Source organism: Labrus mixtus, chromosome 13 (assembly GCF_963584025.1).
Source record: "Labrus mixtus chromosome 13, fLabMix1.1, whole genome shotgun sequence".
Taxonomy (NCBI): domain Eukaryota; kingdom Metazoa; phylum Chordata; class Actinopteri; order Labriformes; family Labridae; genus Labrus; species Labrus mixtus.
In genome coordinates this window covers 587380-659468 of record NC_083624.1, presented here as the reverse complement: position 1 = coordinate 659468, position 72089 = coordinate 587380, and the positions used below count along the sequence as shown (strand labels likewise).

The 72089-nt window shown below is 38.1% G+C and overlaps 2 protein-coding genes across 4 annotated transcripts in view; both read left to right on the top strand.

The window, feature by feature from the left end:
• Positions 1-1966, top strand: part of klhl6 (kelch-like family member 6) — a 10140-nt gene extending 8174 nt beyond the window's left edge. The window contains exon 7 of the mRNA XM_061053033.1: positions 1418-1966. Coding sequence (XP_060909016.1) covers positions 1418-1713 — 296 coding nt within the window. The 3' untranslated portion in view covers positions 1714-1966. The remainder of the gene's footprint in view (positions 1-1417) is intronic.
• Positions 1967-11677: 9711 nt separating this feature from the next.
• On the top strand, positions 11678-68195 carry LOC132986575 (cell surface glycoprotein 1-like). 3 transcript variants are annotated; one of them, XM_061053029.1, is made up of 29 exons: positions 11678-12014; positions 19304-19600; positions 22060-22332; positions 23026-23118; positions 25090-25155; positions 25422-25487; positions 26170-26211; positions 26826-26855; positions 26952-27026; positions 28285-28314; positions 28411-28476; positions 28821-29012; positions 29541-29756; positions 53055-53120; positions 53385-53450; positions 54065-54274; positions 55630-55659; positions 55756-55824; positions 57527-57742; positions 58845-58934; positions 59201-59296; positions 60233-60448; positions 62536-62751; positions 63858-63905; positions 64172-64267; positions 65408-65623; positions 66077-66106; positions 66203-66271; positions 66991-68195. In XM_061053029.1, the coding sequence occupies exons 1-29, from the start codon at positions 11966-11968 to the stop codon at positions 67359-67361; spliced, it is 3600 nt and encodes a 1199-aa protein (XP_060909012.1). In that variant the 5' UTR covers positions 11678-11965; the 3' UTR covers positions 67362-68195. The 3 variants fall into 3 exon arrangements, with proteins under 3 accessions (XP_060909012.1, XP_060909013.1, XP_060909015.1); XM_061053030.1 differs by lacking the exons at positions 55630-55659; positions 55756-55824; XM_061053032.1 differs by lacking the exons at positions 29541-29756; positions 53055-53120; positions 53385-53450; ... (1 more) ...; positions 55630-55659; positions 55756-55824 and having other exon boundaries at positions 11679-12014.
• Positions 68196-72089: the final 3894 nt, after the last annotated feature.

Below are 72089 nucleotides of genomic sequence, written 5' to 3'. Positions count from 1 at the left end.
AGTTACCAGAGGACCTGGTTGTGCCTCCAGGTATACCGTCCTTGGGTGAGGCTTGTTCTGCAGCCGGTGAGGATATGTCTTAGGGTTGCTGGTGTTTGGCAGAGTGGACATGCTGGGTCTTCTCCAACCCACTGGCTTAGATTCTTAGGAGTGGGAAGGACATCATTGGTGGCTCTAATGATGAAACTAAGTCTGCTTCCTTCCATCTCCCAAACATCCCTCCATGTGATTTTTCGATGCTCCAGATTTTCCCATCTCATCCATTGGCCCTGTTTGGCCTGTGAGATGGCCATTGCACATCTTTTTGCCTCTTCCTGGTGACGCACCTCTGCTACAACAAGCTTTCTTCTCTGGCCGAGTGTTGCTTTGTGCCATGTAGGTCTGCTTGTTCCGAGACCAAGACCACCTCTTCCATGCTGCATCTGGCCTACAATGTCCCCATGCCTGAGAGCTGACTTTGCCTGTTGTACAGCCTCAGTTGGGGTCCACTTCCTCCCTGTTGCCGCTCGTATTGTGGAGTCTTGGGATTTAGTCAGGGTCATGTCCAGTCTTACCTTGGTGCATTTGTACTCCTCAGCCAGGCTTGTGACCGGCAGTTCCAGCGCGCCAATTCCATACAAGCCGATATTGCTGAGACAATGCGGGAGTCCAAGCCATTTCTTGATGTATGAACTGACTGTTCTCTCTAGCTTCTCTACTTTGGTGACAGGAACCTCATAAACTTTCAGAGGCCACATTAGACGGGGGAGCAATCCAAACTGGAGGCACCACAGTTTCAACCTGCCAGGAAGCAGGGTCTTGTCTATGTTTACAAGGCCATTGATGGTTTCTTCCCTCAGTTTTTCGCTTTGGTCAGAGTCCTTGAGGCTTGAGTTGTACCAACGCCCCAAGCTTTTAACTGGCTTCAAGATTACCTCAAAGCATTGTCTCAAAAAGTCTCCTCAGAATGTTGATTTTATGTTTTACATGTTGTGTAAGAAATGGATTTGCATGTATATTTGTTAGATAGATGATAGATAGATAGATAGGAACTTTATTAATCCCTTGGGAAGGTTCCCTCAGGAATTTCAGATTCCAGCAGCAGGTAACACTAAAGGATAGAACAGCACACAGATACAAAGAATAAAATAAAAGTTATATACAAATAATATACTGTACACAGTAGCAGCAATAGACATGTCTAAATAAAATATACCGGTACAGATTCATAATAAAATAATAAAATAGCAGCAGCAATAAAAAAAATAAAAAAAGGTAGCAGCAGTTATGTTGTTTTGGATTTGTCCTTTGTTTTTATAAATAGATAATTAACAATAAATAATGAATAATGCAAGCTGTTAGGATTGTGTTGTGGCCAGTTCAGGTCTATTATGTTATTATTATTATTATATTGTGATAGTTTCTGTGTCTCTCCCAGGTGGTGCCATGAATGCCATGTATTGCTACTCACCTGTGTCAGACTCGTGGTCTCTTGTGACCCGTCTCGGGGAGAGAGCGAGCTGTGCCATCGCCGCCTGCAACAACAAACTCTTCATCACCGGTGGACGAGATAACAAAAACCAAGTCATCTCCACAGTGATGTGCTGGGATGTCGGCCAGGGGCTCCTCACAGAGGAGTGTGTTTTACCTCTGGGAGTGTCACATCATGGCAGTGTGACCCTCATGAAGTCCTACACACACATACACAGAGTGATGCCTGCAGACTGTCAGTGACACAGGCTTCTGTTGCTGATAGAAAGACTGAAAAGGAAAAGTCAAGGGGAGTCATGATGAAGTATTCATGTGTGTTCATTTTGTGTCACATTGTCACTTTCAACTACTGTCAATCAATATGTTTAAACCTTTAGCAGAACAATGTCAGATTTTAACTTAAATTGTATAAATTGGAACTTTAAATCAACATCATTGCAAAGCAGTGCATGCCCTCAATGATTCCTCAAGATTAAATAAAAGTTGAATGAATGAATGAATAAATCAAATATTAATCAGAAACAATAACAAGATTTCTTAACCTTAAAAAATACATACATAAATACATGTAAATATACCTAAAATGTACAACACAAATACATTGTTGATTTCACATTGAACAGAATGCAAAAACAGAATGGAGCAATACTCAGATGAAATGAATATAGACTGTGTGTAGTATAAATCACTCTGTGTGTTTTTATCAACACTGCCATCAAGTGGTGATAAAGACTGTAGAGGCACTCCGTCTCTTTCTTCGTCCTCTGTACCACTTTTTGGGGTCAACTCACAGTATTTGCAACGCGAGCGAAAAGACAGGACAACTTTCCTTCGTTTTAAAAGGTTTACTGAAAAAACTTCAAAGTAAAATACAAGTTTAACGCACGGTCAAAAAACTGTGTAGCTTCCATCAATATCGGACTCCAAACTGCTTACGTCACATCCGTCACAACTTTAACTACGCAGTGCTGCCATAACATAAACATCCAAAAACATAAACAATAACCTTTTTATCATTTATAAATCACTAAATTATGCCTTTAAAACCATTTTAAACATCATGAATTTACATGAAATTACTGTTATTAGATTTTAATCATTTTTAACTAGATATTTAGTATCAATCAATTATTTGCATATTGGCTCTTACAAAGACATAAAGTGAGACGATCATAAGATGAATACTATGGAAGTGATTAGTGATCAGAATTCAAATGATAACATATAATCATTTCAATAAAAATGCACATACTTTGACTAAAAATGAAGAAAATGACATTTGCTTTTTCAATTTAAAAAAATGTCAATTTTTGAAGTTGAAAACTAAAATTCTATTTAGATAAATTAGTCATAATTTTATTTTTGAGTCAAATAATACAACGATATTCTGAAAATTAAAAAGCATTTCTGTTAATGGATTTTAATTTTCAAATTGGCTTTATCATTTGAATTCTGATCACTAATCGCTTCCATACAATACTATCTACATTCTGTAAACATGTTTAAGACACAAACCTTACAAACCTAAAAAAATACATTAAAAATACATTAAAATATAAATTGTTTGTAAATGAGAGACACAACGAAAGCATACTGCTCCTGTTTGTTTAATCTTCTGACACACACTTCTTACATTTCAACGACAGCCCGCACAACCTTCAAAAAAAGATTTGGCATCGTGACTAAACTGTCAAAGCCCAGTTTCCGGTTTCATTTCAAACTAAAAGCACAGAGGCTAAATACAAACGGCAGGTGAGTGAAAGTTGTTGTGGAAAAAAAAGAAAGAAAATAAGACAAAACCTATTTAATTTTTTTTAAGTTAAAACGGACTGTCTTCTATTGATAACATCTGTACACCGAAGCTGGGAAACACACCTTTTCAGGTGGGCACCTGAGAGCAGATGAACACACAGTGTGTCTGCATATAAAACCAATAGTTAACATTGTTCCCACATATTAAGAGGTATTTGAAGTTTAAAAAAGTAGTCTAACTTAAGCCATGTAGCCTCGCATGTAGGCGTCGTGACTACACAACGGTCGAGCTTCTACCTTATTGTGAAGGTCGGAGATATACAGAGACCGGAAGCTCAGGTGTTAACACCTGGACTAGTGATGTGAAAAGCAGTTCTTTTCAGTGTACTGAATCAGTAGAATCAGTTCAGTAAAGTGATTCGTTCAAAAGATTCGTTCACCGAATCGTTCAGTACTTCTCCGCAGCTCTGTCTGTGAATCAGAATTTAATAAACTGAAACACGGCCGAACGTTTAGTTCGGCTCGCGATCGTACTGAGAACAGCCGGTGGTGAATAATAAACCAATGAGCTGAGAATTTAGTTGGATAAAGTTACAGTTTGCAAACTGAAAGCTGTAAAACAATCACATTTATTTTCCCTGACCGTTCTGTTCAGTACGTTCAGTACAAGAAGAGGAAGAGAGTGACTCGGAGGCGGAGTTCAGTTCGTTCACTGAACGAGAGCTCCGCCCTTCCTCTCAGTCAGTCAGTGATTCATGTCGGAGCTCTTAGTAGAGGAACAAACCCCCAAAAAGGGCTTTAGTTTTGGAGACACCCCTACCCGAGGTAGAACAAAGCACAATCATATTTTTTCATAACTTGAACATGTCTAGTTTATGAAACGGATTGTTGTATAAAAATATTTTACTGCAAAATAACTTTTTTTGGATGTTTTATGCATCTTACCAAAAAACGAAAATAGGTCAAATTAGGGCTTCTCCAAAAGGGACAGCTCTAGCCTTATCACATGTATCTCTGGGAATCAGAATCAGAATTTCACCAAATTTGGACAGGATGTTCACAGATAGTTATTAGTTACAATTATGCAAAGTTGTTATCAATACCATTTAGGGTTAGGGTTCAAGTTTTCAATTGTTCACACCTAAACACACATGTAGTTTGGGCGGAAATTGAAAATTGAAACAAAAATTCAAAAGGTATGTACATCAAAGTCTGTCATTTTTTAAGTAAGTACACCAAAAATTAAAATATGTCATTTTTATCTTCTTTAGACTGTTATCTAAACATAAAAGCAAGTTATTTGACTTTTCACTTGACCCTATGCTGTCACCAGCCCCTAACAGGAAACTAGTGCAGCCAGGATTTCAGGGTGACCTGGTACAATGGGCCCCTATGTGTATGTGGGAGGAGGTGGCCACAAACAATTGATTAAGACTTAACAACAAGACACAATATAATTCTATTCTGTAATATATATATAATTAAACATTTTATAGTTATTCCTAATACATTTTGTCTCATATTTTCTATCTTACATATGATTTATATGATGACACTCAGAGTCAACCCGCTGCTTTCAACAATATTGTCACCTATGACATTGTTTCTATTTCATTCTAAAAAATTAAAGCATTGTCTTGCCATCAGTTGTGAAATATTAATGAACTAAAAAACAGTATTGATATATATAACCTTGAGTTCTTAGGAATTAAATATACATCATATAGTCTATTTGTATATCGCCCATACAGCCTGTTGTAGTTTTTTAAATGTATTTCAGTCATATAAAGATGGTGCGTAGTCACCATATCTCCTGCTTTTAAGAAGAACCCTAGTTACTCCAGAGGATACACCGGATGAAGGGATAGTTTTTATAATACCATAAGTATGATAAAGTGTTAAAAAAAGCTACAATAGCTATTTTTGTTGACAGATTTATCAGGCAACCAATGGAGCTGGGATACAAAACAATTCTTATGATGGCGTAAATGTGTGTAAGGTAAATTAGGATAACAATCATGCAAACATGTTTATAAAAAACTTCTTTATACACTTATTTTACCTCATTATATATAATGACATTTGATTTTAAATGCTAATTACAAAGGATGATTTCCACTTTTAGACAAAATGACTGTGAAACTGAGAGCTTAACACCTTGCAACTAAAAACCTTTGTGTCACACTAAGCATCCCCTGGAGACAAAGTTTGACCTCTTACCTCACAGGAGCTTTAAGAAAACAATTGCTGCAGAAAATAACCATCAACAAAGTCAACCAACCAAACATCACAAACAAATCAAAACACCACAACTAAATCAAGACATCATAACTAAATCAAGACATCACAAACAAATCAAAACACCACAACTAAATCAAGACATCATAACTAAATCAAGACATCACAAACAAATCAAAACACCACAACTAAATCAAGACATCATAACTAAATCAAGACATCACAAACAAATCAAAACACCACAACTAAATCAAGACACCATAACTAAATCAAGACATCATAACTAAATCAAGACAACACAACTAAATCAAGACATCACAACCAAATCAAGACATCATAACTAAATCAAAACACCACAACTAAATCAAGACATCATAACTAAATCAAGACATCACAACCAAATCAAGACATCACAACCAAATCAAGACATCACAACCAAATCAAGACATCATAACTAAATCAAGACATCATAACCAAATCAAGACACCACAACTAAATCAAGACATCACAACTAAATCAAGACATCACAACCAAATCAAGACACCACAAATAATCAAGACATCACAACCAAATCAAGACATCACAACCAAATCAAGACACCACAAATAATCAAGACATCACAACTAAATCAAGACATCACAACCAAATCAAGACACCACAAATAATCAAGACATCACAACCAAATCAAGACATCACAACTAAATCAAGACATCACAACCAAATCAAGACACCACAAATAATCAAGACATCACAACCAAATCAAGACATCACAACCAAATCAAGACACCACAAATAATCAAGACATCAAAACCAAATCAAGACATCACAACCAAATCAAGACACCACAACCAAATCAAGACATCATAACTAAATCAAGACATCATAACCAAATCAAGACACCACAACTAAATCAAGACATCACAACTAAATCAAGACATCACAACCAAATCAAGACACCACAAATAATCAAGACATCATAACTAAATCAAGACATCACAACCAAATCAAGACATCACAACCAAATCAAGACATCAAAACCAAATCAAGACATCAAAACCAAATCAAGACATCACAACCAAATCAAGACACCACAACTAAATCAAGACATCATAACTAAATCAAGACATCACAACCAAATCAAGACATCAAAACCAAATCAAGACATCACAACCAAATCAAGACACCACAACTAAATCAAGACATCATAACTAAATCAAGACATCACAACCAAATCAAGACATCACAACCAAATCAAGACATCATAACTAAATCAAGACATCACAACCAAATCAAGACATCACAACCAAATCAAGACATCATAACTAAATCAAGACATCATAACCAAATCAAGACACCACAACTAAATCAAGACATCACAACTAAATCAAGACATCACAACCAAATCAAGACACCACAAATAATCAAGACATCATAACTAAATCAAGACATCACAACCAAATCAAGACATCACAACCAAATCAAGACACCACAAATAATCAAGACATCACAACTAAATCAAGACATCACAACCAAATCAAGACACCACAAATAATCAAGACATCACAAGTTGTTGTGATGTCTTGATTTAGTTATGGTGTCTTAATTTAGTTATGATGTCTTGATTTGGTTGTGGTGTCTTGATTTTGTTGTGATGTCTTGATTTAGTTATCTTGATTTGGTTGTGATGTCTTGATTTGGTTGTGATGTCTTGATTTAGTTGTGATGTCTTGATTTGGTTGTGATTTCTTGATTTAGTTGTGATGTCTTGATTTACTTATCTTGATTTAGTTGTGATGTCTTCATTTAGTTATGGTGTCTTGATTTGGTTGTGATGTCTTGATTTAGTTATGATGTCTTGATTTGGTTGTGATGTCTTGATTTAGTTATGATGTCTTGATTTGGTTGTGATGTCTTGATTTGGTTGTGATGTCTTGATTTGGTTATGATGTCTTGATTTAGTTATGATGTCTTGATTTGGTTGTGATGTCTTGATTTGGTTGTGATATCTTGATTTAGTCATGATGTCTTGATTTAGTTATGATGTCTTGATTTAGTTATGGTGTCTTGATTTGGTTGTGATGTCTTGATTTGGTTATGATGTCTTGATTTGGTTGTGATATCTTGATTTGGTTGTGATATCTTGATTTAGTCATGATGTCTTGATTTAGTTATGATGTCTTGATTTAGTTATGGTGTCTTGATTTGGTTGTGATGTCTTGATTTGGTTATGATGTCTTGATTTAGTTATGATGTCTTGATTTGGTTATGATGTCTTGATTTAGTTATGGTGTCTTGATTTGGTTGTGATGTCTTGATTTGGTTATGATGTCTTGATTTAGTTATGATGTCTTGATTTGGTTGTGATGTCTTGATTTGGTTGTGATGTCTTGATTTAGTTATGATGTCTTGATTTGGTTTTGATGTCTTGATTTAGTTATGATGTCTTGATTTAGTTGTGATGTCTTGATTTAGTTGTGATGTCTTGATTTGGTTGTGATGTCTTGATTTGGTTATGATGTCTTGATTTAGTTATGATGTCTTGATTTAGTTGTGATGTCTTGATTTAGTTAAGATGTCTTGATTTGGTTGTGATGTCTTGATTTGGTTGTGATGTCTTGATTTAGTTATGATGTCTTGATTTTGTTGTGATGTGTTCATTTGGTTGTGATGTCTTGATTTGGTTATGATGTCTTGATTTAGTTATGGTGTCTTGATTTAGTTGTGATGTCTTGATTTAGTTGTGATGTCTTGATTTGGTTGTGATGTCTTGATTTGGTTATGATGTCTTGATTTAGTTATGATGTCTTGATTTAGTTATGATGTCTTGATTTGGTTGTGATGTCTTGATTTAGTTATGATGTCTTGATTTAGTTATGATGTCTTGATTTAGTTATGATGTCTTGATTTTGTTGTGATGTCTTGATTTGGTTGTGATGTCTTGATTTAGTTGTGATGTCTTGATTTGGTTGTGATGTCTTGATTTAGTTATGATGTCTTGATTTAGTTGTGATGTCTTGATTTAGTTGTGATGTCTTGATTTGGTTGTGATGTCTTGATTTGGTTGTGATGTCTTGATTTAGTTATGATGTCTTGATTTTGTTGTGATGTCTTGATTTGGTTGTGATGTCTTGATTTGGTTATGATGTCTTGATTTAGTTATGGTGTCTTGATTTGGTTATGATGTCTTGATTTAGTTATGGTGTCTTGATTTAGTTATGGTGTCATGATTTAGTTATGATGTCTTGATTTGGTTGTGATGTCTTGATTTAGTTATGATGTCTTGATTCAGTTATGATGTCTTGATTTGGTTATGATGTCTTGATTTGGTTATGATGTCTTGATTTAGTTATGATGTCTTGATTTGGTTATGATGTCTTGATTTAGTTATGATGTCTTGATTTGGTTGTGATGTCTTGATTTGGTTGTGATGTCTTGATTTAGTTATGATGTCTTGATTTGGTTGTGATGTCTTGATTTAGTTATGATGTCTTGATTTGGTTGTGATGTCTTGATTTGGTTGTGATGTCTTGATTTGGTTATGATGTCTTGATTTAGTTATGATGTCTTGATTTGGTTGTGATGTCTTGATTTAGTTATGATGTCTTGATTTGGTTGTGATGTCTTGATTTGGTTGTGATGTCTTGATTTGTTTATGATGTCTTGATTTAGTTGTGATGTCTTGATTTGGTTGTGATGTCTTGATTATTTGTGGTGTCTTGATTTGGTTATGATGTCTTGATTTAGTTATGATGTCTTGATTTGGTTGTGATGTCTTGATTTGGTTGTGATGTCTTGATTTAGTTATGATGTCTTGATTTGGTTGTGATGTCTTGATTTGGTTGTGATGTCTTGATTTAGTTATGATGTCTTGATTTAGTTATGATATCTTGATTTAGTTGTGTTGTCTTGATTTAGTTATGATGTCTTGATTTAGTTATGATGTCTTGATTTAGTTATGATATCTTGATTTAGTTGTGTTGTCTTGATTTAGTTATGATGTCTTGATTTAGTTATGGTGTCTTGATTTAGTTATGATGTCTTGATTTAGTTGTGGTGTTTTGATTTGTTTGTGATGTCTTGATTTAGTTATGATGTCTTGATTTAGTTGTGGTGTTTTGATTTGTTTGTGATGTTTGGTTGGTTGACTTTGTTGATGGTTATTTTCTGCAGCAATTGTTTTCTTAAAGCTCCTGTGAGGTAAGAGGTCAAACTTTGTCTCCAGGGGATGCTTAGTGTGACACAAAGGTTTTTAGTTGCAAGGTGTTAAGCTCTCAGGTTCACAGTCATTTTGTCTTAAGTGGAAATCATCCTTTGTAATTAGCATTTAAAATCAAATGTCATTATATATAATGAGGTAAAATAAGTGTATAAAGAAGTTTTTTATAAACATGTTTGCATGATTGTTATCCTAATTTACCTTACACACATTTACGCCATCATAAGAATTGTTTTGTATCCCAGCTCCATTGGTTGCCTGATAAATCTGTCAACAAAAATAGCTATTGTAGCTTTTTTTAACACTTTATCATACTTATGGTATTATAAAAACTATCCCTTCATCCGGTGTATCCTCTGGAGTAACTAGGGTTCTTCTTAAAAGCAGGAGATATGGTGACTACACACCATCTTTATATGACTGAAATACATTTAAAAAACTACAACAGGCTGTATGGGCGATATACAAATAGACTATATGATGTATATTTAATTTCTAAGAACTCAAGGTTATATATATCAATACTGTTTTTTAGTTCATTAATATTTCACAACTGATGGCAAGACAATGCTTTAATTTTTTAGAATGAAATAGAAACAATGTCATAGGTGACAATATTGTTGAAAGCAGCGGGTTGACTCTGAGTGTCATCATATAAATCATATGTAAGATAGAAAATATGAGACAAAATGTATTAGGAATAACTATAAAATGTTTAATTATATATATATTACAGAATAGAATTATATTGTGTCTTGTTGTTAAGTCTTAATCAATTGTTTGTGGCCACCTCCTCCCACATACACATCCATAGGGCCCCATTGTACCAGGTCACCCTGAAATCCTGGCTGCACTAGTTTCCTGTTAGGGGCTGGTGACAGCAGAGGGTCAAGTGAAAAGTCAAATAACTTGCTTTTATGTTTAGATAACAGTCTAAAGAAAAATTGAAAATGGTATTGATAACAACTTTGCATAATTGTAACTAATAACTATCTGTGAACATCCTGTCCAAATTTGGTGAAATTCTGATTCTGATTCCCAGAGATACATGTGATAAGGCTAGAGCTGTCCCTTTTGGAGAAGCCCTAATTTGACCTATTTTCGTTTTTTGGTAAGATGCATAAAACATCCAAAAAAAGTTATTTTGCAGTAAAATATTTTTATACAACCATCTGTTTCATAAACTAGACATGTTCAAGTTATGAAAAAATATGATTGTACTTTGTTCTACCTGGGGAATGGGTCTCTCAACTTTTAGGGGCCCAAGTTCCTCTACTAAGAGCTCCGCCTCCGAGTCTCTCTCTTCCTGCTTATCAGAACGGGTTGAGGTCAAACATCAGTGTGTCTGATAAATAAAGTATTGTTACAGCATGATTAACATCGACTCCCTTAGAGGAAGGAATGCTGTCATGTTAAAGGAATGTAATCGTGGCTCGTTGTTTAGGACACACACACACACACACACACACACACACACACACACACACACACACACACGCACACGCGCACACACACGCACACACACACACACACACACACACACACACGCACACGCGCACACGCACACACACGCACACGCACACGCGCACACACACGCACACACACACACACACACACACACGCACACACACACACACGCACACACACACGCACACACACACACACACACGCACACGCACACGCGCACGCACACGCGCACACACACACACACACACACACGCACACACACACACACGCACACACACACGCACACACACACACACACACGCACACGCACACGCGCACGCACACGCGCACACACACGCACACGCGCACACACGCGCGCGCACACGCACACACAGACACTGTACTGACGAGTACAGAGAGGAGAGAGAGACACGAGACGGGAGAGAGGAGAGCGCAACTGAAGTTGAGAAATGAACGACTCTTTTCAGGAAGTGATTCAGTTCAGTACGTTCACTCAGATGATTCGTTTGTTTTGAACGAATCGTTCATGACCGACACATCACTAGACGAAATACTTTCGTTTAGAACATTTTCTGTTTATCTGCATCCTACAGCCGCGCCCCTTTGTGTTACTGGAGCCCAACTGCTCCAAGAAGTTTTGACTTGATCCTGTTCTGACTTGTTTGAAGGAAAAATAACAACCCACGAGTTGTTCGAGTTAAATCAGAGAGTAAAAGTGTTTTTTTCTGTTCCTGCACCTACGACGACAAAGTGAAAGTACAGGTACACTGAATGTACGACGGCGGCTGTGGAGCATACCTGTGATTTTTCTGCTGCTCTGCAATGGGTTGTTTTTATTTCCTGGCCTCGTTCTTATTTACCTCCTGCCTCGGTGAGTTGTTCTTCTTTAACATTCTGCTGTTTTTATCTTGAGACTTAATGAACCTACAGAGCTGCAGACCTCACCACGAGCAGGACAAGACATGTTCAGTTCTATAGACTTTATAGAAACACAGCATTACTTTCATACGTCTGTTAATAACAGACTAAGAAATACACCTGATGATATTAGTCTATTTCATGTTTACTTTGATTTGTTTAAACTTTGTATTCAAATGTTTAACATCGACTTTACACTGAACAAAGTAAACACACATCTTCACCACTCTTTACTCAGCATGTATCATCATTAAGTGTTAATCCTGGGACAATGGCAGAGACGTGTTCTCTGGTTATTGTTAGGGCAGAAGTTTGTCATATTTTTACTGATCGGAATCTTACTGAAAGTTTTGACAGATAGATCTTGATGCACGGTTTTGTTCACTGACTTAGAAAATTACGGTGGCCCTGAAGTGCAAAACACAACCACAAATAAGAAAACACAATGACATTAACTTAAACCGGAAAAGGTAGGTACCTGCAGTCGACAAGGATCGTCGCTGATTGGACGAACGCAATGTCCGTCTTTTTAACCGGAAGTAAATGCTTCATACGCCTTTGGAGCCGGCAGAGAAATGTCAACGAAGTAAGCGGAGATTTAAAATTCATGATGTATTGCCCAAATTGTGGCTCCCAGAAAATGTACGGCCGTGGTTTGCAGTGGTTGTGGCAAGAGGTCACGAGACTTTCCATCCATTAAGAGTGATTGTATTATCCCCTGTGACTGCTGATAAACATTGTTTGACTCTGAGGCAGTCACTGACAGACCTGGGGCTCGTTTCTGAAAGAAGGTTGAACAAACCCTCAGTCTGACCCTGAGCTCTGAGTTGATTTACTCTCAGGTGGGAAACTCTGAGTTTTCAGTTCCAGATCAGCAGATTTGAATTTATTAAATAAACTCTGAGTATGTCCACTCGGTGTTCAGCGCGTGCACCACGATGATAAAAAGCCAACATGAATGGAGCCCCATCTATTAATTTAATATTTAATCAGAATTAAAATATTGCAGGTCAAAACTGATGGAATGGTAGGCTATTAAACCTATACAATTTATTTTCATTAAGATGCAATCCAGCAGAAGAAAATCGACTTTTAAACAGCTCAAAATGAAATATAATAACACAATAGGCTCATATAGATTTATAGTTAACTTCATTAACTTTATCCTCAACATAAAGCTGTATTCACACACACATAGACTAAATGTCCTCTCACCTTTATCCTGTTTAGTTTATAAATTAACATCTCCCGACGTTAATGTAGCCTCGGCTCTAATTCCCTACGGAGTAATGTTCGATAAAACAGTTTGTTTTATACGTTGTAGTAGGCTATTGCCACCCTAACATATCATATTAAAACATATCATATTAAAACATATCATATTAAAATATATCATATTAAAACAACCTGGATTTTTATTCAGACAAACGGTGAATCTTCACTAACACGGCGTGATACGGACTGAATGAAAGAATGAAGAAATGAAACAGTGTTTCTGGCTCTGAAAGAGGAGACCGAGAGAAACTCAGGGTTCACTGAAGAAAACCTGCTCACGACCAGGTTAGGTTCACAGACTCAGTTACCATAGTAACTGACTCAGAGGTAAAGTAACCTCTCCCTCTGAAACGGGCTGGAGTTACCCCTCTTTCTCAGGTTTGAGTGACCTCCTCTTCTGAAACGGGCTGGAGTTACCCCTCTTTCTCGGGTTTGAGTGACCTCCTCTTCTGAAACGGGCTGGAGTTACCCCTCTTTCTCGGGTTTGAGTGACCTCCTCTTCTGAAACGGGCTGGAGTTACCCCTCTTTCTCAGGTTTGAGTGACCTCCTCTTCTGAAACGGGCTGGAGTTACCCCTCTTTCTCAGGTTTGAGTGACCTCCTCTTCTGAAACGAGTTTCCTTCATTTCAGGGTGAACTGACTCAGAGTTTACACAAAACCTTCTTTCAGAAACGGCCCCAGATCTGTTAATGTATTTAGATGTTTTCAAACCTTGGAGACGGTTCACACTTCACGGTCCTTGTCCTGATTTTAGCGCCTTGTTTTTTAATTTGCTGTGTCTTTGTTTTCATGGCTTACTCTCATTCGAAAAAAATGCTATGACATTTTATTTATTAACAAATATGATGTATTCTGCATTTTTTTCCAGCAACACATGTTGGTTTTCAATAAATAAAACAAATACCGTTATGAGGGTAAAATACTGGTGTGTACAGATGTTGTGATTTCTTTAGCTTGTGACTTCTGTAGCATTAATGCACAGTATCTGCTGTTAACATGGCATACTATACAAGGAAACTGTCTACTAGATGTTCTACATGTAGTGTAAATCGTGATATCAGTTCACACAGAATCAAATATTTTGTACTTGCAAGAATTCCAGTTACCAAACCTGAAAATAGAAAGTACCACATTTGAGAATTTTGGTAGATCGTCCTTTTATTAACAATTAAAAACCTTTATGCCACTTATATGTCAGTTCACGATTAAGACTCAGTAGTTCCCAAAATATAATCACTTACAGTCCGATCAGTAATGTATGTAATGTAAAGCCATCTCCTGCTAAAGCAGAAACATTTTTTCTCAGCTATAGGTTTACTGTAACATGGAATATGTGGTAAGGGCTTCAGTATAGTCCACATCTATAGTCCAGCTATTTTGTGGCTGCTGTAATCCATTTTGTTCCACAGCCTGTTGTAGATAAACCTGAATGTCTGGGTCACCTCATGAATCAATTGTTTGCCTGGCCTCCGGAAACACATTTAGTTCCCTGTCTTCAACAGCAAATCCACAGTCCCTTGAACCAAACCTGCAAATTCAGACAATTATAGAATTATGAAAAGGTTTTTTAACCAGATTTTAGAAATGTAGTTTGAAATGGCCATTGTTAATAAGATGTGTTTGCTTGTTGATACAGAAACATGAAAGTAAACAAAGGCAGGACAACTAGCCTATTAATTATATTAAATACTATAATTTACAAAATGTACAATAATCCAAATATAGTTACCATAACGAGTGCAGTGCAATTTGTTATAATACAATATTCAGTTTATGATCATTTAACTCTGAGTTGATGTGGATTACCTGTGAGGGAATCCCTCCAGGACATGAGGCAAGTCTGGATGGTCGAACCCTGTGCTTGTTCCAGAGGTCCGTACATTCATCCAGGTCTTTCTGCAGAACATTACTGAAGCAGAATCTCAGTAAGCACTGGTGTTCATGGCAATCGTTGAAGTGTCCAGAGTCTCTTAGGTCTCCAAACAGGTCCATCCAAAACTGAGACCTAGGAACACATTAAATGCAAAGTTGTTGTTTTTTTTTACACGAGGAGAAATGTTTAATTAAATAATCTAGAGGGCTGAGATGAGGAATGTTATCAGCATTTTAAAGAGTGGTCTGAAAACAATAATTCATAACAGTGAATATTGAATAATTGATCTGATCACTAGTAATACATAGTTACATACCTTCCTCTTCTGAAAAAGGACCACCAGGACTCGATATGCTGATTCCCTGTTGATGAGCTGTAACTGTGTCTTGACGAGCCTCCATAGTAGTCCGTATGTGCATGGCGGAGGGCACATTGTGTTGCTGCCATTGTCCCATGTTCTGTTCCGAGGTCAGTTCTTAATCTCACTGGGATCACACCAACACTTTTAATATACAATTAATATAATTGTGCGCGATGACAGATGGGTTGTTGTTAGTATTTCCACAAACAAGCCACATTATTCTCATTGAAAAGCCGTCTATACATCCTGAGAGGGCCGATCCAAAGGGTTTCTGTTTGTCATAGCCATCTGCATGCCATCTGTAGTTCAGACTCATGGAACGATACGTGCGTCTTGTAAACCTCCGGCGTGTTCTCAAAGCCGTCCCATGTGGACTTATTGTTTCAACAAGCTCATTACTACTTCTCCTTTCACACAGTTTGTGTTTTTGTTGAAGAACTTGCCACATAGTCCGATAGCCGAAGAGTTGCCCTGCAGCTCAGTCTGAACCTCGGCTAGTGGAGAATAGTTCCGTCTGTACAAAGCTGCTTCTTTTAAACGTGTCTTTAGCGTACGGATACTCATATGAATGTTGTGAAAGGTTGACAGCATATCCAATATCACCTCATATGTATGGCCTGCATCAGAATATTCTCTGAGAGTAGAGAGTCTGACTCTCCGGTTTCGCTCATGTTTTCAAATCAACTCGCAGAAGCATGCTGCTTCCAGTTAAAAAGACGTCCAAAGATTCGTCCAATCAGTGACGACCCTTGTCGACTGCAGGTACCTACCTTTTCCGGTTTGAGTTAATGTTGTTGTGTTTTTTGATTTGTGTTTTTTGATTTATGTTTTTTGATTTGTGTTTGTGTTTGTGTTTTTTGATTTGTGTTTTTGTTTTTTGATTTGTGTTTGTGTTTTTTGATTTGTGTTTGTGTTTTTTGATTTGTGGTTGTGTTTTTTGATTTGTGTTTTTTGATTTGTGTTTGTGTTTTTTGATTTGTGTTTGTGTTTTTTGATTTGTGTTTTTTGATTTGTGTTTGTGTTTTTTGATTTGTATTTGTGTTTTTTGATTTGTGGTTGTGTTTTTTGATTTGTGTTTTTTGATTTGTGTTTGTGTTTTTTGATTTGTGTTTGTGTTTTTTGATTTGTGTTTTTTGATTTGTGTTTGTGTTTTTTGATTTGTATTTGTGTTTTTTGATTTGTATTTGTGTTTTTTGATTTGTGTTTGTGTTTTTTGATTTGTGTTTTTTGATTTGTGTTTTTGTTTTTTGATTTGTATTTGTGTTTTTTGATTTGTGTTTGTGTTTTTTGATTTGTGTTTTTTGATTTGTATTTGTGTTTTTTGATTTGTGTTTGTGTTTTTTGATTTGTGTTTTTTGATTTGTGTTTGTGTTTTTTGATTTGTGTTTGTGTTTTTTGATTTGTGTTTTTTGATTTGTGTTTGTGTTTTTTGATTTGTGTTTGTGTTTTTTGATTTGTGTTTTTTGATTTGTGTTTGTGTTTTTTGATTTGTGTTTGTGTTTTTTGATTTGTGTTTTTTGATTTGTATTTGTGTTTTTTGATTTGTGTTTGTGTTTTTTGATTTGTGTTTTTTGATTTGTATTTGTGTTTTTTGATTTGTGTTTGTGTTTTTTGATTTGTGTTTTTTGATTTGTGTTTGTGTTTTTTGATTTGTGTTTGTGTTTTTTGATTTGTTTTTGTGTTTTTTGATTTGTGTTTTTTGATTTGTGTTTTTTGATTTGTGTTTGTGTTTTTTGATTTGTATTTGTGTTTTTTGATTTGTGTTTTTGTTTTTTGATTTGTGTTTGTGTTTTTTGATTTGTGTTTGTGTTTTTTGATTTGTGTTTTTTGATTTGTGTTTGTGTTTTTTGATTTGTGTTTGTGTTTTTTGATTTGTGTTTTTTGATTTGTGGTTGTGTTTTTTGATTTGTGTTTGTGTTTTTTGATTTGTGTTTGTGTTTTTTGATTTGTGGTTGTGTTTTTTGATTTGTGTTTGTGTTTTTTGATTTGTTGTTGTGTTTTCTTATTTGTGGTTGTGTTTTTTGATTTGTGTTTTTTGATTTGTGGTTGTGTTTTTTGATTTGTGGTTGTGTTTTTTGATTTGTGGTTGTGTTTTTTGATTTGTATTTGTGTTTTTTGATTTGTGTTTTTTGATTTGTGTTTTTGTTTTTTGATTTGTGTTTGTGTTTTTTGATTTGTGTTTGTGTTTTTTGATTTGTGTTTTTTGATTTGTGTTTGTGTTTTTTGATTTGTGTTTGTGTTTTTTGATTTGTGTTTTTTGATTTGTGGTTGTGTTTTTTGATTTGTGTTTGTGTTTTTTGATTTGTGTTTGTGTTTTTTGATTTGTGGTTGTGTTTTTTGATTTGTGTTTGTGTTTTTTGATTTGTTGTTGTGTTTTCTTATTTGTGGTTGTGTTTTTTGATTTGTGTTTTTTGATTTGTGGTTGTGTTTTTTGATTTGTGGTTGTGTTTTTTGATTTGTGTTTTTTGATTTGTGGTTGTGTTTTTTGATTTGTGGTTGTGTTTTTTGATTTGTGTTTGTGTTTTTTGATTTGTTGTTGTGTTTTCTTATTTGTGGTTGTGTTTTTTGATTTGTGTTTTTTGATTTGTGGTTGTGTTTTTTGATTTGTGGTTGTGTTTTTTGATTTGTGTTTTTTGATTTGTGGTTGTGTTTTTTGATTTGTGGTTGTGTTTTTTGATTTGTGGTTGTGTTTTTTGATTTGTTGTTGTGTTTTGTGATTTGTCGTTGTGTTTTCTTATTTGTTGTTATGTTTTGCAATTCAGGGCCACCGTAGTATATTCAATTCATGTAACACAAATAAAAGCCGGACTATCTCACAATTAAGAAGCTGGAACAAGGATTCTGGAAACATAAGTTGAAGGAGAATTTGTTATTAGTGAGGGAGGTGTTCAGGTACAACTGCTTGTGTTGTAAGTGAATAAAATGTTAAACAGCTGATCTGTCTCCATGGTGATCCAATAACTGATGAATTCTGTCAAATGCTGCTGTGTCGCCATAGAAAGTTGTTTAAATGACCTTGACTAAAAGTGACTTAGTCCTGCATTGAGATTAAAAATCTTATTTACAAGAGTGTCCTGCAGCACAATAAACATGATACAGACATAAACACACACAGAGTAATCACAAACACAGATCAACATCCTGAGTCACAGAGAAGAAAAGTAAATTATTCAAAGCATCTACAACCTGAAGCATCTTCCTCCAACACCTTCAAACTACTTCAAAAAAGATTTAAAGAGACAGACACAGATCATCCTGCAGGAGATTCCAGACCACAGGAGCAGCTTACCTGAAAGTCCTTTTCTCCATTTTTTTTATTTGGATAAAAAAATGAAGTTCTAGCCTCATATCCAAAAGTACGACGGAGGATTAGGGCCATGTTAAAAAATGATTATTTATTTTAATTTTGAGATTAAACTCGTAAATTTATGAGAATAAAGTCGTAAATTAACAACTTTATTCTCGTAAATTTACGACTTTAATCTCGAAATAAAAAAAATGTAACATGGCCCTAATCCTCCATCGTACTAAAGTGTTTTTAGTAACTTGCTGTTTTTTCTCCATCCACATTTATTAAGAGTACAATATATTAATAACAGATAATAATGCTCCAGTACAAAAACAGGATTAACGGTCTCTAAATTCTATAAACACGTTTCATTAGAGATGTTTTAAATATGCAGAACCTTTACAAAGACACATGCTTCATATTCTCATACCTCTCTATGATCAGTTCTAGGTGCTGAACCGCCTACAAAATATGTCCTCAAGGGGACGAGGGAGAGCTTGAAGCCGGCCTTTTCTGGACAACCAAATTCAATTCTGTGGAAACATAACGGAAACAAAGTGGTGGAGTTTGACAGCAGAGAGCAGAAGGCGTATGGAGCGTACAAAAACAGGATCACTCTTCACTGGGTCTCGGCAGAGCTCGAAATCACCGGCCTCAAGTTTGAAGACAGAGGACTCTATGAAGTGGAAGTCGACATCGGCAACATGTTACATCTGTCACAATTCAAACTGGAGGTCATAGGTAAGTTTAACATTGAACACAGATTATGATCAATCCATTCTACAGCTGGAAGTAAAACCGCAGAGTAAAATGTAAATAGAAACAGAAAGGGATGATTTGAAACATTGAAACCCCGTATGGAATTGAAAATAGCACAAAGACAACCTGCTAAATGTTGAAACTGTGAAATGACATTATTTAATTTTCACCAAAATGTTCAACTTTTTTGATTTTGAATTGAATTTGATTCCAAAATGTTTAAAAAGAAAGTTGGTGCAGTAGCACAGAAGCTGATGGAACATGTCAAAGTTTAGAAGGTGAACTGGCTACAGGTTAGTAACATGATGGTTTAAAAAAAAGATGTGAAGGGCTTCTGTGAAAGTCTGTGCTGAGGTGAAACAATTAGAATCATGTTGTTGTTTTTTTTACTTACAATTGAAATGAATCTGGGGGTTCATTGTCTGCAAACTTTACATCATATACAAAGATTCAGAGAATCTAAAGAAATATCTGTAAGTGGAGGACAAGGCCAAAAAAAACAAACTGTGTGTCCCTGAGACAGCCCTGCTTTAAAATCAGATTCTGTAGTGGACACGGCATTGGCTCAGAAACAGAGTTCTAGCTAGCTGGAAAAAAACTCCTTGATGTACGTCGCTTTGGACAGAAGCATCTTGTAAATGAATTGTAGAATCGGGCACACAACAGGGAAATCTAAAGAAACTGCTGAAGCTGTGAAGAAAAGCTGAAACATCAGAAGATGATTTATTTCTCCAGAAGTCAGTTTTAAACTTTGTGGCTTTAAGCCCTCAGAAGCTGAACTGAATGGATGTGCAAGGCTGATACAGATTCAGTGAGTCACACTGTTGGGCTGTAAAATCTGCTTTATGTAGAATATTACCAATGATCAACTTCAGACCCGTTATAAAACCTTTCACCAGAGGTTTTATGACTGTTGTGGGGATATCTTTATAGACTGTGTACTTTTGGCAACGTTCATATTTCAAGTCGCTCATTTCATCACATTTGTATTTTTGAGGATTTGAAGTGTCTGAATTGCATTTTTCTTTGGTGATGTAAATCATACAAGTGTTTAGGACTTGTTGTACTCAGAAACAAACTTATATCAATCATCATTATTCTAATCACATTCTACACTTCAGGCGGTCAGAACAATCCTTTTCTCACTTTAAGTTACCATGGGCTAGTAACTGTAACAGGACTCTAAAAGGAACTGAAGGGCACTGTAGAGGGGAGATCAAATATTATCTTTTTATATGTGTGCTATCAAATGGGTTTTATAGTACTGGATCTACTTTTTTTACGATGGCCTTGGTATCAGCGGAGAGGTGTGCCCTTGATAAAAAACAAATTGTTCAAGCATCTGAAGACGGTTTATATTCAGTGCCAAAGAAGAAGTTACTTTCACTTTCTTATATCACAGAACAAAGTCAAGTTGTTGAATTTAATGTCCAGTGTGTGTGTGTGTGTGTGTGTGTGTGTGTGTGTGTGTGTGTGTGTGTGTGTGTGTGTGTGTGTGTGTCCTAAACAACGAGCCACGGTTAGATTCCTTTAACATGACAGCATTCCTTCCTCTAAAGGAGTCAATGTTAATCATACTGTAACAATACTTTATTTATCAGACACACTGATGTTTGACCTCAAACCGTTCTGATAAGCAGTGCATGCCCTTTATACCCGACATTATGTTATCATATTATTCACTTGTTTGCACAGATTTAATGTTTCTTTTATACAAACCAGGGCCCGACCCATATGGGATTTTTGGGGCCGATATATCGAAATGATTTATTGGCCAGAATAACAACAGTAAACTTTCTATGTGATGTTTCACACTTAAATATATAAATCAAGTATCTCCTCTGAAAATAACTCTGTGAGTCATGACTGTCTACAATGGGTGTAACACCCGAGTCCCACTGTCTGTGATGTTTTCAGAGTTTTCAGAGTCCTATCTTCACTTTGTTTACATCGCCCGGACGGCCGGCTGACTCCTCCCCTCGTGTATAAAAGTTGTTTAATTGAGGGACTAGAGAAAAGAAGAATAACATACTGTACTCACTGCTTAACTGTGTTTCTAGATCACGCTCATTTCAGGTAAATTTACATGCAGTGTGAAGATACGAGCATAATAAAGATCGCTAGCATTAGCATGCTAACACAACAATGCAGCGCAAGTTGTTTTGGTTTCATGCTGGTCCTCAAGGGCGACATCTGCTGGATCAAAACATCACATATAAAGACTTTAAAGATTAATTTTTACTTAGAAATGAACAATTATTATTAAAAACTATGTAAAACATAAATAAAGTTAAATTGGCTCATATCAGAGATAAAATTAGCCGATACCAACAGTGATGTGATGTGCTCACATCATATCAGCATCCGATACATACGTAACATACTACAATGATTTCAGTATGTATTCATTTATTTGTTTATTTTTTTACATTTTCTTCAAGACAAGGTTGCCATGCCGACCATATCTTGTGAGATAAACAAAGACGGTGGCTCCGATGTTTCTGAAGTCCGGGCGACGCTGCTGTGCTCTGCAGACCCCACCCCACCTGAGTCCATGATGAAGTTTGAGTGGAGAGCACGGGGAAAATCACAACCGGGACACAAGTTTAATATTTCTCTGGGAGACGAACGAGATAACGAAGAATACAGATGTTCAGTCAGCAACCCTGTGAGCAGTGAGACGGCGACATTCACAGCAAAGGATTGTTATCACGGTATGATCTCATGTATAACTGTACGTTCAGGTTTTTCATTTGGTCATTTTGAAGTCAATGTTCTTTTAGAAAACTTGAAGCTTTGTTGCCAAGTTACACTATTTCTCACCGAGGTTGACAGAGGAAGATGAATGAAAAGATCCCTTTGACTCAAGGATTCAAAGTTGTTAATAAAATCAATCAATCAATCAACTTTTATTTGTATAGCATCAACTCATAACAAGTGTTATCTCGAGACACTTTACATAAAGCAGGTAAAAGACCTTACTCATTGTTATATTACAAAGATCCGGTCTATCCATCATGAGCACTTTAACAAAGCAGCAAAAGTTACAGTGGTAAGAAAAAACTTTCTTATTAAAAGGCAGAAATATTCGGCCGGATCTCTGGCTCATGATGAAACAGTCTTCACAGGCCTAGACTGCACCGGGCTTGGAAGAGGATAGGGGGAGAGATGGGATAAAATGCAGGAAGAGGGATAGGGAGCAAGGGGGTGTGGGGGGTGATGTTCAGGCAGGCCGTCAACCACCGATCTCGAGGAGCCTAAGAGAGCTCAAGAGCCCTCCTAAATCAATGTTTTGGTTGTTGTAAAAGAGAGACACTATATTCTCCTGTTGTTACAGTTCTACAGTAAGTTGTTTTAGTGATGAGTGATCTACGTCCCTCTAACTTTTGACTCTTGTGTTTCTGAAGATAATTCATCTGTAGCTGTGGCTGTCAGTCTGGCTGTCATTGGTTTAATCGTACTCGTGTTGATCATCGTCTTCTGCAAAAAGAGACAAAAAGGTAAAGTAGAAAGAAATTACACTTTCATCAGAAAAAATGATACCAAAAACATTTCTCAGGATGTAGATTCTAAAGAGAACGACCTGATAAGTAACATGTATGTTTATGAGGTCCAGGTATTCTGAAAGCTATGAGTAACAGTTCAGCGCTCAGTATGTTTTGAAAGAGGAAAGGTAGTTTGTGAAGAAAGCCAATAATGTTCCCCATTGTCTGAGTAGGTTCTCAGTCATCCAGGTCATGGTACATTTGAAGCTACATTCAAAATCAACTGGACTGGTTGAACGTCTTCAAGATCTTCAACCAGTCCAGTTGATTTTGGATCAAGCTTCACATTTACCATGACCTATTCTGCCCTACAAAGGCAAAAGACCTTAACTCGCCAGAGTGTAGAACTGAGAAAAATGACTTTAAAGTATTTTTGTTGTCCGGCCAAATGAGTTGCAGGCAGAATATTGGAAATGTGGCAATTCTTTGTCTTTTAATGAGGTTATTAATGTTCATAAAAATCTTTAGCTCAAACATGACCTTTGACCCTATTTAGAAGTTAAGGTACTCTGCCTTTGCATTGCCTGTATAATAATAACGGGTCATGCCAAGGCAAAAGGCATTAACTTCCATTTGATACTGTATTTCACTTGGTTGCATGGTTAAAATTAGTGATGTTTGACACCGAGGCTTTGAAGCGTGTGTTGAGTAGGAGGGGCTTTTCTAGCCGAGGCCCCGTATCGAGGCTCGTGTCATTTTCAGAGAAGCGCGTCATCGATGACAAACGAGGCCTCACTTCGAGTAGAACTACGTCATTGATTTGTTTGTGTTTCGGGTTGTGGATAAAAGGAAGCGAAACCCACTTGTCATGTCTCCTCGTGAGTTTGTGTTAGTTGGTTGTTGAGAGTTGGAGTTTTGGTTCTATTTTTTGGGAGAAATGGAGCCTGCGAGAAAGAGGAAAATGTCTCCTGTTTGGGAGCATTTTGAGTTATCATCTCCCAATAAGGTAAACGTTAAAACAAAACATTTGTTTAGCGGTTCCAAGAATCGAACCCGAGCTTCTTTATCAACGTGGTGCTGCCATAACCATTATGCTACAAAGCTTTCATGTATTGTCATGTTGAATCTCTTCTATTAGTTGTTACTGTTTCCGTCACTATCATCACTATCTGTGTTCGTTATCGATGGCTTATTATTTTGATTTGAAGGTGAAGTGCTTTAAGGAGCTTTCTTTCAATCTTCCTTTTTTCCTGGACTTGTAGTTAACACAGATCCTCAAACTTGTTGAACAATAGATTTATATATATTATTGTTTCATAGGCTATATCTTGATAGGAAATCATAAAAAAAGATCACCGAATGATAATATGATTATATTAACTAAGGTATGTTATAAAGTAATATCACGTGAATCATTATTGGTTGAAGTAGAACAATTTGCTATAACATGTCAGTAATGCAATGGCATGTGATGTGATCAATAATAATTTGGCTGCTCTAAATTGTTTTGACCAGTAGGTGTCACTAGTGTACACTGTGTTAAATGAGGCCTCGAGTAATGAATCTATTTGCGATACAATTGGCTGGAAAGCCTCATTGCTTCACAAAGCCTCATTTCGCCATCACTAGTTAAAATAACACAACCAACACTATTTCTTTTCTACACTTTAGTCAAGCTACTGTGTGTGTCAGAAGTGCTTGATGACAGATATTAAAACAAAGGCATATCACCTTAACTCCACTGCAGTAAAACAGTAACTTCACTTTGATCCGCAGCAAAACAAAGGCAGAAGACCTTAACTCAGTTTGAGCATTCTGGAAGTTACTGCCTTTTGCCTTTGTAGGGCAGTATTGTGTCCTGTTATTTCAATTAATTTCATTTGAATTATTTTTTTATCATCTTTTATTAATAATTAAAATCTTCATAATGTATTAAAACTAACAACATACTTATCGTCTTTTCTCTCCTCTCACCTTTGCTTCCAGCATGTTTTGCTAAAGGACAACAGGTTGATAAAGGACAACAGGTTGATGAGGAGAAACAGACCAAAGGTATGATACTTTATGTTTTCAGGCTGAGACTTCCCTTCTTTTTTAAACAGATTTAAAACTCATAAATATTTGATTTAGAATATAAAACTGTGAAATAGTCTGTATCTGCAGGTCACCTGACAACAGAGAGGATACTCTGGTATGCAGAGCTTGGTTCAAGTGATAGTTTCTGTTGAGCGATTGGATGATTTCAGAGTTTTCATCGATCATCACTTTTATCTTCTCTGCCTATAAAACTACAATTTATTGTTTTTTATCTGTTTCAGGCTCAGATAAGGGGAAGGGGAAGGATATCATTCTCAAAGAAGAGACTGATTTAGTCTTGGAAAAAGGTAAAAGCTGCTCAATATTAATTACTCCTGTTTGTTAAAGGTTTATTTTGGGTCTTAATGACTTTATTTTGAGAAAGGTCAGTGGATAGAGTCAGAAATCGGGGAGAGAGAGAGCGGGGAATGATCCACAGGTCCATCCTGAACCCGGGCCCTCCGCCTGAAGGGCCACAGCCTCCCCACATGGGGCGCACACACCAACCACCGGCGCCTCGTTAATTACTGCTTTTAAAAACTACTACAGCTTTTAATGATTTACTCAGCTAAATAATATCTTTATCTTATAACTTGGCTAACAGTGTGAGTCCTGAAAGAAGAACATTTCATATCATTTTATCATTTTCAATATAAAAAAATATGTTTTGCTCTTTTATTTTTATTTTAGGGCCTGTTTCCTTTAAAGTACAAAGTTGTTCATTTTAAAAGAATGGGTATCACTGGAACGCCGATAGCCTGGCGGTTGAGGCTGTGGGTTCAGGTCCGACCTCTACTCTCGCCTCCCACAATTTCCTGTCTCTATTCGCATGTCCTGTCAGATTAATGCAAAAAGGCTCATTAAAAAACATTTTTTTAAAGAATTAGTGTCACTAATTATAATTCAATTAATAATTCAATTACTTATCATGATTAATACACTGTTAAAAAAAGGAACAGCAAATTAAATTACCTTGTTTTTGCTTTTCAGTGGATGTCAAGAAGAGGGTACGTGAACTAAACAGAGGTCAAGGTAAATTCAACGGGGGAGAAAATAATATAAGCTGCGAGCTGTAACTAATGCTTATTTCATTATAACAACCATGAGGGCAACAAGTCCTCTCATTTAAGTCGCTGCAAACCATCAAACATTTGTCATATTTGCTGATAAGCTAATTCATTAATCATTGTAGTGCTTCAGTGTGTTTGTTTGAACAGTTTCAAAGCTTAAATCTCTCTCTCTCTCTTTAAAGCTCTTAGAAGAAATATTTCTGATCATTGAAGAACTTTACATGTCTTGATTGTTTTCATCTTTCCTTCTTCTGCTGTTATTTTTATGAAACAACTCTAACCTTATCCAAATGACTGAACAATCACAGCACATTGATTTTTTTACTTTAGTACTGAAACACAAATTTAACAATTCAAGAAATAAAACAACTTTTGAGAAATGTAAAACCATTCTTTCTTACTTTGCCCTCCAGAGCTTACATCCATGTCTGTTACCTGTGTGTATATTTTATTTAGCTCATAGTTTGATTGTGATTTTATTTATAAACAGTACAGAAAGGAGTAACATGATTAATCTGATTTCAGTTCACTGCATGTCATGAATTATTTTGACCTAAAGAATATTTTTCCCTCCAGCACCTGTTGTAGCTCCGAAGCCACGAAAAGGTAACACCACAACACACATTCTTAATGTTAGCTGAGACACGATATAAGAGAGGCTAGGAATAAAGCTGGCTGCTTGTGACTCTTCTCTCTTATCAGGTTTCGTCAAAAAGAAGGAAGAACAGTTTGAAGAACAGTTTGAAGAAAAAGCTGAACAGACTAAAAACATAAAAGGTAATTTTGAATGGGAAGTAGATTTTTGCAAACAGCTGCAGCTGATGTTTATTTTCATTTCCACAATCAAAAAGCAGAGAGTCCTAACATTTAACAAGGTACAACAAATGAATAGTTGTTGTTTTTACTTATAAATTACTTAAAATATGAATTAAATTCATGTGATTCATTTTCCACCAATCAGAAAATTCCTGTATCAATCTATTGTTTCTGTTCTACTCATTATTTCTTCATAGATTGTTCCTAACTGGGTTTATTGACTCCATTTTTATATTCTCAAGTACTTAAAGGGATACTTCACCCATTAGCATTAATCTTTGTATCATTAGAAACCTGGTAGTATTTTTGAATGGTTGTGCCTCATTTTCCCCTGAGATGTGAAATCTTTGTATTTCTGAGTCTGTAAAGGAGCTTCCAGTGACGCAAAATGACGTTTTCTGCGTCACTGGAAGCTGTTGCGGTTAGCGGGGTGAAACTACAACTCTAGTTCCTCATATTTTCGACCACTGAAGCTACAGACCAATCACAGATCAGTGGGTGGGAACTCACTCCCAGACTCGAAACTGCCAGCTCAGCAGCAGACACATAAGGCCTGCCTGTCGGCGGCGGTGAGGACGAGGAGCCCGGGCCGGCTCGAGCTGGGGTGGACTGGTAGTGTCGGTGCTCTCACTGTTTGTCTATGGACACAGACATAGAGTCTGTTTTCTGACAGGAATTTACAAGATCAATTCTGGAAGAAATCTCTGAATCAGTTGAGGAAACGGTCTTATGAAGTAAATATGTCTGTAAATAGAGGACCTTAGTGGGAGTGGCCTGTGGTGCTGTGCATTCTGGGATTTGGTGTCTTTCATCCACATGAGCCAAAAAGACACTTTCTGTCTTTTCTCGGGCAAGAAGGCACCAACTTCAAAATGTATTTCACATTTCTACATATATGACCCAATGTCAACACAGATTCATGTTTCATGGTGAAGTATCCCTTTAATATTTTTTGTTCTATTTAGGCATTAATGTCATAAAGAGAATAGAAGGGTCTGTTCTTGGCAAATATAAGATCTAACAATGATGTTTGAACAGTTTCTTTTGATCATAACAGCATGACATCCATGTCTGTTACCTGTGTGTATATTTTATTCAGCTCATAGTTTGATTGTGATTTTATTTATAAACAGTACAGAAAGGAGTAACATGATTAATCTGATTTCAGTTCACTGCATGTCATGAATTATTTTGACCTAAAGAATATTTTTCCCTCCAGCACCTGTTGTAGCTCCGAAGCCACGAAAAGGTAACACCACAACACACATTCTTAATGTTAGCTGAGACACGATATAAGAGAGGCTAGGAATAAAGCTGGCTGCTTGTGACTCTTCTCTCTTATCAGGTTTCGTCAAAGAGAAGGAAGAAGAACAGTTTGAAGAAAAAGCTGAACAGACTAAAAACATAAAAGGTAATTTTGAATGGGAAGTAGATTTTTGCAAACAGCTGCAGCTGATGTTTATTTTCATTTCCACAATCAAAAAGCAGAGAGTCCTAACATTTAACAAGGTACAACAAATGAATAGTTGTTTTTACTTATAAATTACTTAAAATATGAATTAAATTCATGTGATTCATTTTCCACCAATCAGAAAATTCCTGTATCAATCTATTGTTTCTGTTCTACTCATTATTTCTTCATAGATTGTTCCTAACTGGGTTTATTGACTCCAGTGTCTGAGACTGTCTCTGTTCTGTTTAGTATCTTTAAGTATTTGTTTTCTTTAAATCACTTTTCTTTCTATGTTTTTTAAGAAACTTTATCTCCTCCTACCTCTCCGTTTGGGGACTTAATCTCTCCAAGTCTTCACGTTGACTTCGACAGAGGTGATACAGATGTGATGAAACTCTCTGTAGAGGAAAATATCTCACAGCCTGAGCTCTCAGACTCTGAGGAGACAAAAGAACCAGAGTGTGTTGGTTTGTCTGATGAATCTGAACAGCCAGGTATGTAAACCTAAATGTCAAATCCTTCCTCAGCAGTATACCATTAATACAATGTGTGTTACATATTATAATGTCAGTACTTAACATATTTTAGAAAATTCAGTCCTTCTCACATGTTGGCACATTTGGCTGTTTGTTTCAATCAGAGTCAGAAAGCTAGAACGCTCGCTCTATCAAACTTTACACACAGTACAGACGATTAGAGTATTTCTACAAGGTTCACTTTGTAACCTCTGAGAGACAAAACAAAGCATGCAACAGTACTTTCATTTACTTCTGGATTATTCTTAACAACAATAAAGACAAATGGTTCATTTATGAAAGCACATGATAAAAACTGGAGGAGGGACTTTATTTGTTACACCTAACTCATCACACAGACTGTGTCTCATTTAGGAAACCTCCATGAAGTAAGACTCATTGATTCAAACTAAAAGACTGTCTCTGAATATTTCAGTCCTTTACTAATCCTAAACAGACAGGTGAACTTTTTAAACTGTTTTGTATTCTTTCTACTGTTTATTTTAGAGTCAGAGAAGAATCTAGGTCAGGGTGAGGAAGCATCGACTGACCCACTCAAAGATCAAACCTCTTCTACTCCTGCCAACTCAAGTCCCCCAAAGACTGAGGGAGGTCCAGATGAGGACCCTAAGGACCCTGCTGGGGGACAAAAGAACAGGTCTGATTCAGAGGAGGTCAATGAAGAAAATCAAGATGAATCTGTCTCACAAACTGATCCATCAGGTACGCAGCAGAACAGAAATGAATCAGACAAATCCTCTGTGAACAATGATGGAGATAAAGAAGAGGATCATCGTGGTCCAGAAGATGAAAAGTCAAACGATGAGAGCACTAGTGAGGATGAAGACAAACAACAGAAAGATGGAGTGATCGCTTAGGCCTTTGGAGAAAATATGTGGCAACAGAAAGTGAAGAAGTAAGTCCTCTATCTCTTTATGTTGCATGTTTCTTTTTTAAACATATAAAAGAGAAATTAATCTTAAACAAAGCTAACACACAAATTTTTATAGGAAGAGACGCCTACAGCACCAGAAGATTATCTGAAAGAAAACAAGTTTTTCATTTGTTCTAGTTAAATGGACTTGAGCTTATAAAGTGCTTTTCTAGTCTTCTGACTACTCAAAGCACTTTTACACCACATGTCACACTGATGGTAGTGATCACTATGTAGTATCATCCATCAGGAGTAACTAATCCCATTCATACACCACCACTGAAGCAGAGGGAGCAATTCAGGGTTAAGTGTCTTGCCCAAGGACACATTGGACATGTTGCCCAGCTGGGGATTGAACCCTCAACCTTCTGGTTGAGAGGTGATGACTCTACCCACTGACCCACAGCTGCCCCTAGTTGTTACCTTTCTTTCCTTTTTTTTTAATCAACATCTTTATTAATATTATGAATGTTTTGTGTGACTAACTGAATCCTACATTTTTTTTTAAAGATGTTTCGACTAATAATGTTTCATGAATGTTTTTAAAATAAGAGAAATGTTTATTTAATTATTAGTTTAATAGCACTAATGTTTCTTATGTCATGCTCAAACCTTTTGAGGTAACATATGAGAGACACGACAAGGAACAGAAAAAAAAACAGTTTTTTAATCATTAGACAAACTTTATGGTGTAATGGAATTAGGGGTGTGAACGTGCACACGTGTAACCGGTTAGGAAAAATCAGTAAACGAAAACCGTTTTTTTTTTATTTATTTATTTTTATTATTATTTTAAAATGTTTTAGAGACACGCATTCAATCATCTCTGATCAAAAATAACACATACTATTTATTTAGAGATGAATAAAGCTACAAATGTTCCACTTTGACCACGTTACTGCGTTAATGCACGTGATAAATGTTGGATAACTGACCACCGGGCACTACGTCACGTAACAAGTAAGTTTCACTTTTGACTTGCGAAGTGCGGCGTGGAGGAGCCGCACTCCTGGGGATCGACTCTGGTTCCGTTCATTGTTTGGACTGGCCTGTGCGGGTTCTGGCTTTCCATGTCGCCCTTTCGCAGCGGCGGTAACCGGTCGACTACGACCTCAGATCAGACGAGACAACCCGCTGAATTGAAGCATCTTACTAAGCGGAGTGTTAACCTTCCTGCTTCGCGTTCCGACCGTGGTCAGGGCGCACAGGGGAGACTTATTGATCTGCTGCAGGGGGGCTGACCCAGGGGGGGCTGACCCCAGGGGGGGCTGACCCCCGTCACTTCACTGGGGTGCAGCAAGCCGTAAACAGACACGGAGAGTCTTGTTATTTTGAGGTACCGGGCCGTTTATTACACTCTCAGATCTTGAACTGTACTTAACATCATGACTCTGATTTCTCCTGCTTATTCTGCTCCGGTTCCCGACGTCATAACGTACCTCTCACACACACACCTGCCGAACACACACACTCGCCTCGTTCTCTCTCTCTCCTCACTCGCTCCCCCCCACACACACATGCGCACTGAGCCCTTCACAGACAGACAGACCCTGCTCGTAAAACTTCTATGGCAAGTTTTCTGTGTTACTTATATAGCCTACTTTATAAAGCACAACTGTATCTGTATTAAAAGCTAATGTGATTATTCTATTTACTGTTTTCTCTCTTACAAAAAAACACTCAGTCACTTACTTTTCAAGAAATGCTGTAATCGTACCGTACATTTACAGAAGGTCATTTTAAAGTTTTGAGTAATGAAAATGATTTACAGTTTGAAATGATTGTTGTAAAGAAACATAAAAGTCATTTGTTTGTTCTTCCTGATTGTCTCATTTGCTTTTGATGGTAATGTAGAGGCGACAGCTACAGTCTGTTTTATAAGCAGATCTAAACTCCTCAGTGGTTTTAACTGTTTGATGGATTCATGAACAGATGGTCACAAACAACTGGCAGACTGGCCAACATCTGCATCCCATCCCTTTGTTTCAGATTCTCATACGAGGAGAGAGGAACTTGTTACATCATTCATCCTACAAAGACAGATTTTATTTTTTATATTTTATATTTAAACATTTTTAAATTCTATTTTATATATTGTAATATCTTCTCATTCTGTATTATTTAAGTTGTTTCTAGTTCTGCTTTATTTCCTTGTTAATTGTTTAGCACCAATACACCAAGTCAGATTCCTTGTATGTATAAATGTACTTGGCAATAAACCCAGATTCTGATTCTGATTCTGATTCTGATTCTGATTCTGGTTCTGATGGAGACATATCTTACCAGCAGGAACCACGGTCACCGTGGCGGTCTGTGAGCGGCTGTTGGTCTTGCGATTGTTTTCCCACTCGGCACACTGATAAACACCTTTAAGTCAGGCTTTGTTTGGACTGAGCACTTAAGTTTCATTCTCTGAGCATCAACAGGAGAGGCAGTTGACGCGGGTCACACCCTCTGTTGATTGCAAACTGAAAATCTGGGGCGGGATTTTCACGAAAATCCAAGTTTGAAAGAGTCTGAATCAGAAACTGCAGCAGAACAAGCTCTGATCTGAAAACTAGGACGCGTCTGACGCTTCAGCGTGGCCACAGAGCCCGGGCATCTACGACTTCTGCTTTGCCTATTTTCTCTGGTCATCTGCTAAACGCAACATGTGCTACAAAGAAATCTCCATCATTCATGGGAACAGGAAAAGACACATCTGTCATAGACAACGAAATCTTAACAACTTGTCTCTGCTTAAGAAAGCCTCTTCTACCCACCCTTCATTTACTTTTGGCCTCTGGAACTGTCAATCTGCTGTGAATAAAACTGAATTCATCCAAGCAGACATTCAGGCACTTGCCCTTACTGAAACCTGGATCCGCCCAGAAAATACACCAGCTGCTCTTTGTGTTGACCCAGTGTTCTCACACACCCCCCGCTCTGTTGGACGTGGAGGTGGTACAGGTATCCTCATTTCTAATACCTGGAAATTCAATAAACTCTTCCCACTGAGCAACAACTCCTCATTTGAATATCACACACTCTTGGTTACTGCTCCTGTTAAAATGTACATTGCTATCATTTACCGCCCACCAGGGTGTAATCTGAATGATTTTGTTGTGGAACTGGACATGCTACTCTCAGAAATCCCTGATGATGGAACACCACTGGTTGTAATGGGAGACATGAATATACACACTGATAAAGCCCAGGCAACAGACTTCCTGTCCTCATTTGACCTCACGCAGGTCCCAACTCCTCCTACCCACAAAGCTGGCAACACTCTTGATTTAATGCTGACTCGGAACTGCTCGACAGCAAACCTGACTGTCACCCCTCTGCATCTATCAGACCACTTCTTTATTCAATTCACAATCTCTGTGCTGGAACTCCCTCAGGCACACCCACAAATGGTGTCATACCACCAAAACATGCGATCGCTCAAGCCAGCTCAGTCTAACGAGGTAATGGCTGCCATGCCTGCCCAAAAGGTCTTTACCGCACTCTCTACAGGCGAGGCTACAGACACACTCTCTACAGACGAGGCTACAGACACACTCTCTGCAGACGAGGCTACAGACACACTCTCTCCAGACGAGGCTACAGACACACTCTCTACAGACGAGGCTACAGACACACTCTCTACAGACGAGGCTACAGACGAGGCTACAGACACACTCTCTACAGGCGAGGCTACAGACACACTCTCTACAGACGAGGCTACAGACACACTCTCTGCAGACGAGGCTACAGACACACTCTCTCCAGACGAGGCTACAGGCACACTCTCTACAGACGAGGCTACAGACACACTCTCTACAGACGAGGCTACAGACACACTCTCTGCAGACGAGGCTACAGACACACTCTCTACAGGCGAGGCTACAGACACACTCTCTACAGACGAGGCTACAGACACACTCTCTGCAGACGAGGCTACAGACACACTCTCTCCAGACGAGGCTACAGGCACACTCTCTACAGACGAGGCTACAGACACACTCTCTACAGACGAGGCTACAGATGAGGCTACAGACACACTCTCTACAGACGAGGCTACAGGCACACTCTCTACAGACGAGGCTACAGACGAGGCTACAGACACACTCTCTACAGACGAGGCTACAGACACACTCTCTACAGACGAGGCTACAGACACACTCTCTACAGAGGAGGCTACAGACACACTCTCTACAGACGAGGCTACAGACACACTCTCTACAGACGAGGCTACAGACACACTCTCTACAGACGAGGCTACAGACACACTCTCTACAGACGAGGCTACAGACACACTCTCTACAGACGAGTCTACAGACACACTCTCTACAGACGAGGCTACAGACACACTCTACAGACGAGGCTACAGACACACTCTCTACAGACGAGGCTACAGACACACTCTCTACAGACGAGGCTACAGACGAGGCTACAGACACACTCTCTACAGACGAGGCTACAGACACACTCTACAGACGAGGCTACAGACGAGGCTACAGACACACTCTCTACAGACGAGGCTACAGACACACTCTCTACAGACGAGGCTACAGACGAGGCTACAGACACACTCTCTACAGACGAGGCTACAGACGAGGCTACAGACACACTCTACAGACGAGGCTACAGACGAGGCTACAGACACACTCTCTACAGACGAGGCTACAGACACACTCTCTACAGACGAGGCTACAGACGAGGCTACAGACACACTCTACAGACGAGGCTACAGACGAGGCTACAGACACACTCTCTACAGACGAGGCTACAGACACACTCTCTACAGACGAGGCTACAGACGAGGCTACAGACACACTACAGACGAGGCTACAGACGAGGCTACAGACACACTCTCTACAGACGAGGCTACAGACACACTCTCTACAGACGAGGCTACAGACACACTCTCTACAGACGAGGCTACAGACGAGGCTACAGACACACTCTCTACAGACGAGGCTACAGACACACTCTCTACAGACGAGGCTACAGACACACTCTCTACAGACACACTCTCTACAGACGAGGCTACAGACACACTCTCTACAGACGAGTCTACAGACACACTCTCTACAGACGAGGCTACAGACACACTCTCTACAGACGAGGCTATAGACGAGGCTACAGACACACTCTCTACAGACGAGGCTACAGACACACTCTCTACAGACGAGGTTACAAACACACTCTCTACAGACGAGGCTACAGACACACTCTCTACAGACGAGGCTACAGACACACTCTCTGCAGACGAGGCTACAGACACACTCTCTACAGACGAGGCTACAGACACACTCTCTACAGACGAGGCTACAGACACACTCTACAGACGAGGCTACAGACACACTCTCTACAGACGAGGCTACAGACACACTCTCTACAGACGAGGCTACAGACACACTCTCTACAGACGAGGCTACAGACACACTCTACAGACGAGGCTACAGACACACTCTCTGCAGACGAGGCTACAGACACACTCTCTCCAGACGAGGCTACAGACACACTCTCTACAGACGAGGCTACAGACACACTCTCTACAGACGAGGCTACAGACACACTCTCTACAGACGAGGCTACAGACACACTCTCTACAGACGAGGCTACAGACACACTCTCTACAGACGAGGCTACAGACACACTCTGCTCCACACTAGCCTCATCTCTGAACAAGCTCTGCCCTCTGGTGTCTAAACCCGCTTGCAAAACCCACCCTAGCCCATGGCTCACAGAAGTCATAAGAGAGCAAAGAGCAGGGCTGAGGTCAGCTGAGAGAAAATGGCAAAAATCCAAACAGTCCGCTGACCTCAATGACTATAAGCAAAGACTTGTCTCATTCTCCTCCAGCCTGAAAACGGCCAAGACAACATATTATCAGAACAAGATATGCAATGCCACAGATACAAGAAAAATGTTTTCTGCTTTTAACTCATTGCTTCAACCACCTCCTCCTCCACCCTCCGATCTGTTCACACCAGACATGTTTGCCTCGTATTTTACTGAAAAGGTTGCAACCATCAGTAGTTTAGTTTAGTTTAGTTTATTTGCACATTTTTTGAAAGAAGAATCAAACAGAAAATAAAAAAAATGAAAAATAAAACACATGTGCAGGTGAGGTAGAAACCCATGAGGGCTTATCTCAAAACCTCACCTTAAGAGATTAAACAAAGTTAAAATAAAATACAGTAAAAAATAACAAAGTAAGAATATTTACAACGCATTTCTGAGTCTTAATTTGTATCTAGAAAAAGACAAAGAATCATTAAGTAAATAAATATGCGCGTTCCATAATTTGACTCCACGGTATCTTATTGAGTCCTCGAGATGTACGACACATTGGTAGGTAGAGGTTATTGGTTTGTCTAGTTGAGTAATAGTTCACTTGAGAATTAAAAATTAAAAATGCTTTAAAGCTTTCTGGCAAGTTTGCACTCACATATTTAACTTTAAAAATAAAGCTACTTATTTGAAGAATATTGATATCAAATATTGTCAATATGTTACACTTCAGAAAAAGAGGGGAGGTTGCATCACAGGACTTGGAAAAAGTTGCCATTCTGACAAAACATTTCTGGAGTAATAGAATTTTATGAAGATATGTTTGGCCCATACAATATTACAATAAGTAAGATACGGATATATTAGGCTGTAATATAATGTTGAGATACAAGAAGAGTGTAAAAAAACACAAATTTTTCTAATAATCCCCAGAGATTTTGTAACCTTACTACAGACAAAGCTGATGTGATCTTTCCATGTAAGTTTCTCATCAATTAAGATCCCTAAGAATCTTGTTGATGTTACTTTAGTCATTTCTTCATCATTTATATACAATTTCACCATTTCAGAGTTGTATTTCATTTTTCCAGCAAATATCATGAAGTTAGATTTTTTCACATTTAATGCCAACTTATTTGTTTTAAATCATTTTGAATATGCAAGAAGGCCATTATTTACTTCATTCATGAGTTCTGACAAATTTTTATTGGAGACAAGTAAATTAGTATCATCTGCAAATACTAATGGGCATATTGTGTTTGATACTGTTGCAAGATCGTTAATGTATATGAGAAACAGTAACGGCCCTAAAATGGACCCTTGTGGGACCCCACACTGCATCATAGTTCTCTCAGACTCTACACCATTTATGTTGACATACTGCTGTCTGTTATATGCATAATTACTGAGCCACTTCAGGACATTTCCATTAAATCCATATCTATATAGTTTAGCTAGTAAAATTTCATGATTTACAGCATCGAAGGCTTTAGAGAGATCCAGAAAAATACCACATGAAAACTCTTTCTTTTCTAATGCAGAATGAATCTTGTCCACTAGTTGTAAGAGGGCCATATAGGCAGAGTGATTTTTTTCGGAATCCATACTGGTGTTCATACAGTATACAATGCATGTTCAAATGTTTGAGGATGCGTTTATATACTAGTTTTTCTAAGATTTTGGAAAAACATGGAAGAACTGAGATGGGACGGTAGTTTGGAAAGCTACCTCTGATATAATCGGTTGGACTTTCATTTGTGTTTCCAAACTGCTTAGAGATGGAAGTTTCCACATTCACAAAAAACTCATTGAATTTGCAAGCAACATCGAAACGACTTGTGATGGATGCTTTCCCATCGGAAAAACTAAGCGGAAAAATTGTTGATGGTTTTTTCTTTTGGAGTAGCTGATTTATTATTTTCCATGTAGCTTTGATGTTCCTTGCAGAATTCTTGAACTGCTGACTGAAAAAGCTTTTTTTGGCTACTCTAAGAAGATGATTATATTTATTCTTAATTTATAATTTGCTTGATTTAGGGGTGTAGGACATAAAATATATCTTTTATAGAGTTTTTTTGGTTTTTTTTGATGATTTTTTCAAGCCAGCAGTAAACCAAGCATTATAATTATTATCTTTATCCAACCTTTTCGAGCAAGTTACTAAAGGAAAACTTTTACAGAATACTGAATTAAATGAGTTCATAAATATATTGTAAGCCAAATTAGCATCACTCTCCTTAAAAACATTTTCAAAAGATACCTTTTCCAACATATCTTGAAATTTGCGTATGTTACTCGCATTGAATTTCCTATAACTTCCTGTGACTATTTATGTCTGTGTCTGGTGGTCTGTAAATACAGCCTACAATCACATTTTTCCCAGAATCGTAACAGGAGATTTCAGTAAACACTGATTCTGTATCAATTTGATCAGATTTGAGGGAAAGATCAGATCTATTCTTAAAACTGTGTTTTTTGTGGACATAAACTGAAACGCCACCTCCAATTTTATGTTCCCTAACAAAATGAATAGAGTTATACATAGACAGTTCATATAAATCCTTAGTTTCTTCAGTAAGCCACGTTTCTGTTAAAGCAACTACTGAGAAGTCATGTTCTAAGAGTGATAGATAATGCAAAAGCTGGTCATAGTTTTTTGGAAGGCTGCGGGTATTGAAATGCAATAGTGAAAAAAGATTTGATTTTGTGGAAAGTGACTTGATATAGGCATTAAACTGGCTTTCTCTATAGTAGTGACAAGGGCCTAGATTAGAGTTTGTTGAGAAGAAATTAATATCAGGATCAAAATTTGAATCATGAAAATTTTCTTTTTCATGATTTAATTCAAATGGGTTAAACAGCATATTGTCTATGTCTAAACGTTTTGAGTCATGACTGTCCATCAGGTAGGAGGCAAATTCATCATCATCAAGTATAGAGAAAGGAAATAGACTTACACATTCTTTACAAATCCAAGATGCCCATATGCCAGATGACTTTTTAGATACCAGTGTAAATCTAATATGAGACCCATTTTTACATAGAAGATGCTCAGAATCATACTTTTTTGACACTGCGAACACTGATCTTGTTTAGTCATATTATGAAAGGAGTAAACATAGTACAACAACATGGATTCCTTATGTCATTACCTCATTTCTTCTTGGCTTATGTGAAGGTGGGTACACGATGAGCTTGTCATATCGTAGGTAAGTTATATCACCTCTCTCTCGTGCAGCTTTCATCTCTGGCAAAAGTTCTCTCCGCTTCGGCCGAACTGTTTCAGAGAAGTCCTCATTTATATAGACATTCGACCCCTTCAGGGTTTTTTGCTTTAGCCAGAATGAAGAGTTTGTCCTTATGCCTTAGAAGCTTCACTGTAATTGGACGGGGTTTGTTGCCCATTGGAGCAGGTTTACCCGAACGATGAGCACGTTCAATTTCAATCTGACAGTGATCTAATTTCATCTTCTCTGAAAGAAGGCTCCTAATTTTTTCTTCTGTCTCCGTCCATTTTTCATTTAGAGATTCATCAATGCCATCTATGATGATGTTGTTTCGTCTCGAGTAATTCTCAGTATAATCAATTTTGGCAGATATATTGCGACTAGAGTCTTGCAGTGGTCAGCCTTAAAGGAATTAACATGTTCAGATGTTCCAGCTTCTGATAGTTTTAGCCCATCCAGCTCTTTCTGTGTAAACTGAAGGCTGGTCATTAAGTCCTGTACTTCCCTTGTCAATTCATCCAGTCGCTTGTTTGATGAGTCTAGAATCATTTGGACAAAGTCTTTGAAGTGATTTTCTTGTAGACAAATCAAATCTTTGTAAAATGTCTTTTGCTGTTCCAAGAGTTCATGAACCACCATGAGTGAAACAGTATCTTCATCTGCTTGCTTTTTCGGAGACATCCCTGGGCCTGACCTGGTGTTGACTGGCTGCTGCTGAGCCTGGGCCTGACCTGGTGTTGACTGGCTGCTGCTGGAGCCTGGGCCTGACCTGGTGGTGGCTGACTGGCTGCTGCTGGAGCCTGGGCCTTGATCACTTAAATCCACAGATTTCACTTTCAGTCACAAATTACATTCATGATAGATGTAAGAGGACACTTAACAGCAAGAGATGAAGTTTCAGTGAAAAAATACTCAGGATTGAGGTGATTTCTAACAGATTGCTGCTGCTGCTCACAGTAACCAGTTTTCTGAGCCTGACCAACTCAGCCCAAAGGCACCAACCAAAAGTGCCTCACTCGACTCATTCTCCTCTCTGACTGAGGATGAAGTCTCTAAGCTTGTGCTAGACTCTCGGCCCACCACCTGTCCTCTGGACCCAATACCATCAAGCCTCCTGCAGACCATTTCCTCTCCGCTTAATGCTGCACTTAAGCAGATCATCAACTCCTCTCTGTCACTGGGTGTGTTCCCCATCGCATTCAAGCAAACTCGGGTCACCCCTCTGCTCAAAAACCCACACTAAACCCAGCCCAGGTTGAAAACTACAGACCGGTTTCTCTTCTGCCCTTTCTGTCAAAAATACTCGAGCGCACAGTCTTTAAGCAAGTCTCTGAGTTCCTGTCCAGAAACGATCTGTTTGACCCAAATCAGTCAGGCTTTAAGCGGGGCCACTCTACTGAAACTGCACTACTGTCAGTAACAGAATCACTACGAGCTGCAGGTCAGTCCTCAGTTCTATTACTGCTAGACCTGTCTGCTGCCTTTGACACAGTCAACCATCAAATCCTCCTATCCACGCTCTCTGAACATCTCAGGATCTGCCCTCTGCTGGTTCGTGTCCTACCTCTCTGGGCGATCCTTTAGAGTGTCGTGGAAGGAAGAAGTGTCCAAAGCGCACAGCTTATCCACAGGGGTACCTCAAGGGTCAGTGCTTGGTCCCCTTCTCTTTTCCATATACATAAGCTCACTTGGTTCAATAATCCGCTCTCATGGCTTCTCATACCACTGCTATACTGACGATACCCAGCTCTTCCTGTCATTCCCACCAGACGATGTTACAGCCTCTGCAAGAATCTCATCATGCCTTGCTGATATCTCTAAATGGATGAATGAACGCCACCTTCAACTCAATCTTTCAAAGACTGAGCTCCTTGTCATCCCAGCCAGTCCCTCTATGCAACCACAGATCAATATCCAGCTTGGAACAACCAAACTCATGCCCACAAAGTCTGCAGGAACCTGGGTGTCATGATTGATGACCAGCTAACTTTTAAGGTTCAAGTAGCCTCGAATGCCCGGTCATGTCGATTTGCCCTGTACAACATCAGGAAGATCAGACCTTACCTGTCAGAACTACACAGCTCCTGGTACAGGCTCTTGTGATATCACGCATCGACTATTGCAACTCTCTACTGGCAGGTCTTCCTACAGTCACTATCAAACCTCTGCAAATGATACAAAGTGCAGCAGCACGACTGGTCTTCAACCTTCCTAAAAGAGCACATGTCACTCCGCTGCTCATCTCCTTACACTGACTCCCAGTTACTGCTCGCATCAAATTTAAAACTCTGCTGCTCGCTTACAAAACAGCGACAAAAACGTCTCCTCCTTACTTTAACTCTCTGATCCAGGTCTACACTCCCTCCCCTCCACTACGCTCTGCCAATGAAAGGCGTCTGATCCAACCTTCACAACAGGGTCCTAAGACGCTGACTAGACTCTTCTCCTCTGTCGCCCCCGGTGGTGGAATGAAGAACCAAACTCCATGTGATCTGTGAGAGTCCCTCTGCACCTTTAAGAAAAAGCTAAAGACCCAGCTCTTTCATGAATACCTACTAACTTAATGATGATGGTCTCCATATTATTGATGATGATGATGGTAATGACGATGGTTTTTGTTTGATAACGACGACTTATAAGATGGTTTCTATACTGATTAGAGCTCTCAAGAACTGCCCTCAATGTTGTGCTTTGCCTCTGGTCACTTCCTGTCAGAGGCTGACCATCAAAACAGAGCTCACCAGAGAATGTATATTAAACTGAATTTAAACAGGCCAACAAGTCCACTACAAGTTCACTTCATAAAACTCACTTTTAGAAACTTGCTTTTATGTGATTTCTCCTTTAAAGATCTATCGCTTCCTTTTATTAATGTTATTGATTTTAACCTTTTTATCTTTCTCTTCTTTAAATGTATCCCTTCCTGTATTAATTTTACTGCTCTTAGTCTTTTTAAATTCCTACTCCTTTTATGGTTTAACTCTTCAGCTCTCTGTTTCTTTATTCATTTAACCAATCTTCTGTTTATCTCTTCTTTTTATCTTCATTCTGTGTTTACAGCCTGTGATGTGATGTCGTCCCACTCTCCCTCTATTTTAATTTTCTTCTCTCCTGGTTGATTTTAAACTAACTTTCCTTCATTGTACTGAACTGCCTCTCCATACCTGCCTGTTGAATCTTATTCCTGTTATTTACATTTTTATAATTTTACCCTCTCTGTTGATCTGTTCTGTTGTCGTGTTGCTGTATTTGCTTTGTCTGTCACAGCACTTTGTAAACATTTGTTTTTAAAGGTGCTATATAAATAAAGATATTATTATTATGTACATATTAATACATATACATAGTACATATCAATCTTAATGTTGGGCAATTCCAACTATGTGTGAATAGGCTCCTATTTACTGACTTTGTTAAGTGATATATAACTTAAATTGTATAAATTGGAACTTTAAATCAACATCATTGCAAAGCAGTGCATGCCCTCAATGATTCCTCAAGATTAAATAAAAGTTGAATGAATGAATGAATAAATCAAATATTAATCAGAAACAATAACAAGATTTCTTAACCTTAAAAAATACATACATAAATACATGTAAATATACCTAAAATGTACAACACAAATACATTGTTGATTTCACATTGAACAGAATGCAAAAACAGAATGGAGCAATACTCAGATGAAATGAATATAGACTGTGTGTAGTATAAATCACTCTGTGTGTTTTTATCAACACTGCCATCAAGTGGTGATAAAGACTGTAGAGGCACTCCGTCTCTTTCTTCGTCCTCTGTACCACTTTTTGGGGTCAACTCACAGTATTTGCAACGCGAGCGAAAAGACAGGACAACTTTCCTTCGTTTTAAAAGGTTTACTGAAAAAACTTCAAAGTAAAATACAAGTTTAACGCACGGTCAAAAAACTGTGTAGCTTCCATCAATATCGGACTCCAAACTGCTTACGTCACATCCGTCACAACTTTAACTACGCAGTGCTGCCATAACATAAACATCCAAAAACATAAACAATAACCTTTTTATCATTTATAAATCACTAAATTATGCCTTTAAAACCATTTTAAACATCATGAATTTACATGAAATTACTGTTATTAGATTTTAATCATTTTTAACTAGATATTTAGTATCAATCAATTATTTGCATATTGGCTCTTACAAAGACATAAAGTGAGACGATCATAAGATGAATACTATGGAAGTGATTAGTGATCAGAATTCAAATGATAACATATAATCATTTCAATAAAAATGCACATTCTTTGACTAAATTAAAATGAAGAAGAAAATGACATTTGCTTTTTCAATTTAAAAAAATGTCAATTTTTGAAGTTGAAAACTAAAATTCTATTTAGATAAATTAGTCATAATTTTATTTTTGAGTCAAATAATACAACGATATTCTGAAAATTAAAAAGCATTTCTGTTAATGGATTTTAATTTTCAAATTGGCTTTATCATTTGAATTCTGATCACTAATCGCTTCCATACAATACTATTTACATTCTGTAAACATGTTTAAGACACAAACCTTACAAACCTAAAAAAATACATTAAAAATACATTAAAATATAAATTGTTTGTAAATGAGAGACACAACGAAAGCATACTGCTCCTGTTTGTTTAATCTTCTGACACACACTTCTTACATTTCAACGACAGCCCGCACAACCTTCAAAAAAAGATTTGGCATCGTGACTAAACTGTCAAAGCCCAGTTTCCGGTTTCATTTCAAACTAAAAGCACAGAGGCTAAATAGAAACGGCAGGTGAGTGAAAGTTGTTGTGGAACAAAAAGAAAGAAAATAAGACAAAACCTATTTAATTTTTTTTAAGTTAAAACGGACTGTCTTCTATTGATAACATCTGTACACCGAAGCTGGGAAACACACCTTTTCAGGTGGGCACCTGAGAGCAGATGAACACATAGTGTGTCTGCATATAAAACCAATAGTTAACATTGTTCCCTCCACATATTAAGAGATATTTGAAGTTTAAAAAAGTAGTCTAACTTAAGCCATGTAGCCTCGCATGTAGGCGTCGTGACTACACAATGGTCGAGCTTCTACCTTATTGTGAAGGTCGGAGATATACAGAGACCGGAAGCTCAGGTGTTAACACCTGGACGAGATACTTTGGAACCTTCCCTGTTTATCTGCATCCTACAGCCACTCCCCTTTGTGTTACTGGAGCTCAACTCCTCCAAGAAGTTTTGAGTCGATCCTGTTCTGACTTGTTTGAAGGAAAATTAACAACCCACGAGTTGTTCGAGTTAAATCAGAGAGTAAAAGTGTTTTTTTCTGTTCCTGCACCTGCGACGACAAAGTGAAAGTACAGGTACACTGAATGTACGACGGCGGCTGTGGAGCATACCTGTGATTTTTCTGCTGCTCTGCAATGGGTTGTTTTTATTTCCTGGCCTCGTTCTTATTTACCTCCTGCCTCGGTGAGTTGTTCTTCTTTAACATTCTGCTGTTTTTATCTTGAGACTTAATGAACCTACAGAGCTGCAGACCTCACCACGAGCAGGACAAGACATGTTCAGTTCTATAGACTTTATAGAAACACAGCATTACTTTCATACGTCTGTTAATAACAGACTAAGAAATACACCTGATGATATTAGTCTATTTCATGTTTACTTTGATTTGTTTAAACTTTGTATTCAAATGTTTAACATCGACTTTACACTGAACAAAGTAAACACACATCTTCACCACTCTTTACTCAGCATGTATCATCATTAAGTGTTAATCCTGGGACAATGGCAGAGACGTGTTCTCTGGTTATTGTTAGGGCAGAAGTTTGTCATATTTTTACTGATCGGAATCTTACTGAAAGTTTTGACAGATAGATCTTGATGCACGGTTTTGTTCACTGACTTAGAAAATATTCAATTCATGTAACACAAATAAAAGCCGGACTATCTCACAATTAAGAAGCTGGAACAAGGATTCTGGAAACATAAGTTGAAGGAGAATTTGTTATTAGTGAGGGAGGTGTTCAGGTACAACTGCTTGTGTTTTAAGTGAATAAAATGTTAAACAGCTGATCTGTCTCCATGGTGATCCAATAACTGATGAATTCTGTCAAATGCTGCTGTGTCGCCATAGAAAGTTGTTTAAATGACCTTGACTAAAAGTGACTTAGTCCTGCATTGAGATTAAAAATCTTATTTACAAGAGTGTCCTGCAGCACAATAAACATGATACAGACATAAACACACACAGAGTAATCACAAACACAGATCAACATCCTGAGTCACAGAGAAGAAAAGTAAATTATTCAAAGCATCTACAACCTGAAGCATCTTCCTCCAACACCTTCAAACTACTTCAAAAAAGATTTAAAGAGACAGACACAGATCATCCTGCAGGAGATTCCAGACCGCATGAGCAGCTTACCTGAAAGTCCTTTTCTCCATTTTTCTTATTTGGATAAAAAAATGAAGTTCTAGCCTCATATCCAAAAGTACGACGGAGGATTAGGGCCATGTTAAAAAAAATATTATTTATTTTAATTTTGAGATTAAACTCGTAAATTTATGAGAATAAAGTCGTAAATTAACAACTTTATTCTCGTAAATTTACGACTTTAATCTCGAAATAAAAAAAATGTAACATGGCCCTAATCCTCCATCGTACTAAAGTGTTTTTAGTAACCAGCTGTTTTTTCTCCATCCACATTTATTACGAGTACAATATATTAATAACAGATAATAATGCTCCAGTACAAAAACAGGATTAACGGTCTCTAAATTCTATAAACACGTTTCATTAGAGATGTTTTAAATATGCAGAACCTTTACAAAGACACATGCTTCATATTCTCATACCTCTCTATGATCAGTTCTAGGTGCTGAACCGCCTACAAAATATGTCCTCAAGGGGACGGGGGAGAGCTTGAAGCCGGCCTTTTCTGGACAACCAAATTCAATTCTGTGGAAACATAACGGAAACAAAGTGGTGGAGTTTGACAGCAGAGAGCAGAAGGCGTATGGAGCGTACAAAAACAGGATCACTCTTCACTGGGTCTCGGCAGAGCTCGAAATCACCGGCCTCAAGTTTGAAGACAGAGGACTCTATGAAGTGGAAGTCGACATCAACAACATGTTACATCTGTCACAATTCAAACTGGAGGTCATAGGTAAGTTTAACATTGAACACAGATTATGATCAATCCATTCTACAGCTGGAAGTAAAACCGCAGAGTAAAATGTAAATAGAAACAGAAAGGGATGATTTGAAACATTGAAACCCCGTATGGAATTGAAAATAGCACAAAGACAACCTGCTAAATGTTGAAACTGTGAAATGACATTATTTAATTTTCACCAAAATGTTCAACTTTTTTGATTTTGAATTGAATTTGATTCCAAAATGTTTAAAAAGAAAGTTGGTGCAGTAGCACAGAAGCTGATGGAACATGTCAAAGTTTAGAAGGTGAACTGGCTACAGGTTAGTAACATGATGGTTTAAAAAAAAGATGTGAAGGGCTTCTGTGAAAGTCTGTGCTGAGGTGAAACAATTAGAATCATGTTGTTGTTTTTTTTACTTACAATTGAAATGAATCTGGGGGGTTTATTGTCTGCAAACTTTACATCATATACAAAGATTCAGAGAATCTAAAGAAATATCTGTAAGTGGAGGACAAGGCCAAAAAAACCAAACTGTGTGTCCCTGAGACAGCCCTGCTTTAAAATCAGATTCTGTAGTGGACACGGCATTGGCTCAGAAACAGAGTTCTAGCTAGCTGGAAAAAAACTCCTTGATGTACGTCGCTTTGGACAGAAGCATCTTGTAAATGAATTGTAGAATCGGGCACACAACAGGGAAATCTAAAGAAACTGCTGAAGCTGTGAAGAAAAGCTGAAACATCAGAAGATGATTTATTTCTCCAGAAGTCAGTTTTAAACTTTGTGGCTTTAAGCCCTCAGAAGCTGAACTGAATGGATGTGCAAGGCTGATACAGATTCAGTGAGTCACACTGTTGGGCTGTAAAATCTGCTTTATGTAGAATATTACCAATGATCAACTTCAGACCCGTTATAAAACCTTTCACCAGAGGTTTTATGACTGTTGTGGGGATATCTTTATAGGCTGTGTACTTTTGGCAACGTTCATATTTCAAGTCGCTCATTTCATCACATTTGTATTTTTGAGGATTTGAAGTGTCTGAATTGCATTTTTCTTTGGTGATGTAAATCATACAAGTGTTTAGGACTTGTTGTACTCAGAAACAAACTTATATCAATCATCATTATTCTAATCACATTCTACACTTCAGGCGGTCAGAACAATCCTTTTCTCACTTTAAGTTACCATGGGCTAGTAACTGTAACAGGACTCTAAAAGGAACTGAAGGGCACTGTAGAGGGGAGATCAAATATTATCTTTTTATATGTGTGCTATCAAATGGGTTTTATAGTACTGGATCTACTTTTTTTACGATGGCCTTGGTATCAGCGGAGAGGTGTGCCCTTGATAAAAAACAAATTGTTCAAGCATCTGAAGACGGTTTATATTCAGTGCCAAAGAAGAAGTTACTTTCACTTTCTTATATCACAGAACAAAGTCAAGTTGTTGAATTTAATGTTGAGTGTGTGTGTGTGTGTGTGTGTGTGTGTGTGTGTGTGTGTGTGTGTGTGTGTGTGTGTGTGTGTGTGTGTGTGTGTGTGTGTGTGTGTGTGTGTGTGTGTGTGTGTGTGTGTGTCTGTGTGTGTGTGTCCTAATCAACGAGCCACGGTTAGATTCCTTTAACATGACAGCATTCCTTCCTCTAAAGGAGTCAATGTTAATCATACTGTAACAATACTTTATTTATCAGACACACTGATGTTTGACCTCAAACCGTTCTGATAAGCAGTGCATGCCCTTTATACCCGACATTATGTTATCATATTATTCACTTGTTTGCACAGATTTAATGTTTCTTTTATACAAACTAGGGCCCGACCCATATGGGATTTTTGGGGCCGATATATCAAAATGATTTATTGGCCAGAATAACAACAGTAAACTTTCTATGTGATTGTTCACACTTAAATATATAAATCAAGTATCTCCTCTGAAAATAACTCTGTGAGTCATGACTGTCTACAATGGGTGTAACACCCGAGTCCCACTGTCTGTGATGTTTTCAGAGTTTTCAGAGTCCTATCTTCACTTTGTTTACATCGCCCGGACGGCCGGCTGACTCCTCCCCTCGTGTATAAAAGTTGTTTAATTGAGGGACTAGAGAAAAGAAGAATAACATACTGTACTCACTGCTTAACTGTGTTTCTAGATCACGCTCATTTCAGGTAAATTTACATGCAGTGTGAAGATACGAGCATAATAAAGATCACTAGCATTAGCATGCTAACACAACAATGCAGCGCGAGTTGTTTTGGTTTCATGCTGGTGCTCAAGGGCGACATCTGCTGGATCAAAACATCACATATAAAGACTTTAAAGACTAATTTTTACTTAGAAATTAACAATTATTATTAAAAACTATGTAAAACATAAATAAAGTTAAATTGGCTCATATCAGAGATAAAATTAGCCGATACCAACAGTGATGTGATGTGCTCATATCATATCAGCATCCGATACATACGTAACATACTACAATGATTTCAGTATGTATTCATTTATTTGTTTATTTTTTTACATTTTCTTCAAGACAAGGTTGCCATGCCGACCATATCTTGTGAGATAAACAAAGACGGTGGCTCCGATGTTTCTGAAGTCCGGGCGACGCTGCTGTGCTCTGCAGACCCCACCCCACCTGAGTCCATGATGAAGTTTGAGTGGAGAGCACGGGGAAAATCACAACCGGGACACAAGTTTAATATTTCTCTGGGAGACGAACGAGATAACGAAGAATACAGATGTTCAGTCAGCAACCCTGTGAGCAGTGAGACGGCGACATTCACAGCAAAGGATTGTTATCACGGTATGATCTCATGTATAACTGTACGTTCAGGTTTTTCATTTGGTCATTTTGAAGTCAATGTTCTTTTAGAAAACTTGAAGCTTTGTTGCCAAGTTACACTATTTCTCACCGAGGTTGACAGAGGAAGATCAATGAAAAGATCCCTTTGACTCAAGGATTCAAAGTTGTTAATAAAATCAATCAATCAATCAACTTTTATTTGTATAGCGTCAACTCATAACAAGTGTTATCTCGAGACACTTTACAAAAAGCAGGTAAAAGACCTTACTCATTGTTATGTTACAAAAAGCAGGTAAAAGACCTTACTCATTGTTATGTTACATAAAGCAGGTAAAAGACCTTACTCATTGTTATGTTACATAAAGCAGGTAAAAGACCTTACTCATTGTTATGTTATAAAAAGCAGGTAAAAGACCTTACTCATTGTTATGTTACAAAAAGCAGGTAAAAGACCTTACTCATTGTTATGTTACATAAAGCAGGTAAAAGACCTTACTCATTGTTATGTTATAAAGAGCAGGTAAAAGACCTTACTCATTGTTATGTTACATAAAGCAGGTAAAAGACCTTACTCATTGTTATGTTACAAAAAGCAGGTAAAAGACCTTACTCATTGTTATGTTACATAAAGCAGGTAAAAGACCTTACTCATTGTTATGTTATAAAAAGCAGGTAAAAGACCTTACTCATTGTTATGTTATAAAGAGCAGGTAAAAGACCTTACTCATTGTTATGTTACAAAAAGCAGGTAAAAGACCTTACTCATTGTTATGTTACATAAAGCAGGTAAAAGACCTTACTCATTGTTATGTTACAAAAAGCAGGTAAAAGACCTTACTTATTGTTATGTTACAAAAAGCAGGTAAAAGACCTTACTCATTGTTATGTTACATAAAGCAGGTAAAAGACCTTACTCATTGTTATGTTACAAAAAGCAGGTAAAAGACCTTACTTATTGTTATGTTACAAAAAGCAGGTAAAAGACCTTACTCATTGTTATGTTACAAAAAGCAGGTAAAAAACCTTACTCATTGTTATGTTACATAAAGCAGGTAAAAGACCTTACTCATTGTTATGTTACAAAAAGCAGGTAAAAGACCTTACTTATTGTTATGTTACAAAAAGCAGGTAAAAGACCTTACTCATTGTTATGTTGCAAAAAGCAGGTAAAAGACCTTACTCATTGTTATGTTACATAAAGCAGGTAAAAGACCTTACTCATTGTTATGTTATATAAAGCAGGTAAAAGACCTTACTCATTGTTATGTTACAAAAAGCAGGTAAAAGACCTTACTCATTGTTATTTTACAAAAAGCAGGTAAAAGACCTTACTTATTGTTATGTTACATAAAGCAGGTAAAAGACCTTACTCATTGTTATGTTATATAAAGCAGGTAAAAGACCTTACTCATTGTTATGTTATATAAAGCAGGTAAAAGACCTTACTTATTGTTATGTTACATAAAGCAGGTAAAAGACCTTACTCATTGTTATGTTATAAAAAGCAGGTAAAAGACCTTACTTATTGTTATGTTACATAAAGCAGGTAAAAGACCTTACTCATTGTTATGTTATATAAAGCAGGTAAAAGACCTTACTCATTGTTATGTTATATAAAGCAGGTAAAAGACCTTACTCATTGTTATGTTATAAAGAGCAGGTAAAAGACCTTACTCATTGTTATGTTATAAAGAGCAGGTAAAAGACCTTACTCATTGTTATGTTACAAAAAGCAGGTAAAAGACCTTACTCATTGTTATGTTATAAAGAGCAGGTAAAAGACCTTACTCATTGTTATGTTATATAAAGCAGGTAAAAGACCTTACTTATTGTTATGTTACATAAAGCAGGTAAAAGACCTTACTTATTGTTATGTTATATAAAGCAGGTAAAAGACCTTACTTATTGTTATGTTATATAAAGCAGGTAAAAGACCTTACTTATTGTTATGTTACATAAAGCAGGTAAAAGACCTTACTTATTGTTATGTTATATAAAGCAGGTAAAAGACCTTACTCATTGTTATGTTACATAAAGCAGGTAAAAGACCTTACTTATTGTTATGTTATAAAGAGCAGGTAAAAGACCTTACTCATTGTTATGTTATAAAGAGCAGGTAAAAGACCTTACTCATTGTTATGTTACAAAAAGCAGGTAAAAGACCTTACTCATTGTTATGTTATAAAGAGCAGGTAAAAGACCTTACTCATTGTTATGTTATATAAAGCAGGTAAAAGACCTTACTTATTGTTATGTTACATAAAGCAGGTAAAAGACCTTACTTATTGTTATGTTATATAAAGCAGGTAAAAGACCTTACTCATTGTTATGTTACATAAAGCAGGTAAAAGACCTTACTCATTGTTATGTTACAAAGATCCGGTCTATCCATCATGAGCACTTTAACAAAGCAGCAAAAGTTACAGTGGTAAGAAAAAACTGTCTTATTAAAAGGCAGAAATATTCGGCCGGATCTCTGGCTCATGATGAAACAGTCTTCACAGGCCTAGACTGCACCGGGCTTGGAAGAGTATAGGGGGAGAGATGGGATAAAATGCAGGAAGAGGGATAGGGAGCAAGGGGGTGTGGGGGGTGATGTTCAGGCAGGCCGTCAACCACCGATCTCGAGGAGCCTAAGAGAGCTCAAGAGCTCTCCTAAATCAATGTTTTGGTTGTTGTAAAAGAGAGACACTATATTCTCCTGTTGTTACAGTTCTACAGTAAGTTGTTTTAGTGATGAGTGATCTACGTCCCTCTAACTTTTGACTCTTGTGTTTCTGAAGATAATTCATCTGTAGCTGTGGCTGTCAGTCTGGCTGTCATTGGTTTAATCGTACTCGTGTTGATCATCGTCTTCTGCAAAAAGAGACAAAAAGGTAAAGTAAAAAGAAATTACACTTTCATCAGAAAAAATGATACCAAAAACATTTCTCAGGATGTAGATTCTAAAGAGAACGACCTGATAAGTAACATGTATGTTTATGAGGTCCAGGTATTCTGAAAGCTATGAGTAACAGTTCAGCGCTCAGTATGTTTTGAAAGAGGAAAGGTAGTTTGTGAAGAAAGCCAATAATGTTCCCCATTGTCTGAGTAGGTTCTCAGTCATCCAGGTCATGGTACATTTGAAGCTATATTCAAAATCAACTGGACTGGTTGAAGATCTTTTTTTTTTTTTTTTTTACTTTATTTATATAGATCCTTTCAGACAAATTAAGTTGCAGTTCAAAGTGCTTTACAAGAGTGCAGAAAAGTTATTGACAAAAAAGTAGTTTATAAAATCACTGAGAGACTAATGCACACCAATAAGAAATAAAAAATATAAAAATAAAATAATAAAATATGACACATAAAAGCAATAAGATATTAAAATGAATACATAAGAGAAGAATATTTAAAATTGTAGTAGGATAAAAAAGACAAAACAGTAATGTTAAGATTTGAATTGATATAAAGCACTATATAAAAGCCAGACTGAATAAATGAGTTTTCAGACTGCGTTTAAAAATCTTGATATTCTGGGCTCCTCTCAGACCCTCAGGAAGGTCGTTCCACAGTCTCAGAGCGTAACAGCTGAAAGGTTTTTGTCCTGCTCTGTGGAACAACTAAAAGAGAGGAAGTGGAGGATCTGAGGGGCCGTACTGGTTCATAAACTAAAATCATATCTGATAAGTAGTCTGGTACAAGGCCATGTAATGCTTTATAAACTAATAAAAGAAAATCTTGAACGTCTTCAGAACGTCTTCAGAACGTCTTCAGAACGTCTTCAGAACGTCTTCCAGATCTTCAACCAGTCCAGTTGATTTTGGATCAAGCTTCAAATTCACCATGACCTATTGTGTCCTGTTATTTCAATTAATTTCATTGTAATTATTTTTATTTGAACATATTTTCAGATTTAATAATTTCAGTGATTTTTTAATTTTCTATTTTAATGTTTCTTTTCTTTCCTCTGTCATGATGCTTTTGATGTCTTGTGTGAAGCACTTTGAATCGCCTTGTTGTTGAAATGTGCGACATAAATAAACTTGCCTTGCCTTATTGAACACAATCATCTTTTATTAATAATTAAAATCTTCATATTGTATTAAAACTAACAACATACTTATCGTCTTTTCTCTCCTCTCACCTTTGCTTCCAGCATGTTTTGCTAAAGGACAACAGGTTGCTAAAGGACAACAGGATGATGAGGAGAAACAGACCAAAGGTATGATACTTTATGTTTTCAGGCTGAGACTTCCCTTTTTTTTAACAGATTTAAAACTCATAAATATTTGATTTAGAATATAAAACTGTGAAATAGTCTGTATCTGCAGGTCACCTGACAACAGAGAGGATACTCTGGTATGCAGAGCTTGGTTCAAGTGATAGTTTCTGTTGAGCGATTGGATGATTTCAGAGTTTTCATCGATCGTCACTTTCATCTTCTCTGCCTATAAAACTACAATTTATTGTTTTTTATCTGTTTCAGGCTCAGATAAGGGGAAGGGGAAGGATATCATTCTCAAAGAAGAGACTGATTTACTCTTGGAAAAAGGTAAAAGCTGCTCAATATTAATTACTCCTGTTTGTTAAAGGTTTATTTTGGGTCTTAATGACTTTATTTTGAGAAAGGTCAGTGGATAGAGTCAGAAATCGGGGAGAGAGAGAGCGGGGAATGATCCACAGGTCCATCCTGAACCCGGGCCCTCCGCCTGAAGGGCCACAGCCTCCCCACATGGGGCGCACACACCAACCACCGGCGCCTCGTTAATTACTGCTTTTAAAAACTACTACAGCTTTTAATGATTTACTCAGCTAAATAATATCTTTATCTTATAACTTGGCTAACAGTGTGAGTCCTGAAAGAAGAACATTTCATATCATTTTATCATTTTCAATATAAAAAAATATGTTTTGCTCTTTTATTTTTATTTTAGGGCCTGTTTCCTTTAAAGTACAAAGTTGTTCATTTTAAAAGAATGGGTATCACTGGAACGCCGATAGCCTGGCGGTTGAGGCTGTGGGTTCAGGTCCGACCTCTACTCTCGCCTCCCACAATTTCCTGTCTCTATTCGCATGTCCTGTCAGATTAATGCAAAAAGGCTCATTAAAAAACATTTTTTTAAACTTTTTAAACTGTTTTGTATTTTTTATCCTGTCTGTTTCCAGAGAAGAATCTAGGTCAGGGTGAGGAAGCATCGACTGACCCACTCAAAGATCAAACCTCTTCTACTCCTGCCAACTCAAGTCCCCCAAAGACTGAGAGAGGTCCAGATGAGGACCTTAAGGACCCTGCTGGGGGACAAAAGAACGGGTCTGACTCAGAGGAGGTCAATGAAGAAAATCAAGATGAATCTGTCTCACAAACTGATCCATCAGGTACGCAACAGAACAGAAATGAATCAGACAAATCCTCTGTGAACAAGTCGTCCAGTGTTCCTCATGAGGAAGGTTCAAACAGGACACTTCACGTTTGAGATTTAAGATTCACCTCAAAGATCTTACTGATAACTTCCTCCATGTTAGTCTAACAGCATTTTTATATTCTCAAGTACTTAAAGGGATACTTCACCCATTAACATTAATCTTTGTATCATTAGAAACCTGGTAGTATTTTTGAATGGTCGTGCATCCCGCCCTCATTTTCCCCTGAGATGTGAAATCTTTGTATTTCTGAGTCTGTAAAGGAGCTTCCAGTGACGCTAAATGATGATTTTTGCGTCACTGGAAGCTGTTGTGGTTAGCGGGGTGAAACTACAACGCTAGTTCCTCATATTTTACACCACTGAAGCTACAGACCAATCACAGATCAGTGGGTGGGAACTCACTCCCAGACTCGAAACTTAACGTCCGCCATATTGCTCGGAAGCTATGCTAACAGGCTCTATGGAGAAAGCTGATAAAGGAGAAAAAATATAAATATAGCGGCGAGATGTTTGCTGCCGACAGGCCGGTCTTGTGTTCAGGCTGCCGCCGCCGCTGGCCAAAACAGCCGAGAAACAAAACCGGCCTGTCGGCAGCAACCGTCTCGACACTATATTGCTATATTGCCACAGCCGAGACATAAGGCCTGCCTGTCGGCGGCGGTGAGGACGAGGAGGCGGGGCCGGCTCGAGCTGGGGTGGACTGGTAGTGTCGGTGCTCTCACTGTTTGTCTATGGACACAGACATAGAGTCTGTTTACTGACAGGAATTTACAAGATCAATTCTGGAAGAAATCTCTGAATCAGTTGAGGAAACGGCCTTATGAAGTAAATATGTCTGTAAACCTGACCTTAGTGGGAGTGGCCTGCGGTGCTGTGCATTCTGGGATTTGGTGTCTTTCATCCACATGAGCCAAAAAGACACTTTCTGTCTTTTCTCGGCCAAGAAGGAACCAACTTCAAAATGTATTTCACATTTCTACATATATGACCCAATGTCAACACAGATTCATGTTTCATGATGAAGTATCCCTTTAATATTTTTTGTTCTATTTAGGCATTAATGTCATAAAGAGAATAGAAGGGTCTGTTCTTGGCAAATATAAGATCTAACAATGATGTTTGAACAGTTTCTTTTGATCATAACAGCATGACATCCATGTCTGTTACCTGTGTGTATATTTTATTTAGCTCATAGTTTGATTGTGATTTTATTTATAAACAGTACAGAAAGGAGTAACATGATTAATCTGATTTCAGTTCACTGCATGTCATGAATTATTTTGACCTAAAGAATATTTTTCTCTCCAGCACCTGTTGTAGATACGAAGCCACCAGAAGGTAACACCACAACACACATTCTTAATGTTAGCTGAGACACGATATAAGAGAGGCTAGGAATAAAGCTGGCTGCTTGTGACTCTTCTCTCTTATCAGGTTTCGTCAAAGAGAAGGTAGACAACATTGAGAAGGTTGAAAAAGCTGAACAGACTAAAAACATAAAAGGTAATTTTGAATGGGAAGTAGATTTTTGCAAACAGCTGCAGCTGATGTTTATTTTCATTTCCACAATCAAAAAGCAGAGAGTCCTAACATTTAACAAGGTACAACAAATGAATAGTTGTTTTTACTTATAAATTACTTAAAATATGAATTAAATTCATGTTGATTCATTTTCCACCAATCAGAAAATTCCTGTATCAATCTATTGTTTCTGTTCTACTCATTATTTCTTCATAGATTGTTCCTAACTGGGTTTATTGACTCCAGTGTCTGAGACTGTCTCTGTTCTGTTTAGTATCTTTAAGTATTTGTTTTCTCTTGCTGTTTGTTTCAATCAGATTCAGAAAGCTAGAACGCTAGCTCTATCAAACTTTACACACAGTACAGACGATTAGAGTATTTCTACAAGGTTCACTTTGTAACCTCTGAGAGACAAAACAAAGCATGCAACAGTACTTTCATTTACTTCTGGATTATTCTTAACAACAATAAAGACAAATGGTTCATTTATGAAAGCACATGATAAAAACTGGAGGAGGGACTTTATTTGTTACACCTAACTCATCACACAGACTGTGTCTCATTTAGGAAACCTCCATGAAGTAAGACTCATTGATTCAAACTAAAAGACTGTCTGGCCGAAGCAGCCGAGAAACAAAACCGGCCTGTCGGCAGCAACCGTCTCGCCGCTGTATTGCTATATTGCTGGCCGCCGCCTGCCGCTGCCAGCGGCGGTGAGGACGAGGAGCCCGGGCCGGCTCGAGCTGGGGTGGACTGGTAGTGTCGGTGCTCTCACTGTTTGTCTATGGACACAGACATAGAGTCTGTTTACTGACAGGAAGATACAAGATCAATTCTGGAAGAAATCTCTGAATCAGTTGAGGAAACGGTCTTATGAAGTAAATATGTCTGTAAATAGAGGACCTTAGTGGGAGTGGCCTGTGGTGCTGTGCATTCTGGGATTTGGTGTCTTTCATCCACATGAGCCAAAAAGACACTTTCTGTCTTTTCTCGGCCAAGAAGGAACCAACTTCAAAATGTGTTTCACATTTCTACATATATGACCCAATGTCAACACAGATTCATGTTTCATGGTGAAGTATCCCTTTAATATTTTTTGTTCTATTTAGGCATTAATGTCATAAAGAGAATAGATGGGTCTGTTCTTGGCAAATATAAGATCTAACAATGATGTTTGAACAGTTTCTTTTGATCATAACAGCATTATTACAACATTCACAGATCAACTCAGATGAATGTTACTGAACATCATCTGTAAATAGATTCTATGCAATCAGCAGTCACTCTTTAAAATCTGATTTCTTGTCATCAAATGTCTTTAACACTCTGCTTCTGTCCAGTTGATGTTGTGCTCTGGGAAATGTTGTTGTGTTTTTGACCTACTGGGCCACCATATCAATTCAAAGTGAAATATGTTGGATTGATTGTAATGATGTCGTGGTTCAGACAATCATGTTCCCCTCGTCTCAGGATGAATTCTTATATCTTTGGTGAATTTTCAGGGTCAGATAAAAAAGATGAAAACAGTCCTCCCACATACACACTTTGCTTTTTCATTTACTTATTGATTATTCTTAACAACAATAATGACAAATGAAGTCTGAATATTTCAGTCCTTTACTAATCCTAAACAGACAGGTGAACTTTTTAAACTGTTTTGTATTCTTTCTACTGTTTATTTTAGAGTCAGAGAAGAATCTAGGTCAGGGTGAGGAAGCATCGACTGACCCACTCAAAGATCAAACCTCTCCTACTCCTGTCAACTCAAGTCCCCCAAAGACTGAGAGAGGTCCAGATGAGGACCCTAAGGACCCTGCTGGGGGACAAAAGAACGGGTCTGATTCAGAGGAGGTCAATGAAGACACTCAAGATGAATCTGTCTCAGAAACTGATCCATCAGGTACGCAACAGAACAGAAATGAATCAGACAAATCCTCTGTGAACAAGTCGTCCAGTGTTCCTCATGAGGAAGGTTCAAACAGGACACTTCACGTTTGAGATTTAAGGTCCCATATTCTTCTTTTTCTGGTTTTATATGCTCTTTAGTGTGTTTTCCAAGTGTCCTGTGCATGTTTAGGCACATCTATGTGCAAAAATTCAAAGTCCGCAGAAACACAGCTTCTCCTACGTCCTCCTGTTAGCTGTAGCATTAGCCTCATGTAACGCTCGGTTCTAGCCCCCCTCGATACAAATGTGTCAGTGTGAGATCACTGATCTAAGCCCATTGGCTCGTTGTGGCCCTGCAGCTTATGTTGAAATTTCAGAGAACCGTGCTGAGCAACTGACCAATAACGACAGAGCGGATCTGCAGACCAATCAGAGCAGACTTGGCCCACGTGGGGTCTAACAGTGTGGGCTCAGCAGAGTGCAGCTGACGGACTCAGAGCGGAGAGGGAGCAAGGAGGAGCAGTACATGAAAACAGACACTTTTTTATAACTTTAGCTATTGTGAACGTACAAAAGTAGGAACATAGATTAAATATACAAACCCCAAAAAGGGCAGAATATGACCTCTTTAAAGATTCACCTCAAAGATCTTACTGATAACTTCCTCCATGTTAGTCTAACAGCATTTTTATATTCTCAAGTATTTTATCATTTTTGTTCTATTTAGGCATTAATGTCATAAAGAGAATAGAAGGGTCTGTTCTTGGCAAATATAAGATCTAACAATGATGTTTGAAGGTAGTTTGTGAAGAAAGACAATAATGTTCCCCATTGTCTGAGTAGGTTTTCTGTCATCCAGGTCATGGTCAATATGAAGCTACATTCAAAATCAACTGTCTGGTTGAACGTCTTCAGAACGTTTTCCAGATCTTCAACCAGTCCAGTTGATTTTGGATCAAGCTTCAAATTTACCATGACCTATTGTGTCCTGTTATTTCAATTAATTTCATTTGAATTATTTTTTATCATCTTTTATTAATAATTAAAATCTTCATATTGTATTAAAACTAACAACATACTTATCGTCTTTTCTCTCCTCTCACCTTTGCTTCCAGCATGTTTTGCTAAAGGACAACAGGTTGATAAAGGACAACAGGATGATAAAGGACAACAGGATGATGAGGAGAAACAGACGTTAACCAAAGGTATGATACTTTATGTTTTCAGGCTGAGACTTCCCTTCTTTTTTTAACAGATTTAAAACTCATAAATATTTGATTTAGAATATAAAACTGTGAAATAGTCTGTATCTGCAGGTCACCTGACAACAGAGAGGATACTCTGGTATGCAGAGCTTGGTTCAAGTGATAGTTTCTGTTGAGCGATTGGATGATTTCAGAGTTTTCATCGATCGTCACTTTTATCTTCTCTGCCTATAAAACTACAATTTATTGTTTGTGATCTGTTTCAGGCTCAGATAAGGAGAAGGATCAGGAAGGTGAAACCAGTCCTCTTCTTGCCGAAACGCCTCCGTCTGATCAGCGACTCAATGTGAGCGACCCTCCAGGTATGGTCCATTGTTTACCTTTAACGCAGTATTGCATTTGAAGAGACAATGCTAGCAAAGAAAAAAGACCGTTAGCCAGTTTTCACTCACACATCATTCATTGTGCATATGAACACATTTATTCACATGTGACGCAGTTATCTTTTCCAACATGCAGTTTATAAACATAGCCAATTGGCATTTATCAAATGTATGAAATAGTTGTATTTCACTCCCACTTTTGTCAGGCACACAGTCCTGGAAGTGACACAGCAGCTAGGTTAGCTATTGTGGCTATTTGTCCAAAAAACAAATTAAGTTACAATTATAAACAAACCACATGAACTCAACAAACAGCCACTGATGCACCGTTCCAGTGAGGCCTTACGCACGCAATAAGTTCAATGTCCAGTCAGGATCTCATGTTTCTTCATTTAATTTAGACATACAAACATTTCCAACTGCATTCATTGACCTGTCTCGTTGACATGTGGTAAAAAAACCTGAGTCCCTTCCTGGTGCATCATCCAACAGTGACACACCTGGAACATTTAAAGGGGTCCTAATCAACCCGTGTGCACTGCCCCCCTTAATGATTTACTCAGCTAAATAATATCTTTATCTTATAACTTGGCTAACAGTGTGAGTCCTGAAAGAAGAACATTTCATATCATTTTATCATTTTCAATATAAAAAAATATGTTTTGCTCTTTTATTTTTATTTTAGGGCCTGTTTCCTTTAAAGTACAAAGTTGTTCATTTTAAAAGAATGGGTATCACTGGAACGCCGATAGCCTGGCGGTTGAGGCTGTGGTTCAGGTCCGACCTCTACTCTCGCCTCCCACAATTTCCTGTCTCTATTCGCATGTCCTGTCAGATTAATGCAAAAAGGCTCATTAAAAAACATTTTTTTAAACTTTTTAAACTGTTTTGTATTCTTTCTACTGTTTATTTTAGAGTCAGAGAAGAATCTAGGTCAGGGTGAGGAAGCATCGACTGACCCACTCAAAGATCAAACCTCTCCTACTCCTGCCAACTCAAGTCCCCCAAAGACTGAGAGAGGTCCAGATGAGGACCCTAAAGACCCTGCTGGGGGACAAAAGAACGGGTCTGATTCAGAGGAGGTCTATGAAGACACTCAAGATGAATCTGACTCACAAACTGATCCATCAGGTACGCAACAGAACAGAAATGAATCAGACAAATCCTCTGTGAACAAGTCGTCCAGTGTTCCTCATGAGGAAGGTTCAAATACAACATCACAATAGCGAGATTCCGCCACGCCAAAGGAAGAAGACTCCACAGAAGAAGCTAAACCGGATCCTCCAGCTGAAGAAACATCCAATTTAATGAGTGATGGAGAAGAGATAGATAAGAAACCACATTTAGCCGACTCAACAGAAGTGAACACCAGCAACACTGTCACATTAAAAAAGGCTTCAGACACTCCACATGCAGATTCAGAGTCTCAGGGGCAGAGCAGGCAGGACTCAGGTGAGAGGGGGGAGCAGAGCAGGCAGGACTCAGGTGAGAGGGGGGGGCAGAGCAGGCAGGACTCAGGTGAGAGGGGGGAGCAGAGCAGGCAGGACTCAGGTGACAGGGGGGAGCAGAGCAGGCAGGACTCAGGTGAGAGGGGGGGGCAGAGCAGGCAGGACTCAGGTGACAGGGGGGAGCAGAGCAGGCAGGACTCAGGTGAGAGGGGGGGGGGGGCAGAGCAGGCAGGACTCAGGTGAGAGGGGGAGCAGAGCAGGCAGGACTCAGGTGAGAGGGGGGAGCAGAGCAGGAAGGACTCAGGTGAGAGGGGGGAGCAGAGCAGGCAGGACTCAGGTGAGAGGGGGAGCAGAGCAGGCAGGACTCAGGTGAGAGGGGGGAGCAGAGCAGGCAGGACTCAGGTGAGAGGGGGAGCAGAGCAGGCAGGACTCAGGTGAGAGGGGGGGGCAGAGCAGGCAGGACTCAGGTGAGAGGGGGAGCAGAGCAGGCAGGACTCAGGTGAGAGGGGGGAGCAGAGCAGGCAGGACTCAGGTGAGAGGGGGAGCAGAGCAGGCAGGACTCAGGTGAGAGGGGGGAGCAGAGCAGGCAGGACTCAGGTGAGAGGGGGGGGCAGGCAGAGGCAGATCAAGGTGAGGGGGAAAATGAGACGAGACGGTTGCTGCCGACAGGCCGGTCTTGTGTTCAGGCTGCTGCCGCCGCTGGCCGAAGCAGCCGAGAAACAAAACCGGCCTGTCGGCAGCAACCGTCTCGCCGCTGTATTGCTATATTGCTGGCCGCCGCCAGCCGCTGCCAGCGGCGGTGAGGACGAGGAGCCCGGGCCGGTTCGAGCTGGGGTGGACTGGTAGTGTCGGTGCTCTCACTGTTTGTCTATGGACACAGACATAGAGTCTGTTTACTGACAGGAAGATACAAGATCAATTCTGGAAGAAATCTCTGAATCAGTTGAGGAAACGGTCTTATGAAGTAAATATGTCTGTAAATAGAGGACCTTAGTGGGAGTGGCCTGCGGTGCTGTGCATTCTGGGATTTGGTGTCTTTCATCCACATGAGCCAAAAAGACACTTTCTGTCTTTTCTCGGCCAAGAAGGAACCAACTTCAAAATGTATTTCACATTTCTACATATATGACCCAATGTCAATACAGATTCATGTTTCATGGTGAAGTATCCCTTTAATATTTTTTGTTCTATTTAGGCATTAATGTCATAAAGAGAATAGATGGGTCTGTTCTTGGCAAATATAAGATCTAACAATGATGTTTGAACAGTTTCTTTTGATCATAACAGCATTATTACAACATTCACAGATCAACTCAGATGAATGTTACTGAACATCATCTGTAAATAGATTCTATGCAATCAGCAGTCACTCTTTAAAATCTGATTTCTTGTCATCAAATGTCTTTAACACTCTGCTTCTGTCCAGTTGATGTTGTGCTCTGGGAAATGTTGTTGTGTTTTTGACCTACTGGGCCACCATATCAATTCAAAGTGAAATATGTTGGATTGATTGTAATGATGTCGTGGTTCAGACAATCATGTTCCCCTCGTCTCAGGATGAATTCTTATATCTTTGGTGAATTTTCAGGGTCAGATAAAAAAGATGAAAACAGTCCTCCCACATACACACTTTGCTTTTTCATTTACTTATTGATTATTCTTAACAACAATAATGACAAATGAAGTCTGAATATTTCAGTCCTTTACTAATCCTAAACAGACAGGTGAACTTTTTAAACTGTTTTGTATTCTTTCTACTGTTTATTTTAGATCCAGAGAAGAATCTAGGTCAGGGTGAGGAAGCATCGACTGACCCACTCAAAGATCAAACCTCTCCTACTCCTGTCAACTCAAGTCCCCCAAAGACTGAGAGAGGTCCAGATGAGGACCCTAAGGACCCTGCTGGGGGACAAAAGAACGGGTCTGATTCAGAGGAGGTCAATGAAGACACTCAAGATGAATCTGTCTCAGAAACTGATCCATCAGGTACGCAACAGAACAGAAATGAATCAGACAAATCCTCTGTGAACAAGTCGTCCAGTGTTCCTCATGAGGAAGGTTCAAACAGGACACTTCACGTTTGAGATTTAAGGTCCCATATTCTTCTTTTTCTGGTTTTATATGCTCTTTAGTGTGTTTTCCAAGTGTCCTGTGCATGTTTAGGCACATCTATGTGCAAAAATTCAAAGTCCACAGAAACACAGCTTCTCCTACGTCCTCCTGTTAGCTGTAGCATTAGCCTCATGTAACGCTCGGTTCTAGCCCCCCTCGATACAAATGTGTCAGTGTGAGATCACTGATCTAAGCCCATTGGCTCGTTGTGGCCCTGCAGCTTATGTTGAAATTTCAGAGAACCGTGCTGAGCAACTGACCAATAACGACAGAGCGGATCTGCAGACCAATCAGAGCAGACTTGGCCCACGTGGGGTCTAACAGTGTGGGCTCAGCAGAGTGCAGCTGACGGACTCAGAGCGGAGAGGGAGCAAGGAGGAGCAGTACATGAAAACAGACACTTTTTTATAACTTTAGCTATTGTGAACGTACAAAAGTAGGAACATAGATTAAATATACAAACCCCAAAAAGGGCAGAATATGACCTCTTTAAAGATTCACCTCAAAGATCTTACTGATAACTTCCTCCATGTTAGTCTAACAGCATTTTTATATTCTCAAGTATTTTATCATTTTTGTTCTATTTAGGCATTAATGTCATAAAGAGAATAGAAGGGTCTGTTCTTGGCAAATATAAGATCTAACAATGATGTTTGAAGGTAGTTTGTGAAGAAAGACAATAATGTTCCCCATTGTCTGAGTAGGTTTTCTGTCATCCAGGTCATGGTCAATATGAAGCTACATTCAAAATCAACTGTCTGGTTGAACGTCTTCAGAACGTTTTCCAGATCTTCAACCAGTCCACTTGATTTTGGATCAAGCTTCAAATTTACCATGACCTATTGTGTCCTGTTATTTCAATTAATTTCATTTGAATTATTTTTTATCAGCTTTTGTTAATAATTAAAATCTTCATATTGTATTAAAACTAACAACATACTTATCGTCTTTTCTCTCTCTCCTCTCACCTTTGCTTCCAGCATGTTTTGCTAAAGGACAACAGGATGATGAGGAGAAGCAGACCAAAGGTATGATACTTTATGTTTTCAGGCTGAGACTTCCCTTCTTTTTTAAACAGATTTAAAACTCATAAATATTTGATTTAGAATATAAAACTGTGAAATAGTCTGTATCTGCAGGTCACCTGACAACAGAGAGGATACTCTGGTATGCAGAGCTTGGTTCAAGTGATAGTTTCTGTTGAGCGATTGGATGATTTCAGAGTTTTCATCGATCGTCACTTTTATCTTCTCTGCCTATAAAACTACAATTTATTGTTTGTGATCTGTTTCAGGCTCAGATAAGGAGAAGGATCAGGAAGGTGAAACCAGTCCTCTTCTTGCCGAAACGCCTCCGTCTGATCAGCGACTCAATGTGAGCGACCCTCCAGGTATGGTCCATTGTTTACCTTTAATGCAGTATTGCATTTGAAGAGACAATGCTAGCAAAGAAAAAAGACCGTTAGCCAGTTTTCACTCACACATCATTCATTGTGCATATGAACACATTTATTCACATGTGACGCAGTTATCTTTTCCAACATGCAGTTTATAAACATTGCCAATTGGCATTTATCAAATGTATGAAATAGTTGTATTTCACTCCCACTTTTGTCAGGCACACAGTCCTGGAAGTGACACAGCAGCTAGGTTAGCTATTGTGGCTATTTGTCCAAAAAACAAATTAAGTTACAATTATAAACAAACCACATGAACTCAACAAACAGCCACTGATGCACCGTTCCAGTGAGGCCTTACGCACGCAATAAGTTCAATGTCCAGTCAGGATCTCATGTTTCTTCATTTAATTTAGACATACAAACATTTCCAACTGCATTCATTGACCTGTCTCGTTGACATGTGGTAAAAAAACCTGAGTCCCTTCCTGGTGCATCATCCAACAGTGACACACCTGGAACATTTAAAGGGGTCCTAATCAACCCGTGTGCACTGCCCCCCTTAATGATTTACTCAGCTAAATAATATCTTTATCTTATAACTTGGCTAACAGTGTGAGTCCTGAAAGAAGAACATTTCATATCATTTTATCATTTTCAATATAAAAAAATATGTTTTGCTCTTTTATTTTTATTTTAGGGCCTGTTTCCTTTAAAGTACAAAGTTGTTCATTTTAAAAGAATGGGTATCACTGGAACGCCGATAGCCTGGCGGTTGAGGCTGTGGTTCAGGTCCGACCTCTACTCTCGCCTCCCACAATTTCCTGTCTCTATTCGCATGTCCTGTCAGATTAATGCAAAAAGGCTCATTAAAAAATACTTCTGGATTATTCTTAACAACAATAAAGACAAATGGTTCATTTATGAAAGCACATGATAAAAACTGGAGGAGGGACTTTATTTGTTACACCTAACTCATCACACAGACCGTGTCTCATTTAGGAAACCTCCATGAAGTAAGACTCATTGATTCAAACTAAAAGACTGTCTCTGAATATTTCAGTCCTTTACTAATCCTAAACAGACAGGTGAACTTTTTAAACTGTTTTGTATTCTTTCTACTGTTTATTTTAGATCCAGAGAAGAATCTAGGTCAGGGTGAGGAAGCATCGACTGACCCACTCAAAGATCAAACCTCTCCTACTCCTGCCAACTCAAGTCCCCCAAAGACTGAGAGAGGTCCAGATGAGGACCCTAAGGACCCTGCTGGGGGACAAAAGAACGGGTCTGATTCAGAGGAGGTCAATGAAGAAAATCAAGATGAATCTGTCTCACAAACTGATCCATCAGGTACGCAACAGAACAGAAATGAATCAGACAAATCCTCTGTGAACAAGTCGTCCAGTGTTCCTCATGAGGAAGGTTCAAACAGGACACTTCACGTTTGAGATTAAAGATTCACCTCAAAGATCTTACTGATAACTTCCTCCATGTTAGTCTAACAGCATTTTTATATTCTCAAGTATTTTATCATTTTTGTTCTATTTAGGCATTAATGTCATAAAGAGAATAGAAGGGTCTGTTCTTGGCAAATATAAGATCTAACAATGATGTTTGAACAGTTTCTTTTGATCATAACAGCATGACATCCATGTCTGTTACCTGTGTGTATATTTTATTTAGCTCATAGTTTGATTGTGATTTTATTTATAAACAGTACAGAAAGGAGTAACATGATTAATCTGATTTCAGTTCACTGCATGTCATGAATTATTTTGACCTAAAGAATATTTTTCTCTCCAGCACCTGTTGTAGATACGAAGCCACCAGAAGGTAACACCACAACACACATTCTTAATGTTAGCTGAGACACGATATAAGAGAGGCTAGGAATAAAGCTGGCTGCTTGTGACTCTTCTCTCTTATCAGGTTTCGTCAAAGAGAAGGTAGACAACATTGAGAAGGCTGAAAAAGATCAACAGACTAAAAACATAAAAGGTAATTTTGAATGGGAAGTAGATTTTTGCAAACAGCTGCAGCTGATGTTTATTTTCATTTTCACAATCAAAAAGCAGAGAGTCCTAACATTTAACAAGGTACAACAAATGAATAGTTGTTGTTTTTACTTATAAATTACTTAAAATATGAATTAAATTCATGTGATTCATTTTCCACCAATCAGAAAATTCCTGTATCAATCTATTGTTTCTGTTCTACTCATTATTTCTTCATAGATTGTTCCTAACTGGGTTTATTGACTCCAGTGTCTGAGACTGTCTCTGTTCTGTTTAGTATCTTTAAGTATTTGTTTTCTCTTGCTGTTTGTTTCAATCAGAGTCAGAAAGCTAGAACGCTCGCTCTATCAAACTTTACACACAGTACAGACGATTAGAGTGTTTCTACAAGGTTCACTTTGTAACCTCTGAGAGACAAAACAAAGCATGCAACAGTACTTTCATTTACTTCTGGATTATTCTTAACAACAATAAAGACAAATGGTTCATTTATGAAAGCACATGATAAAAACTGGAGGAGGGACTTTATTTGTTACACCTAACTCATCACACAGGCCGTGTCTCATTTAGGAAACCTCCATGAAGTAAGACTCATTGATTCAAACTAAAAGACTGTCTCTGAATATTTCAGTCCTTTACTAATCCTAAACAGACAGGTGAACTTTTTAAACTGTTTTGTATTCTTTCTACTGTTTATTTTAGAGTCAGAGAAGAATCTAGGTCAGGGTGAGGAAGCATCGACTGACCCACTCAAAGATCAAACCTCTCCTACTCCTGCCAACTCAAGTCCCCCAGAGACTGAGAGAGGTCCAGATGAGGACCCTAAGGACCCTGCTGAGGGACAAAAGAATGGGTCTGACTCAGAGGAGGTCAATGAAGAAAATCAAGATGAATCTGACTCACAAACTGATCCATCAGGTACGCAACAGAACAGAAATGAATCAGACAAATCCTCTGTGAAAAATGATGAAGATAAAGAAGAGGATCATCGTGGTCCAGAAGATGAAAAGTCAAACGATGAGAGCACTAGTGAGGATGAAGACAAACAACAGAAAGATGGAGTGATCGCTTAGGCCTTTGGAGAAAATATGTGGCAAGTTGCTACTAGTTGATACCTTTCTTTTCTTTTTTTTTTAATCAATAACTTAATCAGTTAATAATAATTAATATTATGAATGTTGTGTGTGACTAACTGAATCCTAAATGTATTTTTTTAAAGATGTTTCGACTAATAATGCTTCATGAATGTTTTTAAAATAAGAGAAATGTTTATTTAATTATTATTATTATTATTATTAATGTTTCTTATGTCATGCTCAAACTTTTTGAGGTAACATGAGAGACACGACAAGGATCAGAAAAAAAAACAGTTTTTTAATCATTAGACAAACTTCATGGTGTAATGGAATAATATACGACTTATTGAACATCCAGCTACTGTCAAAGAATGTGATCACACTGAAGGTGCTGAACATGCCTCTGTATTCATAAAGAATGTTTCAGTCAGATATTTGTATTAACTTGTACTGCCATTTATTTTTAAAGAGATGTTTGTGTCTGCTAATGAAACTGCTGTGAGGATAATATTTGAAGACTTCTCAGAGCTCAGGGTTTAACTGTCACGACTTTTTGTGCTTTCTTGCATTAAATTAGGCGCTTTAGGGAACAGCAGTATACGTTTTTATGATGAATGTTTTCCAATGGTCATTGCACTGATGATTAAAAGCTAATGTGATTATTCTATTTACTGTTTTCTCTCTTACCAAAAACACTCAGTCACTTACTTTTCATGAACTGCTGTAATCGTACCGTACATTTACAGAAGGTCATTTTAAAGCTGTGAGTAATGAAAATGATTTACAGTTTGAAATGATTTTTGTAAAGAAACATAAAGTTATTTGTTTGTTTGTTTGTCTTATTTGGATCCCCGTTAGCTTCAGCATAGCGAGGAGCTATTCTTCCTGGGGTCCGCAGTTTATATTGTGACAATACATTTTACAAATTCATATTATATATTCTTCTTTTCACACTACACAAACATTACACAACATTTCTTCAATAACTAAAAATAATAGACAATTGACATAAATAAACAAAAAAACAGAAAGAAACAGACAAACACAAAGTCTGATTTACAGCATCTAAGACATAACATGGTTACACAAAAAAAAGAGGAGAATTCTAACCCACTGCTTCAGGGATATAAGTGAAAAACTGTGATGACATTGCAGTGTCAGTAGGGGGCAGTGTTTATCAGCCCTTGCCTTGTCTGGTGCACTTTTTTCTACAGATAATAAATGAGCTGTTTTTTTAAGGACCTCGATACTGAAGTGTCTGAAGGACATCTTCAGCTATAGAGGGAACAAATACACAGTTGAACATGTGACAGTGAAATGTGGCTTTTACAGTATTGCTGGAGATTTGTTTGAATTCTTTCTCATCCAGACACTAAGTGATGTTACCTGGAGTTCACGGCAGAGTGTTGAAGAGGAGTTATATAAATGTGTTGAAAAGGTAACATTCACAGAAGTTCAGAGAGTTTGTTGGTGTTCGTTCATTTCTCTGTTAAATCACACTTCTGAAATAAACCTCTATACATTAAAGTATTTGTTCACACTTAAATATATAAATCAAGTATCTCCTCTGAAAATAACTCTGTGAGTCATGACTGTCTACAATGGGTGTAACACCCGAGTCCCACTGTCTGTGATGTTTTCAGAGTTTTCAGAGTCCTATCTTCACTTTGTTTACATCGCCCGGACGGCCGGCTGACTCCTCCCCTCGTGTATAAAAGTTGTTTAATTGAGGGACTAGAGAAAAGAAGAATAACATACTGTACTCACTGCTTAACTGTGTTTCTAGATCACGCTCATTTCAGGTAAATTTACATGCAGTGTGAAGATACGAGCATAATAAAGATCGCTAGCATTAGCATGCTAACACAACAATGCAGCGCGAGTTGTTTTGGTTTCATGCTGGTGCTCAAGGGCGACACCTGCTGGATCAAAACATCACATATAAAGCCTTTAAAGGGGATTTTTGTTGTTGTGAGAAGCCGCCATTGCATCCAAAGTGCTCAGTGTTAGCATGTAAAGCAGGTTCACCCGCTGCTGGACGACAGTCTGGTGTAGATTTCTGAAGGTACTGGCCGGGGCCATGTGAGAAAGTCATGCATGATTAGTTTAACCTCTGAGTCACAGAGAAGTCTGTGATCTGCTACCACCTGACCCGTGGGTTCAGGGCACGAGCGGGGGAAATGAACACTATCGTATTTCTGTGGTCGCAACAAATACCAAGGGGATATTAGAGTATTGAATTATTTGCGGGGATCGGGGCTGTGCCGACTCAGACAAGGGTCACAATGTGGTTCCACTGAGATGTTTCGTTGATGTGTTGATGGCATCGGGGAGCTCATGGATTGGCTCAGAGCCGTTAAGTTAAGCAATGGTTCCTTCATTGGAATACAATCTTTTTTTTTTTTTTTGGTATGATTGTTATTCTCTACTTGAGTTTTCCAGGATTTTGACAAACAAAGACAACGTCATGCCAGCCTAACTGTCCTGGGAATGCCTTTTAAATGAAGTGTACTTGTTTCCTTCTCCACATCATATAGTTACATTACACAGGAGTATAATGTTCTTTCTGATACAGGCCCTATTACACTTCCCTCCTCAGATTGTTAATGTCCTTTTTGGCTCTTGTTGCAAATGGAGAGAAGGGAAGAAAGAAAAAAAAAAAAACGAGGAATGGGCCGCCCTCCAGAACTGCCTTTTATACCCGCTTGATTAGCATGCTGGGTTGTTTAAATTGCCTCCTGGAGGGCTGACGTGAAATCGAACAATATCCTCTGGCTTTAGCGAGTAGCCCCATAGCTTCTCATTTATTTTTATGCAGAGTTAGGACAGACCTTGGCACCGCTGCGCTGAGGAAGCCGAGCCCCCCCGGGGAGGCCAGGTCTGGGGAGGTCAGGACAAATCAATTAATATCAGCTCACTAAAAAAAGTTCCTGGCGCTTTCTAGGCCATTGCTTTACTGTGTCAATGCATTCTGGGAGCTCACCGTAATTATGTGGATAAATTGTTAAGTGTGGTGGAGACATAATAATGAAGTAATATCCATTTCCTATCTCGATAAAAGTCCTCCATTAAGGCGTGATTTGTCTTTGGGCCCTGTGATAGTAAAGCATTGTTTGTCATTCTTATTATTATACTATATAAAAGCAGGTCTCCCAGTTGGGCCATCGTGTTTATGACTGTGTATATGGGTCCAAGTCAACCCCTGCCATCTTATTTTTCTGCTAACATTTGGTCATCATGTAAAATTCAAGAGTGCCCCAAGGCAAACAGATTATTGTACCCATGGCGGCAACCATCACAGTGGAAACACTTCTTAGTTTACTACTTTTATACCACTAAACGCTGCAAATGGGACAGATAAAAAAAAAAGGTGTAAGGTAGAAGAGTTGTTGGACTGTCCTCTCTGAACCTTAAAAAATGATCTCAGTAGTCAGAAGTCCAAGTTAGTGCAATTACACCTCAGCTCCTTTGTGCTCCTCATGATAAGATCATTACAGAGATTTATACAGCTATCATGTTGTCATAACTCCGCTAATAAGGAACTTAATTTGAGGTTGTTATCTCCTGTTTGGATGTGTTTGAACATTTCAGGCTCTATCAAACATAAAACCTTGTTGCCATGTTCGGATTCTGCAACCACAATATAAACACTGATTATTGGAGCTCGAGGCTGAATGGAGGCGTTCAAAGAGGAAGCCATGTTGAAATCACGTCATGTTCTCTGGGCCTGAATGGAGTTTGAGTTTGTGTGCCTACACCTTCTTTGTCTCACTAAAACATGGCAATCATTCCCGTGTGAAACATCCTTTGTGAAGTCAATAAGTAAATATTTTCTTCTGTACGGTCGGGATAAACTTTGGAATATTGTTCCTGTTTTTGTTATGGTTTCTGGTGGGCATTCCTTTTGGAGACAGCTTTCATCTTTGTGGTGAGGGTGAAGAACCTGACAGACAGCTAGACATGAAACAGGGACAAACATACTTGTGCGTATAAGAAGTATCTGCATTTGAAAAACTAAGTTTGACAGTATAATGTTCATTGTGTTGGTTTAAGGTGACACGATGTTATTTTTGTTCAGACTGAAATATCTCGATGACTTCTTCACTGATTCCCATCTTTCTTTCTGTCTTTTTTAACAATCACTTAAGTCAGTCATTTACTGGTAGGTGACCCCTGAGTGTCTACCAGTACCACCATCTGATCAACATTTATTGTGATTGGGGACTTCCACATATTAGATCGATTGCCATGATGACATGTAATCAGACATTCCAGTGCTAGCTTACATGGCGTGCTTTACTTGAGAGACTAATCATCTCCCCGTCACCCTCAGCTAAGAGAGTGGCAAAGTTAAAAAATACACCTGAATTTTGAATTTCTTGAATTTTGACATACTGGTATCAGCAGTGGCTGTGCATTGTTTCCCTGCCAATTAACAATTATTATGCTAACATGCATGCTAACAATTGTTCATTTCAGATAGTAAACATGGGAAAGCATGCATGCAAAACAACATCATGTTAGCATTGTAAAAAATAGCTTCTGCACATACTTGTAGCATCAAGAGCTAAACAGCCTTAAGACTGTATTAAAACTTAGACAACATGTCAACTCCCCATGACTAAAGAGAAAACCTTTTGATTGTTCCCTGGTGACTGGAGGCAGTATAGGACATTAACCTCCAGGGGTCCCACTTTAAAATCGAAACACTTATCCAATACATTG

Bases quoted from the DNA above. Each gene is read 5' to 3' on its own strand.
- LOC132986575 (XM_061053029.1), top strand. From the start codon at position 11,966: ATGGGTTGTTTTTATTTCCTGGCCTCGTTCTTATTTACCTCCTGCCTC. The intron at 57,743-58,844 runs GTACGCAACAGA...CTTTGCTTCCAG, and splicing joins CTCAGAAACTGATCCATCAG to CATGTTTTGCTAAAGGACAA. The intron at 65,624-66,076 runs GTACGCAACAGA...TTTTCTCTCCAG, and splicing joins CTCACAAACTGATCCATCAG to CACCTGTTGTAGATACGAAG.